Source organism: Triticum aestivum, chromosome 2D (assembly GCF_018294505.1).
Source record: "Triticum aestivum cultivar Chinese Spring chromosome 2D, IWGSC CS RefSeq v2.1, whole genome shotgun sequence".
Lineage (NCBI taxonomy): Eukaryota > Viridiplantae > Streptophyta > Magnoliopsida > Poales > Poaceae > Triticum > Triticum aestivum.
This window is the reverse complement of record NC_057799.1, coordinates 558,033,602-558,105,690: the sequence shown is the minus strand read 5'-3', so window position 1 is coordinate 558,105,690 and position 72,089 is coordinate 558,033,602. Positions and strand designations below refer to the sequence as shown.

The 72,089-nt window shown below is 44.4% G+C and overlaps 1 long non-coding RNA gene and 1 pseudogene across 2 annotated transcripts; one reads left to right on the top strand and one right to left on the bottom strand.

Annotated features, from left to right (window-relative positions):
- Positions 1 to 21,842: 21,842 nt before the first annotated feature.
- Positions 21,843 to 25,632, bottom strand: LOC123055921 (uncharacterized; annotated as a pseudogene).
- A 21,418-nt stretch (positions 25,633 to 47,050) lies between these two features.
- On the top strand, positions 47,051 to 53,383 carry LOC123054481 (uncharacterized). Of its 2 annotated transcripts, XR_006426192.1 has the most exons (5): positions 47,051 to 47,698; positions 47,770 to 47,834; positions 48,080 to 50,195; positions 50,296 to 50,858; positions 52,081 to 53,383. It is a non-coding gene; the product is annotated as an uncharacterized lncRNA (long non-coding RNA). The 2 variants fall into 2 exon arrangements; XR_006426191.1 differs by lacking the exon at positions 52,081 to 53,383 and having other exon boundaries at positions 48,086 to 50,195; positions 50,296 to 50,541.
- Positions 53,384 to 72,089: the final 18,706 nt, after the last annotated feature.

Sequence of the window (72,089 nt, the reverse complement as noted above, 5' to 3'; positions counted from 1 at the left end):
TTGTCATTCATCCAACCTCTCATGCCTTTTAATTTTATCTTAAAATTTATATCTATTTTATCTTTTGAACCGAAAGTCCAAATTAAGTTTCGTTTGCATATTAGTGTTTGTTGCAATGAGTACTTTCAAATAAGGCTAATTTTCAATACATCTAGACACCTTTTTAAAATTTTACCAAGTTTCAAATATTCTTGATAGTCGCAATATTAAGTTTTATGAAGTTTTACTACATTTCATTTGTTTTTTTAGAAACTTACTAAAGTTTATAAAACTTGACAAAACGTTGGAGCTCCACGTGGTTTTAAGTTTCAGTTCTGAAACTTACTGATTTTATCGTTCATTTCTATTAATTTCAGAGGTTGAAAATTAGCGAAAATTTAAAAACGTACCATAACATATTCAAAATTGGTCTTATTCAAATATCTCGTCACAAGGAACACAAATATTTGAACAAAACTTCATTTGGACTTTCAACGCAGAAGATATAATAGATTCAAATTTGAAGATGAAATGAGAAAGTATGGGAGATGGGGGAGAGGGGGGGGGCGAAGCATGCAAGTAGGGCTGGGCGTTCGGTTAATATGGTTATTACGGTTCGGTTTATTCGGTTTTTTATAATTTCAGTTTTGGAGAAATGGCAACTGAAATAATCACACAGAAATTAGCCACCGAACCATATTAACCATAATATATCGGTTCGGTTTATTCGGTTAACCGGAAAACCGAAGTACATGCACCAATCAAAGCCACGCCTTATGAGTGGCTATTTGCATTGCACAAACTACAAATAATAATGACAAGAGCTAGCAACCTTAACAGAAAATATGATAGTCAAAATGTCACATCATTGGGTGTAACGACAGTATAAATGTATAGTGAACAAAGTCTCACGTACGGACATATAACAAATAGTCTCACTTATGTAGCAGCAAAAGCAAATAGCATAGTTCTTATTTTCTCACACACAAGTGGAGGGAAATCAAACAAAAGGCTATCAAATAGCTGACTGGTGACAAAAACGTGAATAAATGGGACTTCATCACAGGAACAAGACTTCAAGATCTCAGATATGCAGTACTACTTCCATGTCTTCATACTGCAAATGTACACAAGATCCATGGATAGAAATCGTATAAATACTTGCTGATACACTAGCTCGTGACAGCCGTTTCATGCAAAACAATATTAAAATATTCCTAGTAGTAGTAGATCAATCTAATCACTTGCATGGAGTCACGTTACGTAGTGTACCAGCTACTTGTTTTGAGATTTCACAGATTAATTAGAACTGGAGAAGCTAGCGGAACAAAAGGACTGCAGAACGCCGACTCGCCGGAGCCGACTCGATGAGTAGCTGATCGTGCGTCTAGGGATTGGAGAGGAGAGGGCGCCGCCTAACGAAAGGATGTATGGGCTATGATTAGGGTTTCGCGGACGTGTGAACGTGTGGTGATTATGTATCTACATTAGTTGGGCCGAAGGACAAATGGGCTGCGCTCAACCGCTCACAAGTCATAGCCACAGTTACGTACAGGTACAGGGCACGGGCGTACGGCCATCTTAAATAATAGCGGTTTCTTCGCTGATATCGGTTTGTGACCGCAGGAAACCGAAGTTGCACCGAACACCGAATAGAAAACGAAACTGCCACCGAACAATAAAACCATACACCGAATAAACACATAAATCGGTTAAATCGGTTTGGTTTTCCGATTTTCGGTGTGACTGTGCCCACCCCTACATGCAAGCATCATGCATGATTGCATGGGAATCTCCAACAAAATGGAGAGCTGAAACATCCACAGAATATACCATGCAGGGGTGAATTGCTTTCTCTGAAGGATAGCACTAAATGGAAGGCTTGTTCAGTTACTTGATCGATGTCTCTCAGCCTTCTACGTGGTCTACGTGGATTTGGTTGTGCTCATTATCTTTGTTGATTTGGTTGTGCTGTATGTATTTACCTAGCCTGCTGTATCACTTAACTATGGTCCTGAATATAATGTGTGTGCCTGCTTTTTGAGAAAAAGTGCCCATCACAGTATTGGTGCGTCTTAATTATGCTAGCATTAATATAACTCCAAAGTTCAAACTCATATTCAACAAGGGTATTGGGATATAAAATTAGTAGTAGGAAAATATTTCTTGTTCTTATTCTGCAATGGTAGAGCAACGTAGTGGCTTCTAATATAGACCGAAGCTCTGGTGATGCAGCTTCTTCATATTCTTGGGAGCAGGCTCCTTGGGAGGCAGAAGCGCAGTGCTGAGAGCTTTGCGAGTCACCAAGGCAGCTTTAAGTAACCCCATAACCTGTTACAAAATCAGCAAATTTAGCGGATCAGAGGCTGGCAACTTTTATGATCGTCAGACGAAATGCATATATTGATAGAAATACCAACCTGGGGTTTTGTGAGAGCGAGCTCTTTCTCCACAAGGTCCTTTCTCTGAACCTTGGCTTCACTAATAACCCCTAGACTGCTTGCTAAGGACAGAGGAAGAACATGTAGATTGTCAGTAACCATGAAACTCTGAGGCCCCTGCTTGACATATGCTTCTCCAGTGCCACTTTCTTCTCCCTTTGGTAGTTTTGGGTCACACTCAAAAAGGCTTGCTTTCTTTACATCAGCGCTGCAATTTTTATATACCAGTCCGTAACCGGAAACATAACCCTGTTCGTGACAACGGGCAAGATCCCTGAAACCGCCGATCTTGAAGCACTTGATGCAGCCATCGATATCTTGCTTATATGGAGATAGTTCTTCAACCTGAAGCATCTTACTAGTGCCGCAACCGAAGAAGGGTGGCAGATTTGGGTACAGTAGCGTGATCTGGCATCCTGGCCTCAAGAATCCTTCAGCACATCCATCTATGCTACTGTAAAGATTGTCAACACATCCTTTTGATGTGCATTTCCCATACCTTTTCACTATGGATCCCAGTGGTATGCTCAGCAATCCCAAGAGAAGATCCACAAAATCGGCACCAGCTTCAGCATACAACACAGATGAATTGTCCCTAATCTGAAGAACTTTAATCTTAACATTGTTTAGCGTGTGCTCAGCATCGTTTTCTTGTTGAGGATGCAGGTTACCGGGGAGAATATCTGCGACTGAATCGTCAGGCGCCATGGCAAGATCAAAATAGTGACCAGTGAAAGGGTTCTTCGACGTTAATGATCTCTTGAGCAGGCTAATCATCTGTAGCAAATATATCATATCTAAGTCAAATAGTACAGTAATAGTTTTAGGCAAACTACAGCAAATTTAAAGTTTCAGAGTAATAGTTAACATCTAAGTCAAATACTAGTAATTTCAGGAAAAGTGCAGTAAATTAGAAGTTTCAGAGTATTGCTAAAAAAATGTTGCGTCAAAAAGAGTACCGCTCAAAAACAGAGTTGAGATAGACAAACCTTGTCTGAACTAAGTTGGAGAGTCCTCTGCTCAAGACTGGAGAGATCCTGAACTTCAAACTTGTCCAAAATGGATAACATGAGAGACGTTGAGGCTGGAGCCACATGGAAATCATCGGTGACGATGAACTTCACGTCCTCTTTGACGAAAACACCGACATCAGAATCACCACCACTGGCAGCGCTGGTGCTACCATCATTCTCCGGCCTCTGGCCGGCGAGCTGGAACATGGCCTTGCCGCATTTGCAGACAGCGCCGCGGACGGAGCTGAAGGCGCCTTCACCATACGCGCAGCAGCTCGTGTCAGCGCAAACATAGACCTCCCCGTGCTTGGTGTCGTCAACTCTGACCTTGAGTTGACAGCACTGCTTCGCCGCAGCGTTGATGGGACTGAGAAGCATCGTCTTGCAGGCCTCAGTTCTGAAGAGGCGAAGTAGGGAGCCCCTCCACGCTCTTGTAGAGCTCGTCCAGGCACCTGGCCTGGGACTGCTTGCCGAGGAGGCGAACGACGGTGCCGAGAGGCAGCGTGAGGAAGCCGAAGAGCACGTCGACGAACTCCCTGCCGGACTCCGCGAAGACCACCCTGCTATTCTCCCCGTCCACGAAAAAATGCCGTCTTGGGGATATGTTGTGCGGCCCAAGCGGCAGGAGGTTGCGGAAACCTGAAGCGGCAGATGGATCGCCTGGACTTCGTGTGCAGAATTGAATTGGTCCTGCAGTTTCCCACTCCTTCATTTTCCACATGAAGTTAGGGTGTTTAAGAGTGGAGTGGATATGAATAATGCAACCTCATTGAGACAAGTACTGGACGAATATTGTGCTAGTTCGGGACAGTTAGTCAGTGAAGAAAAAAGCATTATATTTTTCAGTCCAAATGTTGATATTGATGTGAAAGCTGAGATGTGTGCAGAATTAAATATTATGACAAAGGCAATTTCAGATAAATACTTGGGCCTCCCTGCTATGGTAGGCCTAGATAGAAGTGACAGTTTCACCCACCTTGTGGAAAGGATTGTCAACAGACTGAAGGGGTGGAAAGAGAAACTCCTCTCTATGGGGGGCAAAGAAATTCTACTTAAGGTTGTGATTCAGTCTATTCCTGTTTTTGCCATGGCTGTTTTCAATATTCCCAAAAAAATATGTAAAGAGATCACAGATGCAATGTCAGGTTTCTGGTGGGTGACACGGAGGAGGAGAAGAAAATGCATTGGCTAGCATGGTGGAAAATGTGTTTCCCAAAAGATAAAGGGGGTATGGGGTTTAGGGACCTTCATGCTTTTAACCTAGCAATGTTGGCAAAACAGAGTTGGAGAATGATCACCAACCCAGAAACATTGTGTGCACAAGTCTTGAGAGCAAAGTACTTTCCGGATGGGAATTTATTAAAGGCCGGTCCAAAAAAGGGATCATCCTATACTTGGCAGAGTATTGTTGCTGGGTTACAAACTTTCAGGAGAGGATATATTTGGAGAGTTGGATCAGGAGAGAAAATAAATATCTGGGAAGATCACTGGGTGCCAAGTAGTCCCACAAGAATGGTCTATACCAGGAAAGGTAACACTGTTCTTAGAACAGTGGATGAACTCATTGATCCATACACAGGATCATGGGACGAACAGTTGATAAGAAGCATTTTTATAATAGTTGATGCGGAAAGAATTTTGAGAATTCCTCTCTCAGAACATTTGCAGGAAGACTTTGTGGTGTGGCACAGGACCAAATCTTTTACATTCTCAGTTCGTTCAGCTTATTACACAGAATGGGAGCACCAATTTGGTTCCCGCAGTATCACTACTGTGGGGTCAGCTGGTACTAATCCGGTCTGGGCTGTGATTTGGAAACTCAAAGTCCCTAGCAAGGTTAAAATATACATGTGGCGGGCTCTGCGTGGAGTGATCCCAGACATGGGGGTTTTGGCACACAGGCACATCAAAGTGTCTCCCCAAAACCCTATTTGTCAACAAGAAGCGGAAGACATTCGTCACCTGCTTTTCACATGTATGCGCGCACAAACAGTATGGTCTGCCCTTGGTATTTCGGACTTGATAGATAGAGCTTTGGCTGTTGATCGTTCTGGAATCTGGATCTGTGGTGCTTGAAGAACTATTAAGATGGCCGAAGCAGAAATCTCCGGTCCTCGGACAACTTGGTTTTCAAGAAACTGTGGCCGTTGGTGCCTGGTACATTTGGTGGGAGAGAAGAGAGGCCTTGAAAGGAGTTAGCATCAAGACTCCGGCGAGCTCAGCTTTTTCAATCCATGCAATTACAGCAAATCATGCAGGACACTTGCCAAAGGAGTCCGTGGAGAGGGTTACATGGAGTAAACCACCCGTCGGCATGTACAAGGTAAACACTGATGCCTCCTTTTTTGAGGATGGATCGGGTGCAGTTGCAGCAGTGGTCCGAAACTCCAGAGGGCAAGTTGTGGCGGGTGAAGCAGAACCTGTACAAACTTCTGATACAACCTCGGCGGAAGCTCTAGCTCTTCAGCGTGGTCTACAGCTGGTTCATCGATTAGGCTGTTCAAAGGTGATCATTGAATCGGATTGCATGGAGATCATTGAAGCTTGCAATGGGGTGACGGAGGTTAGAGCACCATACTCAGCTATAATGGAGGATTGTTTCCAGCTTGCACACGAAATTTCAGATCTTAGATTTGTTTTCTGTCCTAGGGATGCTAATCGCTTGGCACATACAGTAGCTAGACATGCTTACGATTCTAAGCTCGTTTTGTCTTGGGAGGATGAGCCCCCCCCCCCCCCCCCCGTTTTTATCCTACCGCATGTACTCAGCGATGTAACTTTCTCGATCTTTGAATAAAGTGTTGAACTGGCTTCCCTTTAAAAAAATGAGTGGAGTGGATCAGTTACCTTATCGGAAGTTTACTTAATGTCTGCTGTAATATGTCAACTTGCAAATTAGCAACACAGCCTCCAAAAAAAACAGAACTTGAGGGTCATTTGATTTTTCTTTTCTCAAGGTACTCACAATGCGTTGTCACTTAACTCGTTTTCTTAGAGCATCTTTATGATTCCCTAAAAGGTGTTAGAGGAGTAAAGTTTTGGTTTTGCTTCTTTAAACGGCACCTAATTGATCCCCTATCGCCCTTAGAGTAGTAATTTTTTTACTCCGGAGCCATCCCGACTCTCAAATATACTCAGCCACCCGCCCGTAGAGTAAAAGTTTTGCCCTCCGGCAACTATCCTTTGCCTGCACCGACACCCGCTACCTCCGCTGACCTCCTGTCCACTCCAAGACGCACGCCGGTCGTTGTCGTGCCGGAATTAAGCTCTACTGCCGCTGCACGCCGGTCTTTGATGCTCTAAAATTAAGCCTCAACATCAAAGGGAAGGGGAATTAAGCTTTCTTTGATGTAATATCATAAAGAATGTTATTATTATTTGATATCAATAAAGATAGCTATGATGGGCTTCCCTGAAAAAAGGTGCAACATTAGCACATCCCACTCCAATGCATACCACAACACCGTATGGAGAAAATTGACCTTAATCAACTTAACAAAAAGGTCTAGTACAAAATAGATCCTAATCAGTCTTAAAACATGCATATGTCTCGATGTATTGTAAACTTCATCTCGGCACTTAAGGATGCACATGGCATGATAGAAATTTAAAAAAAGGCATCACGGTAAATGAATATGAAATGGGAGAAGAGAGATGTAGAGAATTATTTTATTTAACACACTACAAACATTTAAGTATCTAACGTAAAAAATGGCATACCCAGTTGTTCCTCAGGTTGCAGTACAAGAATAATATGTGAGAACCAAACGTCACAACATAAATGGGTGATTATAAAGGTGCTCTACAGGTGTCTCCAAAGGTACTTGTTGGGTTGGCGTATTTCGAGATTAGGATTTGTCACTCCGATTGTCGGAGAGGTATCTCTGGGCCCACTCGGTAATGCACATCACTATAAGCCTTGCAAGCATTGTGACTAATGAGTTAGTTGCGGGATGATGTATTACGGAACGAGTAAAGAGACTTGCCGGTAACGAGATTGAACTAGGTATCGAGATACCGACGATCAAATCTCGGGCAAGTAACATACCGGTGACAAAGGGAACAACGTATGTTGTTATGCGGTCTGACCGATAAAGATCTTCGTAGAATATGTGGGAGCCAATATGGGCATCCAGGTCCCGCTATTGGTTATTGACCGGAGACGTGTCTCGGTCATGTCTACATAGTTCTCGAACCCGCAGGGTCCGCACGCTTAACGTTACGATGACAGTTTTATTGAGTTTTGATGTACCGAAGGAGTTCGGAGTCCCGGATGAGATCGGGGATATGACGAGGAGTCTCGAAATGGTCGAGACGTAAAGATCAATATATTGGACGACTATATTCGGACTTCGGAAAGGTTCCGAGTGATTCGGGTATTTTTCGGAGTACCGGAGAGTTACGGGAATTCGTATTGGGCCTTAATGGGCCATACGGGAAAGGAGAGAAAGGCCTCAAAAGGTGGTCGCACCCCTCCCCATGGTCTGGTCCGAATTGGACTAGGGAAGGGGGCGCACCCTTCCTTCTTTCTCCTTCCCCCTTCCCTTCTCCTACTCCCACAAGGAAAGGAGGAGTCCTACTCCCGGTGGGAGTAGGACTCCCCCCTATGGCGCGCCTATCCCCTTGGCCGGCTGCCTCCCCCTTGCTCCTTTATATACGGGGGCAGGGGGCACCCCAGAGACACAACAATTGATCCTTGAGATCTCTTAGCCGTGTGCGGTGCCCCCTCCACCAAAGTACACCTCGATAATACCGTTGCGGAGCTTAGGCGAAGCCCTGCGTCGGTGGAACATCATCATCGTCACCACGCCGTCGTGCTGACGAAACTCTCCCTCAACACTCGGCTGGATCGGAGTTCGAGGGACGTCATCGAGCTGAACGTGTGTAGAACTCGGAGGTGCCGTGCGTTCGGTACTTGATCGGTCGGATCGTGAAGACGTACGACTACATCAACCGCGTTGTGATAACGCTTCCGCTTTCGGTCTACGAGGGTACGTGGACAACACTCTCCCCTCTCGTTGCTATGCATCACCATGATCTTGCGTGTGCGTAGGAATTTTTTTGAAATTACTACGTTCCCCAACACCTAGGCAGTACGAGTGCTTCGGTGAGGAATCAACTTGTGATTTGCCCCCAGAGAGTTTGTGAAGGTTTGGAGGCCGCCTCAAGGTCTACCACTAGTGGTTGAGAAATGTCTGGTGTTGTCTCAAAGGGAGAATAGGCCGATCATTCGTGGCATTGGTGTGCCTTTGTGGTAACATCCACCTCTCTAACGGTGACTAGCTTCCCTCCAAGGAAGTGAACATTGTGATACAGGCACAACTTGTGGTTTACTTTGGTCTCTTGACCTTGCATTCACTATATATTGTTGTGCTCATTATGTTGTGTTGGCCAGTTCACTCAAAGAGATTATTTAGGCCTACATTTTATATTCCGCAATTCATACTTCCTCCTATTGATATATCTTGTGATTAGTGTGAATTGCTAACTTGTGTCATACACTTCCATATCTTGTGATATTGCTCAAGTAAGTTTGTGTAACTTATTTGTGATTGTTAGTATATTTAGGATTTGTGCTTGAAAAGTATCCTCTTAGTTTATTTTCGCATCAGGATAAAGCCAAATTCGTAGAAGTTTTTAAAACACTTATTCACCCCCTCTAGGCGACATCATGGTCCTTTTAATTGGTATCAGAGCAATGTCTCTCTTTATTAGGCTTCACCGCCTAGAGAGTATCGATGTCGACTGGTGATTTAGTGCACAACAACACTTTTGATTTTGATGGCACAAATTATCACCTATGGAGAATTCTCATGCTTTGTCACTTTTGGGCTATGGGCCCAAATGCTTTGTGAATTGTTCTTGTAGGAATTTCTATTGTAAAGCACGGTCCTTCTCCGTCTATTAGGGATAAGTATCTTGATTGTGATGCTTCTCTTATCATTCATCAAGCTATATCCTTTGAAGTGTTTAAGGTAGTCACAACTTGCAAATCGGCTCATTAGACTTGGACCAAACTTGAAGATATATATGGTGGGACCAATCTTGATGAAGATAATATTCTTTGGGAGGAGTTAATGGAGGAGTTCTCTACATTTTTAAATCATGAAGAGCTTTTTGCTGCTTCCACCTCCAATTACTTGGACACTCCATCATCTTTCTCTTCGCCAGAAATATCTTCTGATGATGGTGTTAAGCTCATTATTGATAATCATGCAGAGAAACTGCCTTTAATGGTTGTTTCCGAGCGGCTTTATGACTATATGAGCCACCAAGGCAAACCGGGTGGCAAAAGCTTCCTCTGTGAGTTTAAACATGTCATTAATTAAAGCAATAGGTCTAATTTGGCGGATATTATTAGCACCTTTGACCTTGTGAATAAGGGAGTGAATCACGTAGTTTAGAGTTTAATATCAATCGTGCCTAGGCAAAAACCCATGATAATCTTGTATTTTAGAGGTTGTACCTCAGAATTTCTTAACGACGACACCAAAAAGCCGTCTGGGCTTCAGAGCCGAACTGGAGGAGGAAGAGGCCAACCGGCTAGATGGTAATAGTAGTAATTTGCAGATCCAGGTTCAACGGGTTTATGATATGCGTACGATTTAGCATACGAACATCCATAGTCCACGGTTTCTCTACCAAAAGAGAACATTCATGGTCCATGTTCAACAAGAGGCTAAAATCACTTCGGCAAGCGTATAATTTTTCTTCCTCTTATTCATCTGATGAACTGCAAGAGTAGGTCTCGTAGCCGTAGCACTAGTGACACGGCTTCTTATTCTCGAGGCAGAAACACAGAGGTGAGAGCTTTGCGAGTTACCAAGGCAGCTTTCAGCAGCTCCAGAACCTAAAAGTTCAGTAACACTTTTACAGTTAGAGAACCTGGGGTTTTATGATCCGAGAGAGTTTTATGATTTGTGGTCTACTGTGAAAGAGAATCACAACCTGGGGTTTTGTGAGAGCGATTTCTTTCTCCACGAGGTCCTTTCTCTGAGTCTTGGCTACACTGACAACCTGCAGAGTGCTTGCCAAGGACAGAGGAAGAACTTGCAGATCATCGGTCACCATAAATTTCCGAGGCTCCCGCTTCACATACCCTTCTCCACTGTCACGTTCTCCATTTGGTGATTTTGGATCGCGTCCAAGATGGTCTGTGGTTCTTGCATTTTCTGGGAAATGTTAATGAGGACGACTAGGATGCCGAAATTCCTGATGAAAATAATCAGTATACGCAGTTAGCTTCCTTACGTGGATCCTGTTCTTCAGCTTGAAGCAACTTACTAGTGCTGCAACCAAAGAAGGGTGCCAACTTTGGGGACATTAGCGAGATCCGGCTTTCTGATCTCATGCATTCTTGAGCACTGCCATCTATATATGTTGCCGTACAGATTGTCAACACATCCTTTTGAAGCGCACTTGCCATATGTCTTCATGATGGATCCAAGTGGTATGCAAAGTAGGCCAAAGAGAAGGTCCACAAAATTGGCACCAACTTCTGCATACAGCACCGATGAGTTGTTCTTCGTCTGAAGAACCTTTATCTTGACATCGTTCAGGTTGGGATCGGCATCATTTCCTTGTTCAGGATACATGTTCTCGGTGAGAATATCAATGGCGGAATCATCGGACGCGATAGCAGTATCGAAGTAGTGAGCAGTTAAAGCGTTGTTGGACGTTAATGATCTCTTAAGCAGGCTAATCATCTGTAACAGATGGATCACACACATGTCACGTACGAGTTCTACGCTAAGTAGAATATTTTGCAAGTGTCGGCTCATATTGTTGAATATATAAACAGAGTAGCTGTTTTTGCAAAAAAAAACTCAGTGTAGAGGCCTACTGGAAGGGCAATACAGCTAGTAGAAGAGCTCTTGTGTACTCGGGCTATAGTAACAAAAATATTTCAAAGGCTACTGAAGGTATGGTGGTCAAAGTAACCAAAGCTGCGAGTGATCTCATTGTGAAAGAGAAAGGTGCTGCATCGTCTTTCCTGGCGACTGGAGGTCCAGTCCAGGGAGGCCACTCGCTCGGCCAGGAGGGCCGGGGGCAAGGACCTTCTCTGCCGGTGCCCGTAGGAGCTGCCTCGGGTCAGGTGGACCTGGATCACGGGCCACTCGAGCGCGCTAGCCTTGGCCAGGAGGGCCAAGGATTGGCGGCCAGAAGGGTGCACACCAAGGGGGCGCTGCAGGTTGACCAGGAGGGTCGTTTTCCTGTAGCGTCCCTACACTCCATGCGGGGTGGTGATCATGGTCAGGTGGACCAGAATGCATCACTGTACGCCCTTGCACCCCCTACTAGCGAAGGCCAGGAGGGCCAAGCGCTGGTGGGGGGAGCGGCTACCACCACGGCTGCTGTACCTGACCAGGCGGGCCAGGACATGTTGCATCAGGGGAATAGTACTTCCCCAATCAGGTCTGTTGCGGCTATGGCTGCGTACCAGCCTAACCCGGTCGGCCAGGAGGGTAGGGAGGCTCTGCAGTGGGGTGATCAACTCCTCTTTCGCCCGGGGGTGCTGGAGGCGCTGTCGGGGGCTGTTGCTGCAAGACTTGCTACAAAAAATACCACTGACACCCCTATTTACACTTTCATTGCTACAAAGAACTCCATGCAAGGAAAGACAAAAGGAAAGGGCAGAAAAGGAAAGAAGGGAGGAGGAGTTGGGAGTTCAGAGGAAGCACGCAAGAACATTATAGGTAAAAAAGAAGCCTCTATGAAGCTCCAGCAACTGGTAGTGAGCTAGATTTCTCTTTTGAGAAAACCATGGATTGCTATGAGCGTATTTTGTATGGGGACATAAATGTATCTTCTAAGCGTGTATGTACGGATAGAGTGGAAGCTGTGAGAGATGGAAATGGGGTGGTTACTCACGTATCAAAAGAAGTTGAGGAGAAAGAAGAGGCTCCGGGGCAGCAGAGAAGGGAGTCGGTTGGATATGATGGCGCATCGGCGGCCTCCGAAGAGGAGGTACGCCGAGCCAAATGAGAATCATCGGATGGAACTACCATGGGATGATCTCTCCCACGGCGGTTCGCGATCTCTTGGATCTACAGGAGCGTACCAAAGCAGAGCTAATTTTCCTTTCAGAATCTCACTTAAATAAATGTAAAGCTGATGAGCTTCGTCTATTTTTTAAATTTCGATTCGATGTTTGTAGTTGAGAGCGATAAACGGGCGGGCGGCCTTGTCTTGTTTTATCAGAATATGAATAAAGTTGAGTTGGACTATGTGTCAAATAATTTTATTGATGTTCTTTTTATGAATGAGAATACTTTACAGTGGCGTTTAACGGGTTTTTATGGACACCCCAAGTGGAGTGACCGTGCTTTGTCATGGGATGATATTCGAAACTTGTATAAGAAAGGCGATCACCCATGGGTAGTTTTAGGAGATTTTAATGAAATTTTGCTCTCATCAGAGAAAGAGGGAGGGAATGCGAGACCAAATGTGATGATGAGAGATTTTCGAAATTGTTTGGGAGATTGTGGACTAGCAGATATGGGATGTATGGGTGACTTATTTACATGGAGGAGGGGCGAAATCAGGGAAAGACTGGACCGAGCGGTCTGTAATGTGGATTGGGCGAATAAATTCCCTCGAGCGGCGGTTATAAACGAAGAACATGTACACTCAGACCATCGCCCTATTATTTTAGACACGGAATATTTTGACAATAATATTTTTTACCGCTCAAAAAGTCGAAGGAAACAATTTGAAGCTCGATGGCTGAAAGAAGAGACGGTTACGGAAGTTGTATGTACAGCTTGGGAAAAAGCGAAGATGTTGGGCATAGGGCCGTCTCTCGCTGATCGTACAAGAGCGGTACATGCAGATTTGCACACTTGGGATCGTGATATCCTCAAGGGTCCGAAAAAAATAATCAATAAACTAAAAAAAGATTTAGAAAAATTACGGAGAGGGACTGTGAATGTTAACTCTCTTGCACGTCAAAAGGAGACTATTGTATTGATTGAAAATTTATTGGAACAAGAGGAGATACACTGGCTACAACGGGGTCGAGCAAACTGGTTATTGCATAGTGACCGCAATACTTCTTTTTTCCATAACGCCGCAACATCTAGAAAGAAGAGAAATCAGATAAAAAAATTGCTTGACGATAATGGGGTTTGGGTAAAAGACACGGAGATGAAGAATCATATTCTGGGATATTTTTCTAACATGTTTACTTCAGAAGTTAATCAACCGAACCATGAGGTCCTCTCCCTTGTAAAAAGGAAAGTAACAAATGAGATGAATAGGGCTCTCCTTGCCCCCTACATGGCCGAAGAGGTTAGGAAGGCACTCTTTGACATTGGTGATTTAAAGGCGCCGGGGCCAGATGGCCTTCACGCCATTTTTTACAAGAGATTTTGGGCTATGTTAGGGGATGATTTGACTGAAGAGGTTCTCAAAGCGGTGAATACCTGTACTATACCTGATGGTTGGAATGATACTACAATAGTAATGATCCCAAAAGTTAACTCCCGAGAAAAGGTAACTCAATTTAGACCAATCTGTTTATGCAATATGGTGTATAAGGTCATTTCAAAGATGATTGTTGCTCGTCTGAAGACAATCCTCCCAGATATTATTAGCCCTACCCAAAGTGCCTTTGTGCCTGGAAGAATGATTATAGATAACATCTTAGTGGCTTATGAATGTTTTCATAAAATATAAAATAAAAGGACCGGTAAAGAGGGCATGTGTGCAATCAAACTGGACATGCACAAAGCATATGACCAAGTGGAGTGACCTTTTTTTAAAGGAAATCATTGTGCGACTAGGTTTTCAGCAGGATTGGGTGAATTTAATTATGTAATGTGTGTCCTCGATGGAATATCGGGTTCGTTTTAACACGGAAGAAACAGAGAGCTTCAAACCATCTAGAGGACTGAGGCAGGGGGACCCTCTCTCCCCATATCTAATTTTGTTATGTACGGAAGACCTGACTGCACTCTTAGCTAATGCAGAGGAGAATGGAGTTAGCAAAGATGCCCCATCTATTTCAAATCTCCTCTTCGTGGACGATTCACTTATCCTGATGCAAGCTAATTCGATGAACGCGGAGGCGTTGAAATCAGTTTTGGATGCTTATTGTGCTGCTTCGGGGCAAATGGTGAGTGTTGAAAAATGTAATAATTTTTTTAGTCCCAACACGAAAGTGGAAGATAAGGCGCATATATGTACTATTCTGAACATTATGACTGAAGCTCTCAATGACAAATATTTGAGTCTGCCTTCAAATGTGGCATGGTGGAAGATGTGTGTATCAAAAGACCAAAAAGGAATGGGTTTTCGAGACATACATTGTTTCAATCTGGCCTTGTTAGCCAAACAAGCGTGGCGCGTGCTTGATAATCCTGATTCCCTATGTGCCACCATTTTGAGAGCTAAATATTTTCCGGATGGAGATTTAATGAATGCGAGTCTGAAAAAAGGATCTTCTTTCACTTGGCAAAGCATTATGGCCGGAGTGGATTCTCTCAAAAAAGATTGTATTTGGAGAGTTGGTAATGGACAGAATATTGATATTTGGAGAGATGCATGGATCCCGAATGGGGCCAATAGGAAAATTATCACTCCTAGAAGAGGGCAGCTTCTAACAAAAGTTACTGATCTTATAGATCCAATCAACAATTGCTGGGATGAAGATTTGGTAAGACAAACGTTGTGGCCAATTGATGTCCAGAGGGTGCTTACGATCCCCCTCCCCACGCATAACATGTCGGATTTCATGGCTTGGAGTTTTACAAGAATGGACTGTTCACGGTTCGTTCTGCTTATCTGGAGGAATGGAAACGCAACATGGGAGGAAATTGCAACAATCAGATGGCATGGGAGGAACAAGTGTCAATACTATTTGGAGCAAGATTTGGAAATTATCTTGTCCAGCAAAAGTGAAGATCTTTATTTGGCGTACCTTACATGGAACCCTCCCATGTCGTATTACACTTGCTAATAGACATATGAAAGTTTCGCCCACCTGCCCATCATGTTCGAACGGGCATGAAGATACTAAACACTTATTATTTTTGTGTCAAAAGGCAAAAGAGGTGTGGAAGAAACTGGGATTGCACGAAGCCATTAAAAAAGCTTGCGCGGTCGATCGTGCGGGGGAGGCAGTACTTGAATTTCTACTTCTTATGCCAGAACACGAGCTATCTACAGTGGGCATACAGAATGTTCGCGAATGATCGCTATAACAGCCTGGTATTTATGGTGGGAAAGACGTTCGCTAGTCCATCATGGGAAGACCCAAGATGCATACCAAATTTCCATGGGAGTCCGTGCTATAACAACAAACTATGTTATTGCCCAATCCTCCAAGGCAACAAATAGAATAGAGGGATGGACGAGACCCCCTCTAGGTTTTGTGAAATTAAATGTCGATGCTTCTTTCGATCAAGACATGCTTAGAGGCACAGTGGGAGCTGTACTTAGAGATGATAAAGAAAGATTTATTGTTGGAGGAAATTGGAAGATGGATTGGTCTGCAAATGTCTTAACAGCGGAAGCCATGGCACTACGTTTTGGCTTATTACTTGCACAAAAGGCGGAAGCAACCGACTTGTTGTTAACTCCGACAATATGAAAGTAATCGACGCGATGAAGAATGGAGGACATACAACGGGAGCGGCGGCAGCTGTGTTTGATGATTGTTATTTTATGGCTTGTGATTTTTCGTTAGTTAGATTTGAACATTGTAATAGGAAGGCAAATAAAGTAGGCTCATGAAATTGCTAGAGTAGCTAAATTTTCTGAGACAAGGGATTGGTTTGAGGAACCTTTGAACGATATTGTAAATTTTCTTATAGACGATGTAACCATTATTACTAATAAATAAAAAGGATGTTTTACTTTGCAAAAAAAGAAAGGTGGAGAGTCCTCTGCTCAAGACTGGAGGGATCCTGCACATCGAACTTGTCGAAAAGGGACAGCATGAGAGACGTCGATGCCGGTGCCACATGGAAATCATCGGTGACGATGAACTTCACGTCTCCCTTGACAAAAACCCCGGCATCGGAACCAGCAGCAGCTGCAGCAGAGCTCTCCGGCCTCTCCCCGTCGCGCTTGGTGCCGTCGACTCTGACACTGAGTTGACAGCATTGCTGCGCGGCAGCGTTGATGGGCTTGAGCAGCATCGCCTTGCAGGCTCCAGTTCTGAAGAAATCGGCGGAGAGTCCCTTCACGCTCTTGTACAGCTCGTCGAGGCGTCCGACCTGCGACTGCTTGCCGAGGAGGCGAACGACGGTGCCGAGAGGCAGCGTGAGGAAGCCGAAGAGCACATCGACGAACTCCTTGCCGGACTCCGCGAAGATCACCCTGCTCCTCTCCTTGTCCACGAAAACCTTCACCTCGATCGTCGGATCTACTCTCGCCGCCATGGTGGAGGTGATCCGGTGAAGCGCGCGTGTTGCAGAGCGTCGTCTTGGGGATTAAATATGGAGAATGTGCTGTGCAGCCCAAACGGCAAGCATTACGAGTAGTGAAGTCGGGGCAGTTCTTTGTCGGAATTAGACTTGATGATTTTGATGATGGCACTCATTCTTCGAATTGTTTCCCACCGGGGGAGTGGAAAGGGTTCGTCCATCTAGCGTTACGAATTTTAACGGTTTTGCTAATGAACAGGTGCCTGATTTTTTTCTTTGTCTCAGTCACTTTTGTGTGTGCATATGTGCGCGCGCGTGTGCGTATGTGTGTGTGCATGTGCCTGCGTCTATGCACGTGTGCCCATGTTTGTGTCTACGCGCGCGCGGAACCAGTTAACGGTGACGGTTAATCTTGAACTTAAATGTAGGTTTCTAGGTATAATGCATCAGCTGCTCGTTCTGACGGCGGCAATGGTTATTCGGTTGTTCATGGACCTCGATGTAATTTTTATTATGTTTGGAGTGCTTTGTACTTCCGATGGCTCTTTATAATATATCAGATAATTTCGCAAAAAAAGTATAATATAAATATATGCAGTAAAAATTTATATAATTTGTGCATAAATCATTCTCTGGACAGCGCACTGCAAATGACTCTTTCTATTGGTCGAGAGGAGTGGAGAGAAATGAAGAGTGCTGTCATGGTGTAGCCAACAATCATCCGGTATGGTTTCAACCTTACATAGATGCAAACAATTAGTCGAAATTGCCTGCTGGAAAAGTAGATTGTACTACATTAGTGAACTTACAAATCTTATCTCAAAATTTTGTGGAAGGAAAGGTGAACCAGATTCCATCTAGATATAATTCTAGAATGGTCCTTCACAGATTTGTTTATTTTAAAGCAGCAGACGCTTCTCTTGTTTTTTTTAATCAAACAGAGGGGACAAGATACATGCTATTTGCACTACTACACTTCAGGTTTTCAAAACATTTCCAACTGGACAAATCAATTACATATAAGACAATGTCATACTTATGTTACATTCAGATCAAAATTTAATCTGCCAATGGATTGAAATTTGAAACCTTAAGTCATGTATCTAAGTAGCTTATGCCTGGATTAGTCTACTTTTGGAAAGTGTCTGCTAATTGAAATTTAAATATTTAAATAAATGAGAAATTCAGTAGTGATATTCATTCATTGGATAGTCTATGGATCAATTGGAGCAAACACTAATGAAAGGGAATAGGGGACCAAGGGATCCGGAACATTCCAATGGGTACAGAATTCCATTGAGCTTTGGAGGCTGCAACAATGGATGTCGGCGAAGCGAGGCATAGATAAAACAGTCGGTATTTATTAATATATGAATGGAAACCATATTCTCGAAAGAAGTTTTTGCCATGTTATATGTATAAAGCAACAACTAAATAAAGTACACGACCGAATAATACAAGATGATGAGGAAGCCCTTATACCATGTCAAACCCAAGATAGCTCGATCACAGAGGACACATGTGACTATGCTACTGGAAAAAAGTACATGAAGGACTTATTACAACTCCGCGCTACACCCTGTAACACCTAAGCTACTCGACAACGCCCCCATGAGGGAGAATGCCGCAAAGCATCACCGTTGCTGAGTCCACAACAGACAAAGGTTTTCACCCGAAACCCAACCATAGAGAGGAGCACCACGACAACGTCTTCAAGAAAAGAGCAGAGCCCTCGAGCATCACCATCATCGGCGACAAAACGTGAAGCTTTCGCTCGGCAGTTCCCCATGCCACCACAAGGCCTCCAGGACAAGCACGACGAGATTAGAACTCCAGACCGGATTGAGGCATGCTGCCAGAGACAGAGAGTGCCTGAGCCATCCGTCGCTCCACCTCGCCACACAACCATGAGGGAAAGTCACCACCTCCGTCATGGTGCCTGCCAGAGAGCCAACCATGCGGACCACCATACGAGGTTGCTGCCCCGCCATCCATGTCTAAAACACCACCACCTGACCACACCATGGTGCACTTACCACGATAGGAGGAGTAAAAGGTGTCTCCTTTCAATCCAAGCCCCGTTAAACGTCTCAAACGTATCTATAATTTTTTATTGTTTCATGCAATTATAATATCAATTTCGAATACTTTTTATAACAATTTTATTATTTTTCCTGGACTAACCTATTAATTCAGTGCACAAAGCCAGTTGTTATTTTTTTGCATGTTTTTGACTTATCAAGAAATCAATATCTACGAAGCTCAAAATACCGTGGGGATTTACGGTGATTTTTCAAAGTATAGAAGATTCTTGAAAGTACCGGCAGGAGCTAGGGACTACACCACGTGACCAAGCCAGGTGGCCAGGGGCCCACTCACATGAGGTGGCCGTGTGGGGCCACCTAGCACCGCCTTATGTTGGTTCCTTCGCCCATAAATCCAATTTTCTCAAAACCATCCATACCATTTTTTCGCTGCTGCAAGTTCCTGTTTTGGGGAGATCCAATCTGCAGGCTTGTTTCGGAGCCATCTTCGTCACCTTGCAGCCACCATGAACATGTATAAGTAGTTTCCTTATGACCTTAGGGTCCATACTAGTAGCTATAGAGCGTGCTCTCTCCCTTGTGATTCTCCTTATGACCTTTAGGGTCCATACTAGTAGCTACAGAGCGTCCTCTCTCCCTTGTGATTCAATACGTCAGGCTCCTTCATCAACGTGCTGCCTCTATAACCATGTGTGAGTAGTTCCTTTAGGACCTTATGGTCCATAGCAGTAGCTAGATAGCATCCTCTGTCGAGGGTATCCCGGATATGGGAATTTGCGGACAGCGCGGACAAAGTGGGGATCCGGTTCGATGGCTTTTTTCCTTTTCTCTCCTGTCCAGGCAGTGACCGGGCTGTCTATCCAGACATTTTGGGAGGATTTGAGTGGTCCGGAACCGTCGGCTTCCTCACTAGTGCAGAACCAAGCTATAGCACCGGTTCGTAAGGCCATTTAGTGTCAGTTCTGTAACCGGCACTAAAGGGTGGGGACTAAAGGCCTCCCCTTTAGTACCGGTTCTGCACGAACCGCCGCTAAAGGGCCACCACATGGCACGAGCCAGCGCCAGGGGAGGGGAGCACTTTAGTATCGGTTGGTAACACCAACCGGTACTAAAGGATTTTTTTGATTTTTTTTTTAAATAAAGAAAAAACAGCCCACCTACTGGGCCGACACGGCCTGCATACGACTAGAAACCCAACCTCTAGTTGGGCCAGGATGCAGGCCCATACGGCCCAGTAGGCCCCACAGGGCAGAAGACTTGCAATAGGCCCACAAAGGCCTGCTTAGAGAGGAGCTCGACATGGTAGCCGCGGCGGGGCTTATAAACCAGTGTGAGCTCCTCTCAACTAGCAAGGTGGGACTAAACATTGTGCACGGCGGGTGGCAGTGCACCCCTTTAGTACCGGTTGGTGGCACGAGCCCATACTAAAGGGGAGGTCTTTAGTACCGGTTGGAGCCACCAACCGTACTAAAGGCCACCACCTCTTTAGTACCGGTTCGTGGCACGAACTGGTACTAAAGGTTCGCCACGAACCGGTACTAATGAGCGCCGCCCGCCTAGCCGTTGGAACCGACACTAATGGTCACATTAGTGCCGGCTCAAATACAAACCGGGACTAATGAGCTGAACATTAGGCCCGCCACGAACCGGTACTAAAGGTTCGCCACGAACCGGTACTAATGAGCGCCGCCCGCCTAGCCGTTGGAACCGACACTAATGGTCACATTAGTGCCGGCTCAAATACAAACCGGGACTAATGAGCTGAACATTAGGCCCTTTTTCTACTAGTGCCTCCAGCGTGCTCTCCGCGTTGCCATGCTCTATGCTGACCACAACCGATCTTCTCGGTCCAACCCAAGTTGGAGTGTCTTTGGTCCGGTCCCTGAAAACAGGGCCGGCAGCATGGTCTGTCCGGTTCAATCCAAACGGCAGCTTGGTCAAGGACTAGACCGGCCCAGACAGTGGCCTTATCAGGTAGCATCCAACTTACCTGCACCTCTAAGCATTTGCAGATACATATATGGTAATTGGTTGAGCTGCGTGTCAAATAGGTTGCGGGATTTGGTCCTAACTGGAGCATCCGTTCTATGTTGGGCCGAATGGCTTTGTCCTAATGACGTTTGTTGTTTTTAAAAATTATTATCAAGTCTATTGTGCATGTTATGTACTTATGTATACAATGGCTTCATATTATACTTTGTACTAGAAGCGTATGTGCGCTTCACCGCGTCGTTTGCCTCCGAGCATCTCTAGTAATCTTACTCATTTTTAGTGTGTTTATATAATGTTGTGGCTATTGTTTTTAAGTAGATGGATCATCCTAAGATTACGTCAGTGTTCCTTGTATTAGCAGAGCACGGGTCAGCCACATCCACAAGAACAAAGGCATGGCCAACAGAGGAACAATGAAATCGAAGGCTCCGACCAACAAATGCAGAGCAACAACAACAACAGAAAAAAACCATGAGACATCACCACCAATAAAGAGACATGTCACAACGCCAGAACGAACCGTAGCACCCCCGCATCAGCACAATAACCATAAACCCAAAATCCACCAAATCGAAACGGAAACACGTCGCCCAGAACCCACCGACCAAACACCTCATCAACAATGGATTTCAGGAGTCAGGATGACATGACCCCTTCTCCTGGCCTATCCCTAAACCGAAATAAAAGAAGGATCGCAACGGAAGGGAAAACAAAGGATGGTCGATAAAATAATCGAAATGGAGTCGCATGACACAAAGCAGTTCTTGAGATGTTGGTGGCCTCGCTGATGTAGATGTGGAACCCAACCTTAAAAGTTGGGTATACGTGTTGACTTAGAATGTATAAAAACTTCCATTTTCAGAAGAAATTTGGTGACACCACATTGTTCAAAATATGTTAAAAGTTCAAGTTCAAGGAGGGGAATTAGGACATACAAGTACAATTGAGCATACGAATTTTCAGAGTCCAAGTTGAACAAGGGGAATCACGATTTCGTGATTCCTAATATAGGCCGGTGCTGAGGTGAGGCAGCTTCTTCTTGTTCTTCGGAGGCAGAAGCACCGAGCTGAGAGCTTTTGGAGTCACCAAGGCGGCTTTCAGTAGCTCCGTCAGCTACAATAAAAAAAAGAGTCAATTACACCGGTGGTGCTTGAACTTGGCGTGAACGGTCACTTCGGTGCTAGAACTTGCGGTATACATCGAACTAGTGTAATAACTTGGCTCCAGCGTGCAAATACGGTGCAAATCTCGGTTGTGTACGCCCGAGCCACTGACTAGGCGCGCCAACATGGCGGTCCCGCAGTCAGGACGGCAAAGAGAGGGAGTGTGGCCAGTTTTTTTTAAACCTCCTAGAGTTTTTTTCTCATAAAAAACCTTATTGACGTTGGAAAGGTGGCATTTCAATTTTTTTACGACTCTATTGTCGGTGGGTCCCGTGTGTGCATACTAAACAAGAAAAAAGGAGGCTTGGCCTCTCGAGCGTGTGACCCTTGGTTAGGTCACAGTTGGTCCTGGCCGCTATACCATTCACCTATTAACAACTTCACATGGATAGTTTTTTTTTAGAAACACTTCAACATGGATAGTTAGGTTAATTTAGTCGAATAGAGGCGCTTGTGGGGCTGAAATGGACTGCCGTCAGTACGGCCCATTTGCTCCTGCTTGTTTTATTTAGATATTTGTAGGTATTTAAATTCTAATCTCTTAATAAAAATAATCTTTCAATTTTCATGAAGTATAAATATTGTTATACATACTAACAAAATAAATTACTTTTCTAAAATGTTAACATATAATTTTAAAAATATATATATATGTAAAATAATATTTGTGCAATTATAAAAATATTTGTATAATAAGAAATACAAATATTTTTAGCATTACAATTCATAAATGTTATTTTAATTGTACAAACATTTCAATAATCATACGCATATTTGTATAATTCGATGTTTGTATAATTAAAAAATAGGTAGTTTAAGATTTAAAATGTTAATACGAATATTCAGTCGTGCTAATATTTAAATTAGATAATTGTTTTCAATATAAGTCCGAAGTGAATATTCATAAATATTTAGTAAATGTTTATATTCATCAGTTTGAATAATTTAAATATAGCTGCAACTCTATACTTTTTTATATTCATTAAACATTTTAAGTGCCCGCATTTACTAAACAATTTATATAATACATGTCTGTTTAAAAACTTTTATGTACTAATCATCATTTGTATGTATAATATTTATCACACATAAATGTTTTGCACTTTATTTTTATTACTTACGTTTTACAATTATTTCAAAAAGAACTAGCGCGTGTAAAATGGGCCGCACTATCTGCAGCCAATTTGAGCCCCAAATGCATCATCTTTATACTACTTTTCTTTTTCCAAATACCCTTATATACTACATTACCGACTGTTATACTTGTTGAACATCCGGGACCAGATGTTGCCGTGGCTATGAGGGTGTGCGTCCTAGCAGTAGTTGGCGTGTTCGAATGTAGAGGCCTAAGATTTTTTCTTTTAGTTTTCACGTCAGCACCTACTTGTCATACAGCAAAAAGAAAAAAGAAAAACATCTACCACGTGAACATGGTCTTTTTTGTGAGAAATAAATTTTTTGAGGGGTTTTTGTTGCCAAGAAAACAGGCCACACACTTCAAGTCGCTGACAGCGGGCCCCATGCCACGCTGGCATGCCAAGTCAGCGTTGACTTCCTATCCATACGCGATTAGGACCATATTTGCACAACCAAAGCCAAGTTATTGCACCAGTTCAATGTATGCCACAAGTTCTAGCACTAAAGTGATCGTTTACGCCAAGTTCAAGCACCACCGGTGTAATTGACTCTAAAAAAATCAACAATACCACCTACTGTTTGCAAATCAAAGGATAACAACATGGCAGAACATTTTTGGCAAAGATAGTAACCTGAGGTTTTGCGAGGCTGAATTCTTTCTCCGCAAGATCATTTGACTGAATCTTGGCCTCACAAACAACTTGTATAGTGTTCTCCAAGGATAGTGGAAGAATATGCAGATTATCAGTCACCATGAAGTTCTGAGGGCCTTGCTTGACATACCCTTTACCCTTGTCACTTCCTCCCTTTGGGGATTTTGGATCACATTCACAGAGGTTTGTGGTCTTTGCAGTGTCACGGCAATTCACATAATTGCCATGTCGATCTTTCGCGTGACAGTTGACATGCTTGGGAAAACCTAATGTCTTGATGCACTTGAAGCATGCCTTGATTTGTTGCTTCCTTGGAGCTGATTCTTCAGCTTGCACTATCTTGGTAGCGCAGGAAGTAAAGAAAGGCGCCAGCTTTGGTGATAGCAACAGGCTCTGGTATTGTTCTCTGGGCATCCTTTAGCACTTCCATCTATACTACTGTACAGATTACCGATGCATCCAATTGATGGCCATGAACCATAAGTCTCAATGATGGATCCCAGTGGTACGGTCAGGAAGCCAAATAGGAGCTCGACGAAATCGTCATTAACTTCAGCATAGAGCAGCGATGAGTTGTTCGTCTGAAGAACTCTTATCTTCACATTGTCCAACTCATGCTCAGCATCATTTCCCTGCTTAGGATGTAAACTCTCCAGTAGCATCTCTAGGGCTAAAACATCATTTGAGATGGCAACATCAAAACAGTGACCAGTTAAAGGCTGCTTCGACGTCAATGATCTCTTGAGCAAGTTAGTCATCTGTAAAATTAAAAAGGGATTATAAGACAAATACACGGAATATTGCCGAGTTTTATAAAACAATAATTGGAATAATTAGCTAAAAAAACTGAGTTTGGATGACAAACCTCGACTGAACTGAGCTGGATCATCCTCTGCTCAAGACGGGAGGGATCCTCCACCCCAAACTTCTTAAAAAGTGACAACATGAGAGAAGTTGAGGCTGGTGCTACTTGGAGATCATCAGTCACGATAAACTTCAAGCATCCTTTGACAAAAACTCCATCTACAGAACCAGTAGCAAAAGTGATATCACAATTCTCCGGCCACTCTCCAGGGATCTGCCCCATGACTTTGCCGCATTTGCAGAGAGCACCGGGAACCGAGCTAAACGAGCCGTCGGCCTTGGCGCAACAGCTCGTGTTGCCGCAAACATAGACCTCCCTGTGCTTGGTGTCGTCGACTCTGACCTTGAGGTCGCAGCATTGCTTCGCCGCAGGGCTGATGGGCCTAAGCAGCATCGCCTTGCAGGCCTCGGTTCTGAAGAAGTCGGTGGAGAGCTCCTCCACGCTCTTGTAGATCTCGTCGAGGCATCCGACCTGGGACTGCTTGCCGAGGAGGCGAACAACGGTGCCGAGAGGCAGCGTGAGAAAGCCGAAGAGCACGTCGACGAACTCCTTGCCGGACTCGGCGAAGAGGACCCTATTCTTCTCCTTGTCCACGAAAAGCTTCAGCTCGACCGTCGGTTCTTCTTCCGTCCCCCATGGTGGAGAAGGTGATCGATGCGAGATGCGTGCTCTGGCCTGAAGAGTGGCGCCTTGGGGCTTAAATATGAGTTAATTGCACAGAAGTACGGCATCACATGCAGATTGGCACCACGATTGCTAATTTTTGCATGTCAGTACCATGATTGCTCCAGGTTTTTTCAAATAAGGCTAAAACACGTATTTATACGTATTGACGCTCGATCCGACAGCTCGGGCCCACCCGTCAGGTGCCACGCTGGCCAATCGGCGCGTGCCCGCGCGCTGACTAGGACGAGCTGGTGCGCTGCTGCTCTCCAACCCGGTCCGGTCGCACCAGCTCGCCCCCGCTGCACCATTCCCCTCCCCTCCTCCTCTCCTCACTCGTTTCCTCCGTCGCCGCCGCCCGCGTCCCGACTGCCGGCCGCCGCACCGCCCCGCCGACGCCATGGTTTTGGAGGACGAAAGCAGCGACGACCAGTCTAGCCTCCCGTACATGCATTCTTCCTCCACAGACGGTCTCAACGAGGTCAGTACAGTGAGTTTAGGGTTAGGGTTTCAGATTTGGGATTTCTTGATTTGGTTGATTTTGGTAGGTTTTGATTTGCCTAGTGTCTTTGTGCGAGCTTCTGCAGGTCCCTTTCAGCCTTGAAGATCCAGATTACAAGGGGCTTGAGCTGGATGTGATGTCTCCATGTGAGAAGCACGGCATGGCATCTGAGAGGCTTGTTGCCTTTGAAGGAACAGACACAGGCAGGCGGTTTTTAGCATGTGCACAGCCGGTATGGATTGTAGGCATAGTGATTTTTTTTCTTACTTTGTCAGTGCCATATTGAACTCTGTTTGCTGGAGTACTCTGCTTGCTGCCAACATTTTGGTTCATAGTGGCACTAGAGTAGCTTATTTAGGTCAAGCATGAGTATATTTTGCTGGAGTACAATGGCATAGTAATTTTGGTTAATAGTGGTACTAGAGTAGCTTAAAAATGGTAACTAACCTAGTCAGCCAGCTACTCAAGTGGCTGCTCCTCTTGTTAAATGTAGTGGTCTGATGCTAAATTTAGATATTCTTTTTGGCAACTGCAGTTATCTTGTGTAATTACTTGTTGTATGAACTATGTTGGTGTTGGTGTTGTTTTTGCAGGCAGGTAGCAATTGTGGCTTTGTTGAATGGGTTGATCACCAGTGGCCCCCAACAATGCAGAATGCATTGTTGAAGCTATGGGCAATGGTTGAAGATGCCAAAACTGCTAGGGTGAATGACAATCTTGAAAGTTCTTTCACTATCCACCATCTGACAGAAGAGAAGAACAAGCTGGAGGCCAACTATGACAAGCTAGTCCAAGATGTGCATGAGCTGATGAACTTCCAGGAAGATAAGGTGGTGGATTTCAGACATCTGCAGTCTGCCATTACATATCAGCAGGAGGTAAGAAAAGAACTGATTGATGATATGAAGGCACAGATGGCAAGTGAGATGGCAAAGAAAGATGCAGAGACCCAGAAACTTACTCAGAAGTATGAGCTGCTGCTCAACCTGACAAGAGCTCAAGCAACAGTCATTCAGAACTTGAAGTTGAACAAAATGAAAGAGAAGCAAGTGCTTACTGAAGCTAGTATGAATTTGGAGCTGAAGAATGCAGAGCTAACAAAGTGTCAGGAGAAGCTCACCCAAGAGAAGCTAGAGTTGAAGCTTCAGGTTGCTGATCTGCTTAAGGGAAATGAAAAGCATATTGAAGAGAAGTGGCAGTTAGAGTTTCAGAATGAAAAGTTGAAGGAGAAGTTCATGGGGATTCAGGCCATCTCGGAGAAGTGAAGAAGATGAAAATGAGATTAGTGGCATTGCTGACCTTTTGGGAATGATGGTTGTGTAATGACCTAGCATCTAGGAACTAAGGTTGTGTACTGTATGCTTGTACTAATGGTGAACTATGGTTGTGTATGTATGTAGTAGTTATGCTATTCATCCTTTTGTGAGAAAAGGATGAACTATGCATTTGAAGTTGAACTCCTCTATGTATTGTGAACAATGGTTATGTATGGCTATAATGAGTTGAACTCCAGAAACTAATGTGTGCTATGATTGGTAGACATGGATCAGTTTCTTATTATGTATGGATATGCTGATTATGTAGATGGATATGTTGATGATGATACATTATGACAATGTTGCAGTAAACCACTCATGTCATACAAAATAAAAGAGGAACAAGACTGACTAAATCTCATTGCATCAGAAGATAACTTCACTGATCCATTACCACTTGATCCATTACAACTTGGCTTAAACTAGAGCAACTAAACCAGACAGTACATTGCATTTAGATTGGCTGCAACTAAACCAACTAACTAACTTAATATCTTGCCTGCAACTAAGCCAAGCACAAATATAGTGAAAAGAAACACATACATATCCAGTAGCAACATATTCAACATTCAGATAACCACCTCAAGTTCAACACATACATATCCAGTAGCAACACATACAAGTTCAACATTCAGATAACCACCTCAAGTTCAACACATACATATCCAGTAGCAACATATTCAACACCAAAATATGGTGCCCCAACTAGAGTACTCCACCTCAAGTTCAACATTACAATAACCAGTACTGGATTGTGCCAAATTATGCATCAAGTGGCAACAACACATCAACATCAGCATCAAGTTCAACCAAAATAACACCACATCATTTCAAATTACATGGCTCCTCTTCCTCTGCTAGCAGTGAAGTAGGACATCCATCCAGTGTGTGTACCATCAGCAGGAATGTCAGCATATTGCCTAGGGGCACTGAATGGCCTTGGAGCACCTCTTCCAGCTCCTCTTCCTCTGCCAGCTCCTCTTCCAGATGGTGGTGGTGTAGTAGAAGTAGCAGCTCCTCTTCCTCTGCCAGCTCCTCTTCCAGATGGTGGTGGTGTAGTAGAAGTAGCAGCTCCTCTTCCTCTGCCAGCTCCTCTGGCAGCAGCTCTTGGCTGTCTTGCTGTTGTTGTAGTAGAAGGACTAGCAGCTCTTGGTTGTGAGTTACTTGGAGTAGCCTTACAAAGAAAAGGAAAATAGTTAATAATGCTAGAAAGAAATGTACAAGAAATAGAGGAAAGATTTGTATATTTCAAGGTGAAAAATTATTACCACATGCTTATTCTTCCTCAAAGCTAGCTCAGGCTTCAACTGTTTAAGACAGTTTGTGTACCTATGCCCTTGGAGACCACAATTGCCACATGTTATGGTCCCCATTCTTGAAGTGTCTTTTGGCTTTGGTACTTCAAATTTGCCCTTGATCCTCTTTTCTTTCTTTCTTCCTCTCTTGATTTTGAATGCAGGTGGTTCTATGTCTGGACCAGGGGTCCTTGTCCAATCATGCTCACCAGGCACAGGAAAGATCATTGGTTCATAAGCTGCAACATAAAAATCTTTCTTGAAGAATTTGCTGACATAATCCTCTGGTTTCCTTTTAGCCTTGTTTATTGCAGAGATGGCATGGTTGCAAGGTATGCCACTAAGGTCCCACTTCCTGCATCCACAAGTCTCAAGTTCCAGGTTGACAGCATGTGTTTGCTGCCCACTTGTAACTTGCCATAAGTTGACCCCTGCCTGTATTGGCTTGCAATATCTGGCCCTCTCCTTCTCAACCTCTAGCTTCTCACTGTAATGAGGTGTTATATCCCATCTTGCTGCCTTTACACTCTCTCTGTTCCTATGCCACCTCACCATCTGCTTATCTATTATCCCATCACACATTGTCCTTATAGGTTTTCTCCTAACATCTAGAATGTACTTGTTGAACACCTCAGACAAGTTGTTCACTACCAAGTCAGTCTTGCAGTTTGTGTCAAATGCATGCCTTGCCCATGTTTTTTTTGGTATTGCAGTAAGCCACTCCCAAGCTTCCTCACTTTCAGCTCTAAGATCATTCATTGCAATATTAAATTTGTGTTCATTGTAGGCATAGCTAGCATTATCCATGCACTTCTTAAGATCTTCACCCCTAAACCCAGCATTTTGGAAATTTGCATATAAATGCCTAAGGCAGAATCTTTGGTTGCAATTTGGAAACACAGCATTCACTGCATTCAATAACCCCTGACACAAACAATTTAACAAGTCTAAGCTACAAGGTAAATAAATATGCACTAATGAAACTCTTAGCTATTGTTAACACTTGTGCAAAACAAAATGAAATGTGCAAACACATACCTTTTGTCTATCTGACATTATAGTATAAGGTCCATGTTGGGAATCGTAGCATAATTTTAAAATTTTCCTACGCTCACCAAGATGCATCTATGGAGTCTACTAGCAACGAGGGGAAGGGAGTGCATCTACGTACCGTTGTAGATCGCGAGCGGAAGCGTTCCAATGAACGTGGATGACGGAGTCGTACTCGCCGTGATCCAAATCACCGATGACCGAGTGCCGAACGTACGGCACCTTCGCGTTCAACACACGTACGGTGCAGCGACGTCTCCTCCTTTCTTGATCCAGCAAGGGGGGAGGAGAGGTTGATGGAGATCCAACAGCACGACGGCGTGGTGGTGGATGTAGCGGCTCTCCGGCAGGGCTTCGCCGAGCTTCTGCGCGAGAGAGAGAGGTGTTGCAGGGGAGGAGGGAGGCGCCAAAGGCTGTAGTGTGCTGCCCTCCCTCCCCCCCCTTTATATAGGCCCCCAAGGGGGGTGCGCAGCCCTAGGAGATGGGATCTCCAAGGGGGGGCGGCGGCCAAGGGGGAAGGGGTTGCCTTGCCCCCCAAGGCAAGGGGGAACTCCCCCCCTAGGGTTCCCAACCCTAGGCGCATGGGGGGAGGCCCAAAGTGGCGCCCCAGCCCATTAGGGGCTGGTTCCCCTCCACTTTCAGCCCACGGGGCCCTCCGGGACAGGTGGCCCCACCCGGTGGACCCCCGGGACCCTTCCGGTGGTCCCGGTACAATACCGATAACCCCCGAAACTTTCCCGGTGGCCAAAACTGGACTTCCTATATATAATTCTTCACCTCCGGACCATTCCGGAACCTCTCGTGACGTCCGGGATCTCATCCGGGACTCCGAACAACTTTCGGGTTTCCGCATACATATATCTCTACAACCCTAGCGTCACCGGACCTTAAGTGTGTAGACCCTACGGGTTCGGGAGACATGCAGACATGACCGAGACGCCTCTCCGGTCAATAACCAACAGCGGGATCTGGATACCCATGTTGGCTCCCACATGTTCCACGATGATATCATCGGGTGAACCACGGTGTCGAGGATTCAATCAATCCGTATGCAATTCCCTTTGTCAATCGGTATGTTACTTGCCCGAGATTCGATCGTCGGTATCCCAATACCTTGTTCAATCTCGTTACCGGCAAGTCTCTTTACTCGTACCGCAATGCATGATCCCGTGACTAACGCCTTAGTCACATTGAGCTCATTATGATGATGCATTACCGAGTGGGCCCAGAGATACCTCTCCGTTTACACGGAGTGACAAATCCCAGTCTCGATCCGTGCCAACCCAACAGACACTTTCGGAGATACCCGTAATGCACCTTTATAGTCACCCAGTTACGTTGTGACGTTTGGCACACCCAAAGCACTCCTACGGTATCCGGGAGTTGCACGATCTCATGGTCTAAGGAAAAGATACTTGACATTGGAAAAGCTCTAGCAAACGAAACTACACGATCTTTTATGCTATGCTTAAGTTGGGTCTTGTCCATCACATCATTCTCCTAATGATGTGATCCCGTTATCAATGACATCCTATGTCCATAGTCAGGAAACCATGACTATCTGTTGATCAACGAGCTAGTCAACTAGAGGCTTACTAGGGACAGGTTGTGGTCTATGTATTCACACATGTATTACGATTTCCGGACAATACAATTATAGCATGAATAATAGACTATTATCATGAACACAGAAATATAATAATAACCATTTATTATTGCCTCTAGGGCATATTTCCAACAGTCTCCCACTTGCACTAGAGTCAATAATCTAGTTACATTGTGATGAATCGAACACCCATTGCGTCCTGGTGTTGATCATGTTTTGCCCTAGGGAGAGGTTTAGTCAACGGATCTGCTACATTCAGGTCCGTGTGTACTTTACAAATATCTATGTCTCCATTTTGAACACTTTCACGAATGGAGTTGAAGCGACGCTTGATATGCCTGGTCTTCCTGTGAAACCTGGGCTCCTTCGCAAGGGCAATAGCTCCAGTGTTGTCACAGAAGAGAGTCATTGGGCCCGACGCATTGGGAATCACCCCTAGGTCGGTAATGAACTCCTTCATCCAGACTGCTTCCTGTGCTGCCTCCGAGGCTGCCATGTATTCCGCTTCACATGTAGATCCCGCCACGACGCTTTGCTTGCAACTGCACCAGCTTACTGCTCCTCTATTCAAAATATACACGTATCCGGTCTGTGACTTCGAGTCATCCGGATCTGTGTCGAAGCTAGCGTCGACGTAACCCTTTACGACGAGCTCTTCGTCACCTCCATAAACGAGAAACATATCCTTAGTCCTCTTCAGGTACTTCAGGATATTCTTGACCGCTGTCCAGTGTTCCTTGCCGGGATTACTTTGGTACCTTCCTACCAAACTTACGGCAAGGTTTACATCAGGTCTGGTACACAGCATGGCATACATAATAGACCCTATGGCCGAGGCATAGGGGATGACACTCATCTCTTCTATATCTTCTGCCGTGGTCGGGCATTGAGCCGTGCTCAATTGCACACCTTGCAATACAGGCAAGAACCCCTTCTTGGACTGATCCATACTGAACTTCTTCAATATCTTGTCAAGGTATGTACTCTGTGAAAGACCAATGAGGCGTCTTGATCTATCTCTATAGATCTTGATGCCTAATATGTAAGCAGCTTCTCCAAGGTCCTTCATTGAAAAACACTTATTCAAATAGGCCTTTATACTTTCCAAGAATTCTATATCATTTCCCATCAATAATATGTCATCCACATATAATATGAGAAATGCTACAGAGCTCCCACTCACTTTCTTGTAAACACAGGCTTCTCCATAAGTCTGTGTAAACCCAAACGCTTTGATCATCTCATCAAAGCGAATGTTCCAACTCCGAGATGCTTGCACCAGCCCATAGATTGAGCGCTGGAGCTTGCATACTTTGTTAGCATTCTTAGGATCGACAAAACCTTCCGGCTGCATCATATACAACTCTTCCTTAAGGAAGCCGTTAAGGAATGCCGTTTTGACGTCCATCTGCCATATCTCATAATCATAGTATGCGGCAATTGCTAACATGATTCGGACGGACTTCAGCTTCGCTACGGGTGAGAAAGTCTCATCGTAGTCAACCCCTTGAACTTGTCGATAACCCTTAGCGACAAGTCGAGCTTTGTAGATGGTCACATTACCATCTGCGTCCGTCTTCTTCTTAAAGATCCATTTGTTTTCTATGGCTCGCCGCTCATCGGGCAAGTCAGTCAAAGTCCATACTTTGTTTTCATACATGGATTCTATCTCGGATTTCATGGCTTCTAGCCATTTGTCGGAATCCGGGCCCGCCATCGCTTCTTCATAGTTCGAAGGTTCACCGTTGTCTAACAACATGATTTCCAGGACAGGGTTGCCGTACCACTCTGGTGCGGAACGTGTCCTTGTGGACCTACGAAGTTCAGTAACTTGATCTGAAGCTTCATGATCATCATCATTAACTTCCTCCCCAGTCGGTGTAGGCACCACAGGAACATTTTCCCGCGCTGCGCTACTTTCCGGTTCGGAAGGGGTGACTATCACCTCATCAAGTTCCACTTTCCTCCCACTCAATTCTTTCGAGAGAAACTCCTTCTCTAGAAAGGACCCGTTCTTGGCAACGAAGATCTTGCCTTCGGATCTGAGGTAGAAGGTATACCCAATAGTTTCCTTAGGGTATCCTATGAAGACGCATTTTTCCGATTTGGGTTCGAGCTTTTCAGGTTGAAGTTTCTTGACATAAGCATCGCATCCCCAAACTTTTAGAAACGACAGCTTAGGTTTCTTCCCAAACCATAATTCATACGGTGTCGTCTCAACGGATTTAGACGGTGCCCTATTTAAAGTGAATGCGGCAGTCTCTAAAGCATAACCCCAAAATGAGAGCGGTAAATCGGTAAGAGACATCATAGATCGCACCATATCCAATAGAGTGCGATTACGACGTTCGGACACACCATTTCTCTGAGGTGTTCCAGGCGGCGTGAGTTGTGAAACTATTCCACATTTCCTTAAGTGTGTACCAAATTCGTGACTTAAATATTCTCCACCACGATCTGATCGTAAGAATTTTATTTTCCTGTCACGTTGATTCTCGACTTCACTCTGAAATTCCTTGAACTTTTCAAAGGTTTCAGACTTGTGTTTCATTAGGTAGACATACCCATATCTACTTAAATCATCAGTGAGAGTGAGAACATAACGATATCCTCCGCGAGCCTCAACACTCATTGGACCGCACACATCGGTATGTATGATTTCCAATAAGTTGGTTGCTCGCTCCATTGTTCCGGAGAACGGAGTCTTGGTCATCTTACCCATGAGGCATGGTTCGCACGTGTCAAATGATTCGTAATCAAGAGACTCCAAAAGTCCATCTGCATGGAGCTTCTTCATGCGCTTGACACCAATGTGACCAAGGCGGCAGTGCCACAAGTATGTGGGACTATCGTTATCAACTTTACATCTTTTGGTATTCACACTATGAACATGTGTAGCATCACGTTCGAGATTCATCAAAAATAAACCATTGACCAGCGGGGCATGACCATAAAACATATCTCTCAAATAAATAGAACAACCATTATTCTCAGATTTAAATGAGTAGCCATCTCGAATTAAACGAGATCCAGATACAATGTTCATGCTCAAAGCTGGCACTAAATAACAATTATTGAGGTTTATAACTAATCCCGTGGGTAGATGCAGAGGTAGCGTGCCGACGGCGATCACATCGACCTTGGAACCATTCCCGACGCGCATCGTCACCTCGTCTTTTGCCAGTCTCCGTTTATTCCGTAGTTCCTGATTTGAGTTACAAATATGAGCAACCGCACCGGTATCAAATACCCAGGAGCTACTACGAGTACTGGTAAGGTACACATCAATTACTTGTATATCACATATACCTTGGGTGTTGCCGGCCTTCTTCTTGTCCGCTAAATATTTGGGGCAGTTCCGCTTCCAGTGACCACTTCCCTTGCAATAAAAGCACTCAGTCTCGGGCTTGGGTCCATTCTTTGACTTCTTCCCGGTAACTGGCTTACCGGGCGCGGCAACTCCCTTGCCGTCCTTCTTGAAGTTCTTCTTACCCTTGCCCTTCTTGAACTTAGTGGTTTTATTCACCATCAACACTTGATGTTCTTTTCTGATCTCTACCTCAGCTGATTTCAGCATTGAATATACCTCGGGAATGGTCTTTTCCATCCCCTGCATATTGTAGTTCATCACAAAGCTCTTGTAGCTTGGTGGAAGCGACTGGAGGATTCTGTCAATGACCGCGTCATCCGGGAGATTAACTCCCAGCTGAGACAAGCGGTTGTGCAACCCAGACATTCTGAGTATGTGCTCACTAACAGAACTGTTCTCCTCCATTTTACAGCTGAAGAACTTGTCGGAGACATCATATCTCTCGACCCGGGCATGAGCTTGAAAAACCAGTTTCAGCTCCTCGAACATCTCATATGCTCCATGTTTCTCAAAACGCTTTTGGAGACCCGGTTCTAAGCTGTAAAGCATGCCGCACTGAACGAGGGAGTAATCATCAGCACGCTGCTGCCAAGCGTTCATAACGTCTTGGTTCTCAGGGATTGGTGCTTCACCTAGCGGTGCTTCTAAGACATAATCTTTCTTGGCTGCTATGAGGATGATCCTCAGGTTCCGGACCCAGTCCGTATAGTTGCTGCCATCATCTTTCAGCTTGGTTTTCTCTAGGAACGCGTTGAAATTGAGGACAACGTGGGCCATTTGATCTACAATACATAGTGTAAAGATTTTAGACTAAGTTCATGATAATTAAGTTCATATAATCAAATTATTTAATGAACTCCCACTCAGATAGACATCCCTCTAGTTATCTAAGTGAAACATGATCCGAACTCAACTAGGCCGTGTCCGATCATCACGTGAGACGGACTAGTCAAGATCGGTGAACATCTCCATGTTGATCGTATCTTCTATACGACTCATGCTCGACCTTTCGGTCCTCCGTGTTCCGAGGCCATGTCTGTACATGCTAGGCTCGTCAAGTCAACCTAAGTGTATTGCGTGTGTTCCGAGGCCATGTCTGTACATGCTAGGCTCGTCAACACCCGTTGTATGCGAACGTAAGAATCTATCACACCCGATCATCACGTGGTGCTTCGAAACGACGAACCTTCGCAACGGTGCACAGTTAGGGTGAACACTTTCTTGAAATTATTATAAGGGATCATCCTACTTGCTACCGTCGTTCTAAGCAAATAAGATGCAAAAACATGATAAACATCACATGCAATCAAATAGTGACATGATATGGCCAATATCATCATGCTCCTTTGATCTCCATCTTCGGGGCACCATGATCATCTTCGTCACCGGCATGACACCATGATCTCCATCATCATGATCTCCATCATTGTGTCTTCATGAAGTTGTCACGCCAACGATTACTTCTACTTCTATGGCTAACCGTTTAGCAACAAAGTAAAGTAAATTACATGGCGTTATTCAATGACACGCAGGTCATGCAAAATAATAAAGACAACTCCTATGGCTCCTGCCGGTTGTCATACTCATCGACATGCAAGTCGTGATTCCTATTACAAGAATATGATCAATCTCATACATCACATATATCATTCATCACATCTTCTGGCCATATCATATCACATATATCACTTGCTGCAAAAACAAGTTAGACGTCCTCTAATTGTTGTTGCAAGTTTTTACGTGGTTTGTAGGTTTCTAGCAAGAACGATTTCTTACCTACGTATGACCACAACGTGATTTGCCAATTTCTATTTACCCTTCATAAGGACCCTTTTCATCGAATCCGTTCCGACTAAAGTAGGAGAGACAGACACCCGCTAGCCACCTTATGCAACTAGTGCATGTCAGTCGGTGGAACCTGTCTCACGTAAGCGTACGTGTAAGGTCGGTCCGGGCCGCTTCATCCTACAATGCCGCCGAAACAAGAAACGACTAGTAGCGGCAAGAAGAATTGGCAACATCAACGCCCACAACTTCTTTGTGTTCTACTCGTGCATAGTAACTACGCATAGGCCTGGCTCATGATGCCACTGTTGGGAATCGTAGCATAATTTAAAATTTTCCTACGCTCACCAAGATGCATCTATGGAGTCTACTAGCAACGAGGGGAAGGGAGTGGATCTACATACCGTTGTAGATCGCGAGCGGAAGCGTTCCAATGAACGTGGATGACGGAGTCGTACTCGCCGTGATCCAAATCACCGATGACCGAGTGCCGAACGTACGGCACCTCCGCGTTCAACACACGTACGGTGCAGCGACGTCTCCTCCTTTCTTGATCCAGCAAGGGGGGAGGAGAGGTTGATGGAGATCCAACAGCACGACGGCGTGGTGGTGGATGTAGCGGCTCTCCGGCAGGGCTTCGCCGAGCTTCTGCGCGCGAGAGAGAGGTGTTGCAGGGGAGGAGGGAGGCGCCAAAGGCTGTAGTGTGCTGCCCTCCCTCCCCCCCTTTATATAGGCCCCCAAGGGGGGTGCGCAGCCCTAGGAGATGGGATCTCCAAGGGGGGGGGCGGCGGCCAAGGGGGAAGGGGTTGCCTTGCCCCCCAAGGCAAGGGGAACTCCCCCCCCTAGGGTTCCCAACCCTAGGCGCATGGGGGGGAGGCCCAAAGTGGCGCCCCAGCCCATTAGGGGCTGGTTCCCCTCCACTTTCAGCCCACGGGGCCCTCCGGGACAGGTGGCCCCACCCGGTGGACCCCCGGGACCCTTCCGGTGGTCCCGGTACAATACCGATAACCCCCGAAACTTTCCCGGTGGCCAAAACTGGACTTCCTATATATAATTCTTCACCTCCGGACCATTCCGGAACCTCTCGTGACGTCCGGGATCTCATCCGGGACTCCGAACAACTTTCGGGTTTCCGCATACATATATCTCTACAACCCTAGCGTCACCGGACCTTAAGTGTGTAGACCCTACGGGTTCGGGAGACATGCAGACATGACCGAGACGCCTCTCCGGTCAATAACCAACAGCGGGATCTGGATACCCATGTTGGCTCCCACATGTTCCACGATGATATCATCGGGTGAACCACGGTGTCGAGGATTCAATCAATCCGTATGCAATTCCCTTTGTCAATCGGTATGTTACTTGCCCGAGATTCGATCGTCGGTATCCCAATACCTTGTTCAATCTCGTTACCGGCAAGTCTCTTTACTCGTACCGCAATGCATGATCCCGTGACTAACGCCTTAGTCACATTGAGCTCATTATGATGATGCATTACCGAGTGGGCCCAGAGATACCTCTCCGTTTACACGGAGTGACAAATCCCAGTCTCGATCCGTGCCAACCCAACAGACACTTTCGGAGATACCCGTAATGCACCTTTATAGTCACCCAGTTACGTTGTGACGTTTGGCACACCCAAAGCACTCCTACGGTATCCGGGAGTTGCACGATCTCATGGTCTAAGGAAAAGATACTTGACATTGGAAAAGCTCTAGCAAACGAAACTACACGATCTTTTATGCTATGCTTAAGTTGGGTCTTGTCCATCACATCATTCTCCTAATGATGTGATCCCGTTATCAATGACATCCTATGTCCATAGTCAGGAAACCATGACTATCTGTTGATCAACGAGCTAGTCAACTAGAGGCTTACTAGGGACAGGTTGTGGTCTATGTATTCACACATGTATTACGATTTCCGGACAATACAATTATAGCATGAATAATAGACTATTATCATGAACACAGAAATATAATAATAACCATTTATTATTGCCTCTAGGGCATATTTCCAACAGTCTCCCACTTGCACTAGAGTCAATAATCTAGTTACATTGTGATGAATCGAACACCCATTGCGTCCTGGTGTTGATCATGTTTTGCCCTAGGGAGAGGTTTAGTCAACGGATCTGCTACATTCAGGTCCGTGTGTACTTTACAAATATCTATGTCTCCATTTTGAACACTTTCACGAATGGAGTTGAAGCGACGCTTGATATGCCTGGTCTTCCTGTGAAACCTGGGCTCCTTCGCAAGGGCAATAGCTCCAGTGTTGTCACAGAAGAGAGTCATTGGGCCCGACGCATTGGGAATCACCCCTAGGTCGGTAATGAACTCCTTCATCCAGACTGCTTCCTGTGCTGCCTCCGAGGCTGCCATGTATTCCGCTTCACATGTAGATCCCGCCACGACGCTTTGCTTGCAACTGCACCAGCTTACTGCTCCTCTATTCAAAATATACACGTATCCGGTCTGTGACTTCGAGTCATCCGGATCTGTGTCGAAGCTAGCGTCGACGTAACCCTTTACGACGAGCTCTTCGTCACCTCCATAAACGAGAAACATATCCTTAGTCCTCTTCAGGTACTTCAGGATATTCTTGACCGCTGTCCAGTGTTCCTTGCCGGGATTACTTTGGTACCTTCCTACCAAACTTACGGCAAGGTTTACATCAGGTCTGGTACACAGCATGGCATACATAATAGACCCTATGGCCGAGGCATAGGGGATGACACTCATCTCTTCTATATCTTCTGCCGTGGTCGGGCATTGAGCCGTGCTCAATTGCACACCTTGCAATACAGGCAAGAACCCCTTCTTGGACTGATCCATACTGAACTTCTTCAATATCTTGTCAAGGTATGTACTGTATGCTTGTACTAATGGTGAACTATGGTTGTGTATGTATGTAGTAGTTATGCTATTCATCCTTTTGTGAGAAAAGGATGAACTATGCATTTGAAGTTGAACTCCTCTATGTATTGTGAACAATGGTTATGTATGGCTATAATGAGTTGAACTCCAGAAACTAATGTGTGCTATGATTGGTAGACATGGATCAGTTTCTTATTATGTATGGATATGCTGATTATGTAGATGGATATGTTGATGATGATACATTATGACAATGTTGCAGTAAACCACTCATGTCATACAAAATAAAAGAGGAACAAGACTGACTAAATCTCATTGCATCAGAAGATAACTTCACTGATCCATTACCACTTGATCCATTACAACTTGGCTTAAACTAGAGCAACTAAACCAGACAGTACATTGCATTTAGATTGGCTGCAACTAAACCAACTAACTAACTTAATATCTTGCCTGCAACTAAGCCAAGCACAAATATAGTGAAAAGAAACACATACATATCCAGTAGCAACATATTCAACATTCAGATAACCACCTCAAGTTCAACACATACATATCCAGTAGCAACACATACAAGTTCAACATTCAGATAACCACCTCAAGTTCAACACATACATATCCAGTAGCAACATATTCAACACCAAAATATGGTGCCCCAACTAGAGTACTCCACCTCAAGTTCAACATTACAATAACCAGTACTGGATTGTGCCAAATTATGCATCAAGTGGCAACAACACATCAACATCAGCATCAAGTTCAACCAAAATAACACCACATCATTTCAAATTACATGGCTCCTCTTCCTCTGCTAGCAGTGAAGTAGGACATCCATCCAGTGTGTGTACCATCAGCAGGAATGTCAGCATATTGCCTAGGGGCACTGAATGGCCTTGGAGCACCTCTTCCAGCTCCTCTTCCTCTGCCAGCTCCTCTTCCAGATGGTGGTGGTGTAGTAGAAGTAGCAGCTCCTCTTCCTCTGCCAGCTCCTCTTCCAGATGGTGGTGGTGTAGTAGAAGTAGCAGCTCCTCTTCCTCTGCCAGCTCCTCTGGCAGCAGCTCTTGGCTGTCTTGCTGTTGTTGTAGTAGAAGGACTAGCAGCTCTTGGTTGTGAGTTACTTGGAGTAGCCTTACAAAGAAAAGGAAAATAGTTAATAATGCTAGAAAGAAATGTACAAGAAATAGAGGAAAGATTTGTATATTTCAAGGTGAAAAATTATTACCACATGCTTATTCTTCCTCAAAGCTAGCTCAGGCTTCAACTGTTTAAGACAGTTTGTGTACCTATGCCCTTGGAGACCACAATTGCCACATGTTATGGTCCCCATTCTTGAAGTGTCTTTTGGCTTTGGTACTTCAAATTTGCCCTTGATCCTCTTTTCTTTCTTTCTTCCTCTCTTGATTTTGAATGCAGGTGGTTCTATGTCTGGACCAGGGGTCCTTGTCCAATCATGCTCACCAGGCACAGGAAAGATCATTGGTTCATAAGCTGCAACATAAAAATCTTTCTTGAAGAATTTGCTGACATAATCCTCTGGTTTCCTTTTAGCCTTGTTTATTGCAGAGATGGCATGGTTGCAAGGTATGCCACTAAGGTCCCACTTCCTGCATCCACAAGTCTCAAGTTCCAGGTTGACAGCATGTGTTTGCTGCCCACTTGTAACTTGCCATAAGTTGACCCCTGCCTGTATTGGCTTGCAATATCTGGCCCTCTCCTTCTCAACCTCTAGCTTCTCACTGTAATGAGGTGTTATATCCCATCTTGCTGCCTTTACACTCTCTCTGTTCCTATGCCACCTCACCATCTGCTTATCTATTATCCCATCACACATTGTCCTTATAGGTTTTCTCCTAACATCTAGAATGTACTTGTTGAACACCTCAGACAAGTTGTTCACTACCAAGTCAGTCTTGCAGTTTGTGTCAAATGCATGCCTTGCCCATGTTTTTTTGGTATTGCAGTAAGCCACTCCCAAGCTTCCTCACTTTCAGCTCTAAGATCATTCATTGCAATATTAAATTTGTGTTCATTGTAGGCATAGCTAGCATTATCCATGCACTTCTTAAGATCTTCACCCCTAAACCCAGCATTTTGGAAATTTGCATATAAATGCCTAAGGCAGAATCTTTGGTTGCAATTTGGAAACACAGCATTCACTGCATTCAATAACCCCTGACACAAACAATTTAACAAGTCTAAGCTACAAGGTAAATAAATATGCACTAATGAAACTCTTACCTATTGTTAACACTTGTGCAAAACAAAATGAAATGTGCAAACACATACCTTTTGTCTATCTGACATTATAGTATAAGGTCCAAACTTGCCCACTTCTCCACCTAGGCAAATTTTCAGTTGGTGTAGAAACCAACACCAACTAGGTGTGTCCTCTTGTCCAACTATGCCAAATGCCAGTGGATATATGTTGTTGTTGCCATCTCTACCAGTGGCAGCAAGGAGTTGAGCTCCTGTAGTGAGCTTAATGAACCATCCATCAACACCTGCATAATCAACATTTCCAAACATTAAATACATTCAAGTGATATACAATATGGAGTACTCTACAATATGTAAATGGTGCACAAGGTTCATGAACTAACCAATGAATGGCCTACACCCATTGAGAAACCCCTCCCTTGCTCCATTCAGGCAAAAGAACATGGCATGGAATCTTGGACCTGGGTGGGGTATTTTTGCATTTGGTACTGGAGTAACAGTAGTGACTATTACTCTACTCCCAGGGTTTGTGTCCATGACAGTCTGAGCATAGTCTTTAAGCCTAGGATATTGCTTCTTGTGATCTCCTAAGACAGCTTCAATAGCTATGTTCTTTGCCCTATATGCCATGCACTTGGGCACATCTACACCATATTTTTCCATGCATGCATCAATTATTGTCCGAATACCAGTAGTTATATCAGATCTGAAGAGATGCTCATATTTCTGTGCTAGCCACTTAGCACTAACCCTGGTGGTCTCAGTGGTACTAGGGCAAGTGTGCTCTAGTCTCATCTTCTTAATTACAAAGGTTTTCTCCCCTTTTATAACTGCTGCCACCATAAAGAACTGGCATTGTTTATCTGGACACTCAACAATTATCCTCTGATCTGAATTCCTGTGATACTTAAAATTCCTGGCCTGAGTGATGTGCAAATTCAACAAAGCATCTCTGAATTGATGTTGATCCCTAAAACACAACTTCATACACAGTTGCTCATGTGGTTGCTCCATTGTCTCATTGTACCACTTCCTAGCAGGCCTTTTCTTTGCCCTACTCTTCCTTTTCTTTGGTAGGACAAAAGAGACTGGCTCAAAACCATCATCATCACTCTCCCTCAACAACCCCTTCTCTTCTTCATCTGATGATGGTCTGAAATCAGGTTCAACCTCTGGTAGCTTACTACAATGTGACCTAGTTGTTGGTCCTCTACTAACTGGTAGCTTCTGCTTCTTCTTCACAGGTTCAACTATAGTTTCTTCTTCTTCTTCAAAAGTCCTATCTTCCTCTACCTCAAATGGGTCCTCAACTTCAGTGTCACCCTCATAATGCAGCATTTCTTCCTCTTCTGATTGCTCATCATCTGATTCTTCCTCTTGTACTTCTAGCTCTCTCTGTCTCTTTCCCTCTTCCACCTCTACATCTTCATCATCACCCATGTAATGAGGGTCATTTCCAATTTGAGCATCCTCATCAGAGGAATTAGCATCACTGTCCTCATATGCCTCAAATCCTTGATATCCCTCTTCTTCTTCTTCTTACAAAACTGCTTTCAACTTGGCTGTTGCATTCTTGCTTTCTTGTGTGCAAACACCAGCAGGATGAGGTGTGCTAGAGTTGCTACATTGACTCTCAAAAACTACTCCTTGCTGATCAACAGCTAAGACAGGAGGCTCACTCAGATCTAAAACAACAGGCTCTTGGTACACCACAGTGGACAACTCTGGCTTCTCAAAATGCTGCATCTCAAAATCAGTATCAGGGGGTGGACAAGCCCTGACTAGCAAATCAAGCACCAATTTGTCCTGGATCTTCCTCTTTATCATCTGTAATTCTGCATGACTGTCTACCAAATCTAGCCCTTTCTCTCCTAAAGATGGATTTTCAATGTGATACAAACAATCATATGCATTAAATCCTTGGGTTTCCATCACTGCAACCAAATTCAGATAAGTAATATCTGAACCACACAGCTTCATCTCCAATGGTTCTCTTGCATCAAAATGGATCCTTACTTGCCAAATGTCTTCATCCAAACTACAGAACAAATTAAATTTCATGTATTCATTATAATTACTCTTAATTTGGAGAGCAACAGTACAGTACAGAACAATTTAGAGTAACCTGTAAGTCTAATATTTACTATTAACTCTACTATTACAGATGTTATTTCAGCACAGAACAATGCTATTAAAGTAACCTGTAAGTCTAATATTTACAGTACAGAACAATGTACTTTACTATTTCAGCACAATAGCAAAATCAAGGAAAAAGACAAGGTCATAATCCCAAATTGTTACTGTAATTGAACTAATTTGAGAGTGCAATACACTGAGTTACTAGGTTACTGTAATTGTCCTATACTAGTCACTACAATTAGACAAACCCTAATCCCCAACTGGATAAACAAGAAGATGAACAAACCCTAAAAATCCCCAATTGGATAAACCAGAGCAGGAGGAGGACAAGGGTACTTACAGCACGCCGCCAAGTCCATGCGTCAACTCATGGCTACTGCTAGGGTTCGCCACCCACTGCTGCGCCAACCGCAACCGCTGCTCCATGCTGAGTAACATCGACTCCTCCTCGTCGTCGGTCGAGTACGCGGAGCTGGAGTCATCGCCGCCATCGCCGTCGACGCCAGCCGTTCCGCTAGGAGGCCAGAATGACATCTCACCGCCGCCGTGGACGCCCTCGCCGCCGCTTGGCGGAGTCGCCGACGCCATAGACTAGGGTTTGAGCGAATGAGGAGAGGAGGAGGGGAGGGGAATGGTGCGGCGGGGGCGAGCTGGTGCGACCGGACCGGGTTGGAGAGCAGCAGCGCACCGACTCGTCCTAGTCAGCGCGCGGGCACGCGCCGATTGGCCAGCGTGGCACCTGACGGGTGGGCCCGAGCTGTCGGATCGAGCGTCAATACGTATAAATACGCGTTTTAGCCTTATTTGAAAAAACCTGGAGCAATCATGGTACTGACATGCAAAAATTAGCAATCGTGGTACCAATCTGCATGTGATGCCCCAATTGTGGTACTTCTGTGCAATTAACTCCTTAAATATGGTACTGCTACATGCTCATGGATTCGGGAAGTTCACGAGACGTCACGTCTGAAGCGGAAACGACGGATGGAACGCACGGGGCGAAGAGTCGGCCTAGCAGTTATGTTTAGCTCTTCGGTTTCCACATGAAAACTTCTGCCCTGGAGTGGAATACTCCCTACTTTCTGGTTTATAGGGCTCAATTCAAAAATCTCACCAACCAAGGTAGATGGTGAGTGGTGGAATACTTTTTGTAGTTTGCAAAAGCACCCAATTAATGCTCTTGTTTTTCTCAAAAAATTATGTTTATCAATGCATTAATTGCAATGCATGCATGCCTAAAATACATGCATTGATCAATTTTTTCTTAATACTTGCATGCAATAATTTAATGCACTTTGAAATTTGAACTTGTGATGGAAACAACCAAATTGAGCCTTACAAAATAAAAAAACTTAAATTTTGAGATAAGCCCTATAAACCGTAAAGGAGAGAGTAGTTTTTATCGCATTGACTTTGCTATGACTTTTGCATCGAATTACTCACGAGAAAGTGGAAATGTCTCGTTGATGATCAACTTCGGTTATGTTTTTCTTTGAACAATTTAGCTGCATGTAAGCCGACCGAAATTTTATTTTGGATTAGTCGATTTTGTGTGCCATTGATCTTGCTTCGTGATTCGTGTTTTTTTTTTCTGGTATGTTCTCTCAAGTGTTTGGTCTGTGCTAAATCGACTGAACACATATTTTGGTCAGTCGATTTCTTAATAGGCGATGCCCATTACTAGGAGCGACCCACCAATCCCCTTGTCCATTTGTTTTTCTGTTTTTATCTATTTTTGCTCTTACTTTTTATTTTCATTTATTAGTTTGTTTTTATTTTTCTTTTGTGCTTACTGTTGAAATGTTGAGTGAGCGTAAATATACACACACGAATATTGTACAATATGTGCCAAAATTGCATTATTATATGATTAATATTTGCATATTAAAAAAATGCAATTCAGTGTAAAGTTGTGTGCAAGTTTATGTTATTTTTTTTCATTTTCTTTCTTCCTAAGGGGTAATACCAATACTAATTCATTCTTATTTAAAAAAATAATTATTTAAATCTTGTTTTAGTTTTCTTTTAATTTTTCTTTTCTTTTTTAAGGGTGACACCAATGCCACTAATTCATTCTTTCATAGGAAACTTAGGTTTTGCAAAAATTCTACTATCATATATTTATCTGGCATATTTTAAAAATAGCAATTTTTGTGTATATTTGTGTAAATTTTTTCATTGTTTGCTTTAGATTTTTATTCATTTTCTTAAAGGGTAATAACAATGCCACTAATTCATTCTTCCTTAGAAAATTTATAATTTTGGTTATTATTATTATTTTATTTTAGGTATCTTTAATGGTAATACCAATGTCACTAATTACACAATAATATTCCTGTTCTTGCATATTTTAAAAAGTGCACTTTTTTGTATATAGTGTGAAAATTTTGTCATTGTTTGTATTAGTTTTTTCTATGTATTCTTTCTTCTTAAAAGCTAACACCAATGCCACTAATTCAACAATAGAAAAACTAAATAATTTGATTATGATTTTTAAAATTTTCTTTGTTCTGGAAAGTAAATAACAAAGCTACTAATTCCTTTTTTTCTTATAGATCTTCATTGTTTCAAATTTTTTTCCTTTTTTTTCTTAAAGGGTAATATGAATGACACTAATTTATTCCTTTTTAGAAGTATTCTTTTTTGGGAAAATTTCCCTATTATATTCCTCCTAGTTCAGTTTATGTTATGTTAACTAAGCCCAAGAATTTGGTGGGCTTCTGTATTTTGGTTGCAAGAGTTTGAGTTTCTGTTTTTTTAGTATGTGTCTTTTTTTGTGGGGTATATGTCTTTATTTGTTGATACTTACTTGGTTTTTGTCGTATTACAGTATTTTAGTTTGAAAAAGAATACTACTTTAGATAAGATTTTTAGCACATTCGTGTATCTATTGAGTATGTCGTTCTTTGTTCATGCTGCTAACCAGATACTGATACATACGTAGAGGGAGGGAGTTGATTTGAAGCTAGCTAACTTTAGTACGTAGTTTAGCTTACCTGAAAGAGAAGCCAAGGATATAAGGTGTTGCATGCAGTGTGTTGGACTACACATATGAACTTTTCTGCATGGGCTGGGCGGGATGCTTTTCCACTCGCGTAGCTCTGCCCGTATCTAGCCAGTTGTGGGGAAAAAGTGTCTAAAAAACGTCTCTAAAAAACAACGAAGAAACAACCACAACAGCATGGGACACACACAATTGCATCAATCTTATAACAAGTTTGATCATGTGGTGGTTGACTTATGTGTGATATAACTAAATCTCATCTGGATAAGATTTAACAAATCCCATTGTTAGAGTCCAGACCAAAATAAAGCCTTCTCAGGCGTTTGGATTCTCGACCGTTCGATTGTCTGTCTAAACGAATCCCGGCCGTCTGATCTTCAGATGAAACAATCTAGACCGTTGGATCTCAGACATCTCAGACGAAACGATATGGGCCGTCGGATCGAGGCTTGGCATGCCACCGCCTGTAAATTTGGTGGCCCGCCAGGGGTACTTCCGTCATTTCACCTGGTGGCGTATAAATCCAGCGAGCCAAAACCTAGCCGCCACCTCCCGCACGCGGCGCACCCCGCTCCGTCCTCGCCTCGCGGCTCCCCTCCCGTAACCCTACCCCCTCCTCTCCTCTGCGCCGCCGCCGCCGCCGCCGCCAGTCCTCCTCCCCTCACACCGCGCCCGCACGGCCCTGCTACGCCGCTGCCGCTCGCCCTTTGGGTGAGAAACCTAGCCGGCTCCACTCGCGCGCCTCCCTCCCTCCCAGTCCTTCCTCTCTCCCATCGCAGTCGCCACCTACCGCTCGCGCCGCCGCATCCCCGTCGAGGTCGTGCATCACATCTTCGTGAGTTGAGGAAGCTGGCGCTGCTCTTCCCGGAGGAGCGCGCTGTCGCACCGTCAACGGGAGAAGGTCAGGCGGAGCGCACCGTCGCCGCTGGCTGGCGCGTCGACGGGAGGAGGCCAGGCAGTCCGCGCCGTCACCCGCTCGTGCTCCTCGCTGGTGTGCGCAGCCACGCCTGCTCCACCCGAGCTCGTGCACGCCGACCACCCCCGGTCCTGACCTAGGGTTTGGTGGGGTGAGCTTGCAGCCATCCGCTTCGGTGGCCCACCAGCCGCGCAGCATCCACACCCAGACGGGAAGAGCACATGTCGTCGTTGTTCTATCAGGAGGAGAGCACCGTCACCATCACCCAACCGTCCTCCCCCCCTGATTGTTTCAGGTTGCTCTCTCTCTCTCTCTCTCTCTCTCTCTCTCTCTCTAATGTCAACTTGGTTACCTCTTATTTTACAGATTGGAAGTGGCTTGCACACATAAATCCAAGCAAGTTGACGGGAGGATTCATCTGTGCATTTGAGGTAACTTCCCTTTTCTGCAATTTAGATCATGATGAGTGTCACAGATTACTTCTGAAATTTATGCACCCTGAAACCTAATTTGCAGACTCGGAATATAGTGTCAGAAATTCTCATATTCAGGTCACAAGATATTGGTGCTAGAACTTAAGCCTTGTGATAAGCTCATAGTTTCCCCAAGAAATGCATCCGTTATTCAGTTTTCATGTCTAAGCTCTAACATATCAATATGAACTAAATGGCTAAAGCTACAGGGAGACTCCTGCAGCAGTTGGGCTCTGGTACGGCAAGTTCTGCAATGCGGGGTGGAGCGGCTATGGAGGGAGGACCCCTGCGATGACCTCGATGCCTGCTGCAGCGACCATGACCACTGCATCAAAAAGGAAGGTACTAACTAAGCTACATACATATTCCTAGCTTCGGGAAGAAAGGACTAGATCGGTCAACACGGGCTTCCCTGAACAACCATACATCATGTTGCGTTATTTTGACATGCGAATTCAATTGCTAGCAATGATTGATGGGCTGAGCCAGCAGTGACTTTTGTGGCTAGAAAGTTTCAGACTTTTTAGTCTCTGCTTGCTCTATTCTGTTCTTTCATTTACAACCACTATTTGAACAGCTCTGCATGATAGGTATAACAAGTTGTGTTGTCGTCTTATTCTCGAATAACTAGCTGCAACTGCATTTGTGTTGCGTTGTGGCGTGATCATTGGATGGTGGATTAGCACCAGTGCCTAACTATGTTCCTAGAATGTAAAATTTGGATAAGCATAGTTCACTTTTGTATCTCAGCCTAGATTGATTGAAATAATTGCTTGCAAAAACTTATATGGTAGGAAACTAAAAACTAGATAAGATATGTAGATGCAATCTTTTGTTTCCTGTATAGGATAATTTGTTTATCTATTTATTTGATCCTTACCGTCGGTTGTCCATGATGGAATGGAAGTTAAAGTTAGCATCTAAACTGATGGAATGGAAGTTAAAGTTAGCATGTAAACTGATTAATTAATGAATATTTCTATCTCCACTATTCTGTTGTGTGGGCAATTTCTTGCCATTGGTCCATTATAACCCTTATTAGATATGCTGCAACATGCTCCTATCTGAAATTGATGATTCCTATTTTTTGTTGAAAATTACTTGTCTATTTTGCATCTAGAATTTTAGTTTAGATAAGGTTACTCTCAGGAAAAACTAGGCAGCAGGAGGAAAAGGTATGCCCCGAAGGCCAACTCTGCCTCTTATATCTTTATTAGTATTTTTATGTGTTTTGCTACACAGCCGTGTGTTGATTAGTGCGTACATAACTCACCCTGATCGTTCGATTGAACATGGCTACTACACCTGAATTGCAGAGCTGGCTGGGTTTTTTTGATTAATTATATGGTGATGCCGTCATGAGCTCAAGGGTTTGCGGTTGTTTTGTAGGCAGCGGCTCAAAATTCAGAAACAACAAAAAAACATTAGGTTGATTCAGCAGACGAAAAAATTAGGAATAGGATCTTCATATCTATGTTTACTCGAAAAAAAATTAGGTATACTAGCTAGCTAACTGTATCTCTCAGTCTCATGATTATCCTGTAGCTAAGTCTCTTCCATGTGCATATTCTATGTTAGTGCATAACCTGTTAGCTGCTTATTTACTCTTTGTTTTAATTGGTTAGAAAAAGCACTACATGATCATGGTTCTGATTGTACACCTTTTTAGCTAATGGTGTCCTTAAGCATGTGGTTGCCACTGAGACGCTAAGAGATGCCGCAGATAATTAAACTAATCAAGGCACAATTTTTTGACCACAGATCAAGCTTATCTCTTCTGCAGAGAAAAATAATGCAGGGGAAAAAGCATGGCGTGCCACCAGCTCATCTATGAGAATTGTTTATTTAGCTTTGCGTAATTATTGCAAGCAACAATTATTTGATTATTATTCTGTTTTCGTGCATTTTTCTAAGATTGTCGTTAACCACCTTTAGAAATAACTCATGCATTTTATAATAGTATGACTGAATGATTTTTAACAAAGACAATTTCTGAACCCTGTTATCATAGAATGGTTATTGTGAACAAAATACCAATCCTTTTCTTCATTTTCTCTATCAATGTGTTGCCGTTTCATCATACCCTCGGTTTCATCTTTACATGCCTCTTACCTATCTATGTGTTACAGCTTGTATGTCATTTGTATTTTATTTCTACTGTATTCTATAATCTGATGCAATTATGCAAAACCATAGAAGATTCTGACAGACTAAGTGGTTCTTAATTCTCTGTTCGAGGAAATTTAGAATGAAGGCCAAACCGGCTAAGTGGAAAGCAAAGTGGTAGATAAAATTGGAAATCTGCTTGAGATGGACAAGGTGCTAAGCCATTTATTACAAATTGTAGATGTACACTCTATCGTTGTTGTATCCATTGCACTCATGGGTATCCTTGTCCTTTGTTAACATGGTTCTGCAGGTTGCATTTCTGCCTTCCAAAATTCGCTCTTCCAGATCACTAAAGGTGCAAAAGTTGATCCAAGAGCGACTCTGGCACCTCACAACCTGCTAACTAATGCATTATTGATATGTATATTCTCCATTAAAATTTTGTGTGTTCTGCGCTATTGTCACCTCTTTTCTGTGATATATAACAGTGCCTAGAATATAATTGGTTATGTTCCTATATTTAACTTCACTCTAGGTTGGCAAAAATTCATATTCTGTTCAAAAGCATGTCATCAATAGTCAAATGCTTCAGAACAGAATGTGTTGTTTTATTTTTTATTTCTATCATATATATTCTGCTTTGTTCTACATATGTATGATTTATACTGGGGCATATGTATATCATGCTTGCACCTTAATCTTTCCTTGAGAAATACCAGAGGATGGGTCACTACTATAGATAGGTACCGTGCGCCAAGGCACACTCCATCATGTTAGTCTATGCCCCCTTCCTCGGGTTCTGGATTCTTGGCATGCCTATTGTTGTGCTCAGGCTGATGAGGCATCCTTGCATTAATGGATTGAGAATCAAAGGTATAGCCCTTTTCATAACATTGGCTCTATTTTTCTCTCAGTTTTTGGGCTTCGATCTATTTTCAATGCTGGTCTAATGGGAACAAATAATTTTGCCAAAAGGGGCATATGAAATAGATGTTTAGGCATACAAAATGAGTAATGAAGTCAATTCAAATTTGTCATGACATGATTAATGGATGATAAACCTTTGACACAAACTAAGTTATCAAATTTGTCTTAAAAAATGTTCATATCAAGCATACAACATTCAGGTTAGATGCATTGAGTTTATGTTAGTGTATCAAAACTGTTCAAATTTTTGACAAAAACTTCAGTACCATCCAGAGGGAATAAGCACTTCCCTTTATATAGTACAGAGTGTTAATCAGTATTAAAGGAGTGACCGTGACAGTGACAGTGTCACTCCATATATTACTATGCCACACTGGGAATAGAGAAATAGAGCAAACTTATTAATTCCAAGATATGCCGCCACATAGGGATGACGCAGACACGCAGTACTACAGCTTCCCTAAAGTATTGAATGCAGACTATACCCTTATGTGAAGTCTTCCGACCTTGCAGTGTTGTTTTATTTTATAAAGGCATCATCATGGACGATTACAGTTACATTGCCTCCTTCAAATTGATATCCATCAACCAGTTAAGAACTCCCTGTTTTGCCACATAATATCAAGTGAAGGTTGTACTCCCAAACTAATTAGTGTGTTTGGGTTGGTAGATACCGTTCATTGATCCCTAGACTTTTGACCAATTTATGTTCACGACATCTTCCGTGTATTCCATTTCTCATGATTTACGATTCTCAGTTCTGCCAGCTCTGTGGAGACATGGAACCAAAGCCGTGAGGCAGACATCATCATTTTGTTAGACCAAGTGTGGAGTTGCAAGTTAATCCATGAGCTACAAACATTTGATTTTGCTCCCTGGTTCATTCAGTAGGTTTAGTTCCAAGAATAGTATTTTCTTTCTTTGATTACCGTATAGAGAAGAGTAACTAAGAGACCCGCTTGCCTCGCGGATTCCCTCTGGGGAGGTCATTCCCTCTATTTGCTTGTGTTTTTTTGTGTTGTCATGCAGATTCAGGCAATTTTTTACCCAGACTAAGCAAACAGAACACAAAAATACACAAGCAAATATATCAATGTTCTCATTCTCCTGCCCATGATTCAGGATCTCATTGCCTCTGTTTGCTTGTGTTTTTTGTGTTACCATGCAGATCACAGGTTGAATGTATGAATATCTAAGCGGACTACTTAATCTATTTACTGAAGCAAGACATGTTTATATGTCTAAATGTCTCGCGTTGAGAGAGAAAAAATAGCGTATGTCGATCTGGACAATATATATATGTTGCTTACATGTTTATCCTTCAGAGTATTCCAAACCCCAGTTCTATGTCTTTTTCTTGAAACTATTGTTTTGTTGATTCAAATTATTTAATGAACTATGTTTTTTTAATCTTATGTAATTAAATGTCAATCCCAAGGCGTCTTTGTATATTTGAAGTAATTCTCAGAAGGTCGCATCCAACGTTTACGAGTCGAAAGAGTTGATGAGTCATTCCAAGGTTGAGACTCATAGACTAGTCTAGACTAGTGCGAGACTAGTCGACATGGTACTGTAGCACTGAACTTACAGTACATAACTAATAATACCTAGTAGTAGTATGTAGTATTACACTATATAAGTATACAAGTATAGTATACAATTGAAACAAGCAAAGTGGAGTCACTGAGGCAGAGCAGCACCAGCAACTAGCAGCAAGCACAGCAGCACCAGCAGTCTATCTGCGAGCAGAGCAGCACCAACAGCAAGCAGAGCAGCACCAGCAGTCCAGCAGCGGAGCAGAGCAACAGCAGCGGCAAGCCAAGAAGAAAGAGGAGGAGAAAGGAGGGGCAAGGCAGAGCAGCACCAGCAGTCCAGCAGCGAGGCAGAGCAGCACTGAGGCTCACCTGCCTGAAGAGGAGAAGAGCACAAGGGGCCGGCGGCTCGAGGAGGGGCGTGAGACGAAGGAGCAGGAGGGGCGCGAGACGAAGGCGATGGTGGAGCTTCAGATCCGCGACGTGGGGCCGGCGACGGTGGAGCTTCAGATCCGCGGCGGCGGGCGTCCAGCGGCCGGCGGTGCGAGGAGGGCTCGACGGGCGCGTCCAGCAGCCGGCGGCGCGTCCAGGTGAGGAGGGGAAAGAAAGGATTAGGTCTCCCCCGGGATGAGGCATCGTATTTATACTCCCCCAGTTTTTTGAGTCGTTCGACTCGAACATGTCGACTAGTCTGGACTAGTCGATGACTGGCTCGACTCGTACAAGTAGTCTACACGAGAAACCGAGTCGACAGGCAGTTTGCGACTCATAGACTAGTCGAGCGACTAGTCTAGACTAGTCGTTCGACTCGTAATCGTTGGTCGCATCGAACTTATTATTATTGTTTTGTTCTAAACCTTGAAACTTCTGGTGCATTATGCTACATATTATATGAAATGCATCTATGAAATGTAACGAGTCTTCATGCTTTGGACCATTGCGTTCTGAATTACTGGGCCGAATATGATTGAATCAATTCGAGATGCTTCAATGGCTTTGTTAACGGGTTGGATATGATGCACCCAGCCGGAGTTTCACTGGCTTTGTTACCGGGTTAGATATGATGCATCCGGCGGGGTGGGGCAAGCCGCACTTTCTAACTACTCCCCCCGTTTCTAAATACTTGTCTTTCTAGGCATTTCAACAAATGACTATATACAGAGTAAAATGAGTGAATCTGCACTCTAAAATATGTCTATATACATCCTTTGAAATGTTTAGAAAGACAAATATTTAGAAACGGAAGGAGCAGTCTGTAGAATTATTGCGTTGGAATGGCCTCACGACCATTACGAGTTCGGACGAACGACGGCTTGCCCGCTGGCCGTGCGTGCCCCTCGCCCGTCACCGTGTATACAACGCGTCCGTCATGAGATCCGGAATCACAGCGCCGGCAAATCTACCGGGCACCGATCTGGTTCGGTGTTATCTTGTGGGCGCCATCAAGGTTTGGCATCCGAATTTTTTTGAAAAAGATAACGCCTACACATGTGGATCAATATCCATTTGTGTTTGCACGAATCTTGGCATATTTTGCCAGATTTTTTATGCCACATAGGACTGGGCTGGAGTGTGGGCATTCGTCCGATCGCTCACACGTCCGTTTCACCACGCGGAGGGGCTGGTGTGCCGGTGTTTAGCAGTTCGCCCACACATCAGTTTTCACGCACGTAAAGGGGCTGGTGTGTGGGCGTTTATCAGTTCGCCCACACGCCCCTCTCCTCTCCCACACCCAAAGTTGTGCAGTTGTCATGTGTTTTGCAGGGTACATGGCAACTGCCCTAGTGTGCTTGTAAGCAGATGACAACTCTCTTTTTACCCGAACATGTTATTTTGCCATGTTTTTTTGTAGTGCTGCATGACAACTGCCTAGTGTTAGTAGGTGGCAACTCCTAAAGTTTAAATCATGGCAACTGTAGTAGACCAGACCATACATGGCAATAACTGCAGTTGTCCAAAAATGACATCTGGCACTTGACCTGAGATGGCAACTGCAGTTGAGCAACCATGGCAACTGTAGTTGTCAGACATGGCAACTGTAGTTCAGCAACATGGCAACTGGAGTTAAACAAACATGGAAGAGGGTCCGGACCATGGCAACTGCGGAGACGCGTGGTGACTGTCACGCGGGGCGCGCGGGACCGTGAGGTAGGAGGCTGGACGTACGGGTGTGTGGGCGTTATCTACTTTGCCCACATGTAGCCGTGTGGGAGGGACCGCGAGGCAAAAGAACGGGCGTGTGGGCATTACTTGTTTGGCCCACACGTAGACGTGTGGACTGGTTCTCTTAGATACCACACGAAACATGTAGCCAGACCCTTAACGCCCACACGTGTGGGCGTTATCGAGACCCAAATTTTTATTTGCTTTGTAAACACTGATCGCGAAATATTCTGTGTATCTACTTTGTTTCAATTTTTTTGAAAGCAACATGTGGCTTTATTACTCAACGTGCGGGCAGATCGCCCAAGACACATTCACCCACTTGGGTAGGTACATCCGATTCCCACTGCATGTAGTGGTCAGGTTCACACATACGGCCAAGGCTAGCCAATTCGTGAGCGACAGAGTTTGCACTGCGTCTACAAATAGAGATAGAAAATTTAGAGAATCAGAGCTTCAATTGGTATTTCCTGTCCTCAATCACAGCTGCATACGCCGAGGAATCCACCTTGCGCAAGTCCAATGCCTCAACCAGAAGTTGCGAGTCCGTTTCAAGCTCCACCCGGACCAGGCCTAGCTCAGCTGCAGTATTGATCGCCTGGGACATAGCTACAGCTTCAGCAGCAAAAGCATCACTTATGTTGTCGCTTCTCCCTGCCCGGGCACATAGCAGGTGGCCATCTCTTGATCTTACTACGAAGCCCCAACCAGCGTGGTGCTGACCAGGAACAAATGAGCCGTCCACATTTATTTTGTATTCAGACTCCGCCGGGGGCCGCCATCTATCCAGGGGTGATTTGTCAACTGTTTTCCCAAAGATGTGCAAATATTCAAGAACATTGCTCCTGGTCCGTCTAACCACTTCTTCAGCCACAAGGGGCATCTCCCCTTCCTTGAGTTCCTATTGGACCACCACAACCATCAAAATGTGAGCACATGAAGCTGCTTTTTTACATCTAGACCCCAGAGATAATCATGTTGGGGAACGTAGTAATAATTCAAAAAAATTCCTACGTGTCACCAAGATCAATTTAGGAGATACTAGCAACGAGAGAGAGGAAGTGCATCTTCATACCCTTGAAGATCGCTGAGCGGAAGCGTTACAAGAACGCGGTTGATGGAGTCGTACTCGCGGCGATTCAAATCGTGAAAGATCCGATCCAAGTGCCGAACGGACGACACCTCCGTGTTCAACACACGTACAGCCCGGGGATGTCTCCTCCTTGATCTAGCAAGGGGAGAGGAGAAGTTGAGGGAGAACTCCGACAGCACGACGTCGTGGTGGTGGAGCTTGCAGTTTTCCTACAGGGCTTCGCCAAGCACTACGGAGGAGGAGGTGTTGGAGGAGGGAGGGGCTGCGCCAGGGGATGGGGTGCGGCTGCCCTACCACCCTCCCCACTATTTATAGGGGGAAGGGAAGAGGGGGCCGGCCCTAGACGGGGGGCGTCGGTGGCCAGGAGGGGGAAACTTGCCCCCCAAGCAAGGTGGAGGCGCCCCCTCCCCCTAGGGTTTCCAAACCCTAGGCGCCTTGGGCCCTTGGGGGGGGGGGGGGCGCACCAGCCCACTAGGGGCTGGTTCACTACAACAGGAACCCCCCTTCAACAACGCATCGATGTGTTGCCTTTTGTTCATATAGGCGTTGCTATGGTCTACACCAACGGATTTGTATGCGTTGCCGTTGGTGGCGTTGGAAGGGCCTACAACAACGTATACACATGCGTTGGTAATTGGTGTGTATAAGTGTTGTAAGACGGCAACGTATTAAACTAAATCCTAACAACACATCATATGCGTTGGTGATTACCCTGCACAAATGGATTTTCAATTGGCAAAAATAAATCATTGCAACTCCCGAATTAGTTGCTACGTAGTCCCTCTGTTCCCAAGTATATGATGTTTTGGTAGTTCAATTCGAACTACCAAAACGTCATATATTTAGGAACGGAGGGAGTAGAATATTAGGCAATTTTGCTAGTATACAGGAGATGGAATATAGTAAGAAAGACCTCATATATTAAATCAACAATGTTGTTTTACAAAGAACACCATCCAAAGAACACATTGTTGCTTTACACCATCATCTTGTACAGATGTGTTTTACAAGAGCATGTGCACTCTACACAGAAACAGATCGAAGCTTCATTGAAGGAAACAAAAAACTAAGCTCATCACATGAGCATCTAGACTGACATGTTCAACCTTCATTAACTAAAACCAAAATGATCAGTTTCCCTTGGCATCCATAACTCCATATCTTGAAGATAGTTAATGCCAATTGCAGCTATAGTAAACTGCATATTCTGCATCTCTCTGCTAGCAATGAATGAAATACGAACAGTTAATATAGCACTTTGGGTAATAATAAGTTCTCGATGAATTTAAGTGCAGGTACCAGCCAAGAATTTCTTTCTTATTTCAAGGTTATCCCTTTGGAGTTATGTACAAATTTAGATTCAGACAATATAAGCAAAGAAAAAACATGCAAGTAACAAAAATTAAATGAGGCTACATTTCCTGTAAATTTGGCATAGTGAATGCCCAGCCACATATTCAATTAATAATGTTGATTGCAATGGGTGAACAGATTGTGCTAAATGTGGAAGAGATGATAAAGCTAACCACAACTTATGCTTGTAAATACTGGGTCATGTTCACATTTATAGTCATCAGAAATTATAGGAAACAAAATACAAATTAGAAAAAGGCTCTATGTTTGGAGCTTACCTTTTTATTGGTTTGCACTTCCGAAGTCAGAGCATATGAATAGGCGCAGGCACAGAGCAGTTGTTAGAGTTAATTATCCTACAATCATATGCATCAATAATTAAGATTCTTGAGAAAGAGAAAAAAATACTATTGCACAACATGAAAAACACATACACAAATTACAACAGAAAATACCTCTAGTGATATTATTTTTCTAATCGAGACATCATATCTGAAATAATCTAGAAAGAGTTGGCACCAAAACTAATCAATCTTTTCTAAGATGATATCAAATACATGGGGCAAACGTTCTCGGAGAGAGAGATCAATCTAAATGAACAATTAACATGACATATAAAGATGAATCCATATACACACGCCACCCGCACAAACAAAAAGAGAGAAGGGATCGATGAACACCACACCTCCATGACGTCATTGACGTACTGCCATCATCGCTGGTCATATTTACCTTCCCAGCTTGCAGCACTCATTCAAATGCGCAATCTGATTACATCATGTAGATTTATATCTTTAATATTATGTGTAAACCTGCAAGACTATAGTTCACTAAGTAACAACTTAAAATTCACATACTGGTGAGAATAAAAGATGTGAAGTGGCATCTCATGAAACATTTTTTGTTGTTATGCTTTCGTCTGATCTAGAAAAGATTGTAGTTCATCATAATGTGTGAATAAATACAAACATATGAGAATTTAGAAGTACCTAAAGTTAAACAAAATCGATCAAATTTACATACACACTTACGCATGCTAGCAAGTGTGAGATGTCTAGACTATGATTCATATACCTTTTTAATATGTAGTTTTGTATAATCATGCTTAATATTACTGAATAAGAAGTAGTTATGTACTTGGAATATTACTGCCTCCTTGACAACAGAAGCTTTAGTAACATGAGTGAATAAATAATGCACGATCACCTTGTTTCCATGGAAAACTAGATTCTCTCCTGATAAGCCTGGGAGGATGCAAGCATTGATATAAACAAGACTGGTGGACAACTAATTGTTTTGTTCTCCAGTGTAATCTAGCACTCTAGAATATGATATACATCTATAGAAATAAGTACATATGGATATGCAAACACGATTATGGTTTGAACAACTAAAGCAGAAGATCACCAGCAGAAACCTGCATAGCAAAATTAGAGCATCAGGTTTCCTTCAACAAAAAAAAGAGAACTCTAGCCATAAATTTAATAAAGTAATTGGTCCACCCATAGCACAAGTGGAAGGTTAGAGAAGCTAGGGAACCAAATGCCAATGGAATTATAGAAGCCACAATGTTGTTAAATTCGGGGGGGGGGGACAGATTAGTGGAAATAATGGAATTGTCACGTTCTCCAGGGAGATAATCCAGGTGAGCGATGAGGTAGGCAGTAGGCGACCATGGCAGCCTCCCTGGGAGAGAGCGGCTGTAGGTATTGGTATATCCAGCCGTCATCTACGATGCCATGATGACAAACCCTTGGTAGCCATGCCACATAAAGCACCAGAGAGGATAAGAACATAGGGGAGAAGTGTCTCACTGAACTATTGGCGCCGGAGTCGAGGTAGACGTGGCGGAACAGCGCCGTCCAGCCTGTGGCGGCAACCGCCCGTCCGGAGATGCGGGGGGTAGCGAGCCGACCAACCGGAGGGGCAGGGGCTGCGCCCTCGACCCATGGCGACTAGGGTTGATGCAGGGGCACGGGCAGGGGCGTTGAGGACGTCGCGGAAGTGGATGATCCGCTGGGAGCACTGAGGGTGGCAGGGCCGACAAGCTATGCCGCGGGAGAGCGCCGGAGCTCGCCCAAATCGTAGGAGGCAGCAGCGGCGGCGGATGCGGCGTCGTGGTTATGGAGCTCTGGTAGGAGAGAAATCGGGGGAGGATGGAAGAGAAGGATAAGGAAATTTGTTTTTTCTTTTTTAACAATGTTTGGACGGAGGAGGTACAATATTGAAGGTGGGCACGTGGAAGTTAGCTGCTATTTTGAAGGGAACGAGGAGATCAGCGCTAAGTGGGGAGGTGGGAGGTTTAACTAAACAACGCATTCTTTGTTATCTTTGGTAGACATGCGTTGCTATGCGGGGGTTCTTGTTGTAGTGGTTCCCTCCGATATTCAGCCCACTAAGTCCCCCGGGGCAGGTGGCCCCAGTGGACCCCCGGACACCTTTCGGTGGTCCCAGTACAATACCGATAGCCCCCGAAACCATTCTGGCGACTGAAACTGGACTTTCCATATATAAATCTTCACCTCCGGATCATTCCGGAACTCCTCATGATGTCCGGGATCTCATCTGAGACTCCGAACAACCTTCGGTAACCACATACAATTTCCCATAACAACTCTAGCGTCACCGAACCTTAAGTGTGTAGACCCTACGGGTTCGGGAACCATGCAGACATGACCGAGACGTTCTCCGGCCAATAACCAACAGCGGGATCTGGATACCCATGTTGGCTCCCACATGTTCCACGATGATCTCATCGGATGAACCACGATGTCAGGGATTCAATCAATCCCGTATACAATTCCCTTTCTCCATCGGTATGTTACTTGCCCGAGATTCGATCGTCGGTATCCCCATACCTCGTTCAATCTCGTTACCGGCAAGTCTCTTTACTCGTTCCGTAACGCATGATCCCGTGACTAACTCCTTAGTCACATTGAGCTCATTATGATGATGCATTACCGAGTGGTCCCAGAGATACCTCCCTGTCATACGGAGTGAAAAATCCCAGTCTCGATTCGTGCCAACCCAACAGACACTTTCGGAGATACTTGTAGTGCACCTTTATAGCCACCCAGTTACGTTGTGACGTTTGGTAGACCCAAAGCATTCCTATGGTATCCGGGGGTTGCACAATCTCATGGTATAAGGAAATGATACTTGACATTAGAAAAACTCTTAGCAAACGAACTACACGATCTTGTGCTATGCTTAGGATTGGGTCTCGTCCATCACATCATTCTCCTAATGATGTGATCCTGTTATCAACGACATCCAATGTCCATGGTCAAGAAACCACAACCATCTATTGATCAACGAGCTAGTCAACTAGAGGCTTAGTAGGCACATATTACGGTCTATGTATTCACACATGTATTACGGTTTCCGGTTAACACAATTATAGCATGAACAACAGACAATTATCATGAACAAGGAAATATAATAATAACCCCTTTATTATTGCCTCTAGGGCATATTTTCAACAGTCTCCCACTTGCACTAGAGTCAATAATCTAGTTACATTGTAATGAATCGAACACCCATAGAGTTCTGGTGTTGATCATGTTTTGCTCGTGGAAGAGGTTTAGTCAACGGATCTGCGACATTCAGATCCGTATATACTTTACAAATATCTATGTCTCCATCTTGAATATATTCACGAATGGAGTTGAAGCGGCGCTTGATGTGCCTGGTCTTCTTGTGAAACCTGGGCTCCTTGGCAAGGGCAATAGCTCCAGTGTTGTCACAGAAGAGAGTCATCAGGCCTGACGCATTGGGAATAACTCCTAGGTCGGTGATGAACTCCTTCATCCAGACTGCTTCCTCTGCTGCCTCCGAGGCTGCTATGTACTCCGCTTCACATGTAGATCCCGCCATGACGCTTTGCTTGCAACTGCACCAGCTGACTATCCCACCATTCAAAATGTACACGTATCCGGTTTGCGACTTAGAGTCATCCAGATCTGTGTCGAAGCTAGCATCGACGTAACCCTTTACGACGAGCTCTTCGTCACCTCCATAAACGAGAAACATATCCTTAGTCCTTTTCAGGTACTTCAGGATATTCTTGACCGTTGTCCAGTGTTCCATACCGGGATTACTTTGGTACCTCCCTATCAAACTTACGGCAAGGTTCACATCAGGTCTGGTACACAACATGGCATACATAATAGACCCTATGGCTGAGGCATAGGGGATGACACTCATCTTTTCTCTATCTTCTGCCGAGGTCGGGCATTGAGCCGTGCTCAATCTCACACCTTGCAATACAGGCAAGAACCCCTTCTTGGACTGATCCATATTGAACTTCTTCAATATCTTGTCAAGGTATGTGCTTTGTGAAAGACCAATGAGGCGTCTCGATCTATCTCTATAGATCTTGATGCCTAATATGTAAGCAGCTTCTCCAAGGTCCTTCATTGAAAAACACTTATTCAAGTAGGCCTTTATGCTTTCCAAAAGTTCTATATCATTTCCCATCAATAATATGTCATCCACATATAATATGAGAAATGCTACAGAGCTCCCACTCACTTTCTTGTAAACACAGGCTTCTCCATAAGTCTGCATAAACCCAAACACTTTGATCATTTCATTAAAGCGAATGTTCCACCTCCGAGATGCTTGCACCAGCCCATAGATGGAGCGCTGGAGCTTGCATACCTTGTCAGCATTCTTAGGATCGACAAAACCTTCCGGCTGCATCATATACAATTCTTCCTTAAGGAAACTGTTAAGGAATGCCGTTTTGACGTCCATTTGCCATATCTCATAATCATAGAATGTGGCAATTGCTAACATGATTCGGACGGACTTTAGCTTCGCTACAGGTGAGAAGGTCTCATCGTAGTCAACCCCTTGAACTTGTCGATAACCCTTAGCGACAAGCCAAGCCTTATAGACGGTCACATTACCATCTGCGTCAGTCTTCTTCTTAAAGATCCACTTATTTTCTATGGCTCGCCGATCATCGGGCAAGTCTGTCAAAGTCCATACTTTGTTTTCATACATGGATCCTATCTCGGATTTCATGGCTTCAAGCCATTTGCTGGAATCCGGGCCCGCCATTGCTTCTTCATAGTTCGAAGGTTCACCGTTGTCTAACAACATGATTTCCAGGACAGGGTTGCCGTACAATTCTAGTGCGGAACGTGTCCTTGTGGACCTACGAAGTTCAGTATCAACTTGATCCGAAGTTTCATGATCATCATCATTAACTTCCTCTCTAGTCGGTGCAGGCACCACAGAAACATCTTCCTGAGCTGCGCTACTCTCCGGTTCAAGAGGCAGTACTTCAACAAGTTCTACTTTCCTCCCACTTACTTCTTTCGAGAGAAACTCTTTCTCCAAAAAGGATCCATTCTTGGCAACAAAGATCTTGCCTTCGGATCTGAGGTAGAAGGTATACCCGATAGTTTCCTTAGGGTATCCTATGAAGACGCATTTTTCCGACTTGGGTTCGAGCTTTTCAGGTTGAAGTTTCTTGACATAAGCATCGCATCCCCAAACTTTTAGAAACGACAGCTTAGGTTTCTTTCCAAACCATAATTCATACGGTGTCATCTCAACGGATTTCGACAGAGCCCTATTTAAAGTGAATGCGGCAGTCTCTAAAGCATAACCCCAAAATGATAGTGGTAGATCGGTAAGAGACATCATAGATCGCACCATATCCAATAGAGTGCGATTACGACGTTCGGACACACCATTACGCTGAGGTGTTCCAGGCGGCGTCAGTTGTGAAACAATTCCACATTTCCTTAGGTGCGTACCAAACTCGTGACTCAAATATTCTCCTCCACGATCTGATCGTAAGAACTTTATTTTCCTGTCACGTTGATTCTCTACCTCACTCTGAAATTCCTTGAACTTTTCAAAGGTCTCAGACTTGTGTTTCATTAAGTAGACATACCCATATCTACTTAAGTCATCAGTGAGGGTGAGAACATAACGATAGCCACCGCGAGCCTCAACGCTCATTGGACCGCACACATCAGTATGTATGATTTCCAACAAGTTGGTTGCTCGCTCCATTGTTCCGGAGAACGGAGTCTTGGTCATTTTGCCCATAAGGCATGGTTCGCACCTGTCAAATGATTCATAATCAAGAGACTCCAAAAGTCCATCTGCATGGAGTTTCTTCATGCGTTTGACACCAATGTGACCAAGGCGGCAGTGCCACAAGTATGTGGGACTATCATTATCAACCTTACATATTTTGGTATTCACACTATGAACATGTGTAACATCATGTTCGAGATTCAATAAAAATAAACCATTGACTAGCAGGGCATGACCATAAAACATATCTCTCATATAAATAGAACAACCATTATTCTCGGATTTAAATAAGTAGCCATCTCGCATTAAACGAGATCCAGATACAATGTTCATGCTCAAAGCTGGCACTAAATAACAATTATTGAGGTTTAAAACTAATCCCGAAGGTAGATGTAGAGGTAGCGTGCCGACGGCGATCACATCGACCTTGGAACCATTCCTGACGCGCATCGTCACCTCGTCCTTTGTCAGTCTCCGCTTATTCCGAAGCTCCTGTTTTGAGTTACAAATATGAGCAACCGCACTGGTATCAAATACCCAGGAGCTACTACGAGTGTCGGTAAGGTACACATCAATAACATGTATATCATATATACCTTTGGCGGTGCCGGCCTTCTTATCCGCTAAGTACTTGGGGCAGTTCCGTTTCCAGTGACCATTTCCCTTGCAATAAAAGCACTGAGTCTTAGGCTTGGGTCCATTCTTTGGCTTCTTCCCGGCAACTAATTTAGCGGGCGTGGCAACTCCCTTGCCGTCCTTCTTGAAGTTCTTCTTACCCTTGACTTTCTTGAAACTAGTGGTCTTATTCACCATCAACACTTGATGTTCCTTTTTGATTTCCACCTCCGCTGATTTCAGCATTGAATATAACTCAGGAATGGACTTCTCCATCCCTTGCATATTGTAGTTCATCACAAAGCTCTTGTAGCTAGGTGGAAGCGACTGGAGGATCCTGTCAATGACTGAGTCATCTGGAAGATTGACTCCCAACTGAGACAAGTAGTTGTGCAACCCAGACATCTTGAGTATATGCTCTCTGACAGAACTATTTTCCTCCATCTTACAACTGTAGAACTTGTTGGAGACTTCATATCTCTCGACCCGGGCATGAGCTTGGAAAACCATTTTCAGCTCTTGGAACATCTCATATGCTCCGTGCTGCTCAAAACGCTTTTGGAGCCCCGGTTCTAAGCTGTAAAGCATGCCGCACTAAACCAGGGAGTAATCATCACTACGCGACTGCCAGGTGTTCATAACGTCTTGAGTTGTTGGGAAAATGGGTGCTTCACCTAACGGTGCTCCAAGGACATATGCTTTCTTGGCAGCTATGAGGATGATCCTCAAGTTACGGACCCAGTCCGTGTAGTTGCTACCATCGTCTTTCAGCTTGGTTTTCTCTAGGAACGCGTTGAAGTTGAGGGCAACATTAGCGTGGCCCATTTGATCTACAAGACATATGGTAAAGACATTTTAGACTAAGTTCACGATAATTAAGTTCATATAATCAAATTATTTAATGAACTCCCACTCAGATAGACATCCCTCTAGTCATCTAAGTGATACATGATCCGAATCGACTAGGCCGTGTCCGATCATCACGTGAGACGAACTAGTCATCAACGATGAACATCTCCATGTTGATCGTATCTACTATACGACTCATGTTCGACCTTTCGGCCTCTTGTGTTCTAAGGCCATGTCTGTACATGCTAGGCTCGTCAAGTCAACCTAAGTGTTTCGCATGTGTAAATCTGGCTTACACCCGTTGTATTCGAACGTTAGAACCTATCACACCCGATCATCACGTGGTGCTTCGAAACAACGAACCTTCGCAACGGTGCACAGTAGGGGGTACACATTTCTTGAAATTTTAGTGAGGGATCATCTTATTTATGCTACCGTCGTTCTAAGCAAATAAGATGTAAACCCGATAAACATCACATGCAAATCATAAAGTGACATGATATGGCCAATATCATCTTGCGCCTTTGATCTCCATCTTCGAGGCGCGGCATGATCACCTTCGTCACCAGCATGACACCATGATCTCCATCATCGTGTCTTCATGAAGTTGTCTCGCCAACTATTACTTCTACTACTATGGCTAACGGTTAGCAATAAAGTAAAGTAATTACATGGCGTTTTCATTGACACACAGGTCATACAATAAATTAAGACAACTCCTATGGCTCCTACCGGTTGTCATTCTCATCGACATGCAAGTCGTGATTCCTATTACAAGAACATGATCAATCTCATACATCACATATATCATTCATCACATCCTTTTGGCCATATCACATCACATAGCATACCCTGCAAAAACAAGTTAGACGTCCTCTAATTGTTGTTGCATGTTTTACGTGGCTGCATGGGTTTCTAGCAAGAACGTTTCTTACCTACACAAAAGCCACAACGGTGATATGCCAATTGCTATTTACCCTTCATAAGGACCCTTTTCATCGAATCCGATCCGACTAAAGTGGGAGAGACAGACACCCGCTAGCCACCTTATGCATCAAGTGCATGTCAGTCGGTGGAACCAGTCTCACGTAAGCGTACGTGTAAGGTCGGTCCGGGCCGACAATGCCGCCGAATCAAGATAAGACTAGTAACGGTAAGCAAATTGAACAAATCATCGCCCACAACTACTTGTGTTCTACTCGTGCATAGAATCTACGCATAGACCTAGCTCATGATGCCACTGTTGGGGAACGTAGTAATAAGTCAAAAAAAATCCTACGTGTCACCAAGATCAATCTAGGAGATGCTAGCAACAAGAGAGAGGGAGTGCATCTTCATACCCTTGAAGACCGCTAAGCGGAAGCGCTACAAGAACGCGGTGATGGAGTGTTACTCGCGGCGATTCAAATCGCGGAAGATCTGATCCAAGTGCCGAATGAACGGCACCTCCACGTTCAACACACGTACAGCCCGGGGACGTCTCCTCCTTGATCCAGCATGGGGAGAGGAGAAGTTGAGGGAGAACTCCCGCAGCACGACGGCGTGGTGGTGGAGCTTGCAGTTTTCCGACAGGGCTTCGCCAAGCACTACGGAGGAGGAGGAGGTGTTGGAGGAGGGAGGGGCTGCGCCAGGGGAAGGGGTGCGGCTGCCCTCCCCCCCACTATTTATAGGGGGAGGGGAGAGGGGGCCGCCCCCCCTAGATGCATCTAGAGGGGGGGGCGGCCAGGAGGGGGAAACTTGCCCCCAAGCAAGGTGGAGGCGCCCCCTCCCCCTAGGGTTTCCAAACCCTAGGCGCCTTGGGCCCTTGGGGGTCGCACCAGCCCACTAGGGCTGGTTCCCTCCCATATTCAGCCCACTAAGTCCCCCGGGGCAGGTGGCCCCACCTGGTGGACCCCCGGACACCTTTCGGTGGTCCCAGTACAATATCGATAACCCCCGAAACCATTCCGGCGATTGAAACTGGACTTCTCATATATAAATCTTCACCTCCGGACCATTCCGAAACTCCTCGTGACATCCGGGATCTCATTCGGGACTCTGAACAACCTTCGCTAACCACATACAATTTCCCATAACAACTCTAGCTTCACCGAACCTTAAGTGTGTAGACCCTACGGGTTCGGGAACCATGCAGACATGACCGAGACGTTCTCCGGCCAATAACCAACAACGGGATCTAGATACCCATGTTGGCTCCCACATGTTCCACGATGATCTCATCGGATGAACCACGATGTCGGGGATTCAATCAACCCCGTATACAATTCCCTTTGTCCATCAGTATGTTACTTGCCCGAGATTCGATCGTCGGTATCCCCATACCTCGTTCAATCTCGTTACCGGCAAGTCTCTTTACTCGTTCCGTAACGCATGATCCCGTGACTAACTCCTTAGTCACATTGAGCTCATTATGATGATGCATTACCGAGTGGTCCCAGAGATACCTCTCCGTCATACAGAGTGACAAATCCCAGTCTCGATTCGTGCCAACCCAACAGACACTTTTGGAGATACCTGTAGTGCACCTTTATAGCCACCCAGTTACGTTGTGACGTTTGGTAGACCCGAAGCATTCCTACGGTATCCGGGGGTTGCACAATCTCATGGTCTAAGGAAATGATACTTGACATTAGAAAAGCTCTTAGCAAACGAACTACACGATCTTGTGCTATGCTTAGGATTGGGTCTTGTCCATCACATCATTCTCCTAATGATGTGATCCCATTATCAACGACATCCAATGTCCATGCTCAGGAAACCACAACCATCTATTGATCAACGAGCTAGTCAACTAGAGGCTTACTAGGGACATATTACGGTCTATGTATTCACACATGTATTACGGTTTCCGGTTAACACAATTATAGCATGAACAACAGACAATTATCATGAACAAGGAAATATAATAATAACCCCTTTATTATTGCCTCTAGGGCATATTTCCAACAAATCAAGCATCGCATGCACGGATGTAATGCTCTCTAGTTCAATGTGTTCCTTCTCCATGGTTAGATCCCTCCACATCTCCTTTGCTGACTTGCACTTTATGAACAGATGTGCTTCGTCCTCATCAGCCTTACCACAGAACAAGCACTTTGTGTCAGCGATAGGGATTCCCTTACGTGCTATATTTGTGCGGAGTGCGAGGGATTCATGCTTGAGCCGCCAAGTAAACATTTGGATGTTTTTTGGGCATGGCATCTTCCAAAGGCGCTTCCAGGAATCATCCTTAGCACTATCTAGAATGCCAGGGTTCGAATCACTTCCCCCCACACCACCATTCCTCATGTTCTGTTCTAGCTGACACTAGAGTTTGTAGGCACTCTTGACGGTGTAGACACCCTTGGTATCGTACTGCCATGCAATGAAATCTTGGACCCCTTCTCGTAACGGTATCTGGAGAATATGTTTGACATCATCCGCCCAGAAGGTGTCTCTCACCAGCTGTTCGTCCCACTTTCCGGTGGTTGGATCGATAAGGTCACAAACCCGCTCAAGGAGATTTTGCCCTTTGGGGGTCAAGACTCGCCGTGACCAAGATCGAGGTATCCACGAATCTGACCAAATTTTTACTTGCGTACCATCGCCAATCCTCCAGATGTACCCTTCCCGGAAGACGTGTAGCCCATGGAGTAAGCTGCGCCAGGAGTAGGAGATACCTTCTCTAGGAGCCGCCTCTAGAATCTGGCCACTCGGATAGTAACGAGCCTGCAGCACCTTAGCGCAGAGGGAATCCGGGTGTTGGATGAGTCTCCATATTTGCCTGGATAGCATTGCTATATTGAAGCCATGCATGTCTCGGAACCCTAGCCCCCCGAGCTTTTGGCTTAGTAAGCGTTTTCCAGCCGATCCAATGGGGGTGTGTTCCTTGTCTTGCTGGCTCCATCAGTAGTTTCCTATCAGCGAGTTGAGCTCCTCACAGAAGGATTTGGTCAAGTAAAACAAGACATAGCAAACATGGGGATAGCCTGAGCAACAGTTGTGACCAATGTCTCTTTACCGGCCTTAGCGATGAGTCTTTCCTTCCAACCATACACTCGGCCTGCCATAGCTCCCTTGACAAAGGCAAACGCTTTCCTTCTTGATTTTCCAACATGAACGGGCAGGCCTAGGTACTTCTCATTCCAGGACTCGCTCTGAATTTGCAGGGCATCCTTCACAGCAGTTTTTACCTCAGCTCCAGTGTTAGGGCTAAACATAATCGTTGACTTCTCATGGTTAATGCACTGCCCTGAGCAGTCCTCGTAAAGATCCAACACTTGGCGCAACTCTTGGGCCTCTTTTTGCTTGGCTTTCAAGAGTAAAACTGAGTCATCTGTAAAGAGCAGATGCGACAACACCGGTGCACGCTGACAGATTCTGACCCCACTTATTCTCCCTGTCGCCTCCGCATCATGTAGCAGGGCCGATAATCCCTCCGCATAGATGACAAAAAGGTATGGCGAGGCTGGATCCCCTTGCCTAAGACCTCGGTAGGGAGTGAATTGTTGGGTTAATACGCCATTTACTTTGATCTGGTACCGTACAGATCCCCTTGCCTATTTTGTTTCAGTTACTTCTGTGCTCTTGGTACAACCGAGCCAAACAGCGTTCATTCCAGGGCGACATATACTTGAAGGGGTGGTCATTTTGCATGAAACGTTACATGAAATCCATTCAAAAAATAAGCTTCATGGGGTTATCTTCAAAGTGGATTTCGAGAAGGCGTATGATAAAGTAAAGTGGCCCTTCTTACAGCAGGCAATGCGCAGGAAAGGATTTAGCGAGGTCTGGTGGAACCAAGTGGGTTCTCAAATCCAGAAGGGTAGTGTCGGAATCAAGGTTAACGACGATATCGGTCATTATTTTCAGACACACAAGGGTTTGAGACAAGGAGATTCCATGTCTCCTCTCTTGTTTAATATAGTGGCCGATATGTTAGCCATTCTCATTGGCAGGGCCAAACAGCATGGGTAAGTGGAGGGGTTAGTTCCTCATCTGGTTGATGGAGGAGTATCCATTCTACAGTATGCTGATGACACTATCTTATTTATGGAACACGACATTGCTAAGGCGCGTAATATGAAACTTATATTATGCCTCTTCGAACAATTGTCTGGTTTAAAGATAAACTTCCACAAAAGTGAGTTGTTCTGCTTTGGGAAGGCCAAAGATGAACAAGATACATATAGACAATTGTTTGGATGTGAATTGGGCTCTTTACCATTTAGTTATTTGGGCATACCGATCCATCACCGTAAGTTATCTAATAAAGAATGGAAATGTATCGAAGATCGAATAGAAAAAAAGCTGAGCTGCTAGAAGGGTAAGCTTATGTCTTATGGAGGCCGGCTAGTGTTGATTAACTCAGTACTGACTAGTATGCCGATGTTCCTATTATCGTTCTTCGAAATTCCAAAAGGGGTATGGAAATGACTTGATTTCTTTAGATCTCAATTCTTCTGGCAGTCAGATGAGGCCAAGAGGAAATACCGTCTTGTGCGATGGTACATTCTTTGTCGCCCAAAAGACCAGGACGGGCTCGGTATTGAGAACTTAGAAATCAAGAATAAATGCCTTATGAGCAAATGGCTCTACCGGTTAGAGACTGAGCCGGAGGGCATGTGGGCACAGATTTTGCGTAATAAGTATCTACAGTCGAAAACACTCGCTCAGGTTACCATGAGACCAACCGACTCGCCATTTTGGAAAGGGCTTATGAGAGTGAAGGACTTGTTCTTTCGTAGGGTCAAATTCCTAGTTGGCAATGGGATGTCAACAAGGTTTTGGGAGGATACATGGTTAGGAGAGACGCCCCTGTCCGTACAGTATCCCACCCTGTATAACATAGTGCAACGTAAAGAGGATTACGTAGGCACCGTTCTACATACGAGTCCATTGAATATCCAGTTCAGACGGGCGTTAGTTGGTGAGCGTTGGACTGCATGGATGCACTTGGTTCGGAGATTGATAGATGTTCGACTCTTCGACCAACCGGATTCGACGCAATGGAAACTAGCTACGAATGGGGTTTTTACGGTAACATCTTTTTATATGGATCTGGTTAATTCTGGCCCTATCTCGAGATCACTGCATATTTGGAAGATTAAGGTTCCTTTGCGCATTAAAATCTTTATGTGGTTTGTCCACAAACAAGTAATTCTTACAAAGGACAACTTAATCAAGAGGAGATGGGTAGGTAGTCCACGATGTTGTTTTTGTGATCATGATAAAACAATACAACATTTATTTCTTGAATGCCCACTCGCCAAATTACTTTGGAGAACGATTCATATAGCCTTTAACATTACTCCTCCAGTTGACATTACATCATTGTTTGGAACGTGGTTAACTGGGGTTGAACATACTACGGTGGCTCATATTAGGATTGGAATATGTGCGCTTTTGTGGGCTATATGGAATTGCAGGAATGATTTGATATTTAACAGACAAAACAACTTAACTTTCTTGCAGGTCATCTTCAGAGCTACTGCTTGGATCCATACGTGGTTCTTACTCACTCCTATGAAATCCAGGGAGCCTTTGGTTATTGGGTGCAACCAGTGGGAGATGGTAGCACGGGCTTTATTCAACCGGTTCGAATGGCGGTCGCGTAACAGGATATGAGTCTAGAGAGCTTATCCTTCTTATTGCCATTCTGGTTGTCATTGTCGGCATGAACTTTGATTTTTTATTTTCGTTCCACTTGCAAGTTGTAATACTTTGACGTCTTTGTGCTATTTTGCGAACTTTTAATAAGATGGCTGCATGCATCATTATGATGCAGAGGCCAGGGGTACGCCTCCATTTCCAAAAAAACTTCTGTGCTCTTGGAGAAATTTGAGTATATGCCACTCTATCGTTAATTCCTCATTTGGAATATAGTCGAAGCTTCACAATTCTCCTCAAATTACCAGTCCCCCCCTCGCGCCACTCACCCACGTCCCCATCTGTCACCCATCTTTTACCAACCAGAAGATTTGTAAATGTTTAGGATCTGTTGGGCAAGCTATAGAAGTACGCACCCTCGGGGTTAAGAAAGGATGAACAGAAATTTTAAGCAACTCAAAGGGCCAGGAGTAAACAGGATCCTGCGTAAACTGCAGGTAAGTGGTTCAAAACATTCAATAATCCGAAACATGGTACTAAGAGGGCACATTGGATAAGAAACAATCGCATGGCCATGGGCCGAACAACAGGAGTAATATGCCAAAATATGCTAGTATCTTCTTCGCATTTCTGGCTCCAGATCAGGGTACTCCAGAAACCCTGCCACGGTTCAACTGATGCTGCTACTTAGGCAAGAGCAAGCTGGTGAGTGCGCCATGAGTCAGCATTGCAGTTCTCAGTAGCTTCAAAACCTGTTAACCAGCAAACCCACATCTGTCAGTGTTAAAACACAGAAGCTGAAAAACAAAAAGTCAATAGTTTTTTTACCTGGGTCATATCAAGAGTGATCTCCTTCTCCACAAGTTTCTCCTTTGGAATCTTAGCTGCACGCATGACTTGGAGAGTGTTAGCCAGTGAGAAATG